Genomic DNA, 72,089 nt, shown 5'->3' on the forward strand with positions numbered 1-72,089 from the left:
CTCAGCCAACTAAAATCACAGCATTGGCCGAGAGTGACATTCGCATCCAATGAAAAGCAGGCCACAAGAGAACTGAGGGACCAGAGTTCACGCCAAGCATCCAGTGGCAGTGTGTCCCCCGCCCTTCCCATTTCACCCCTTGCGGCGTGATAAAGGATGTGAGATGTAGCAAAACACTCATTCTAGAGATATCACCTGAAGATGATGGCAAGGTATGCTGTTGATACATCATGTTACAAAAACCGTTGCACCTGACTAGACAATGGACAACAAATGGTTCAAATGGCTCTGAGCACTATGGGACTCAACTGCTGTGGTTATAAGTCCCCTAGAACTTAGAACTACTTAAACCTAACTAACCTAAGGACAGCACACAACACCCAGCCATCACGAGGCAGAGAAAATCCCTGACCCCGCCGGGAATCGAACCCGGGAACCCGGGCGTGGGAAGCGAGAACGCTACCGCACGACCACGAGATGCGGGCACAATGGACAACAGTAAAAACAGTTGATTTACTGGGAAAGCTTATTATTACACAAAGATAATTTAATTGTAAGCTCCTTGTTCATAAGCTAAAATAATATGCTCGGACTCTCCAATATACAGTGAGATGTAGCAAGTCGGAAACTCTTTTATCTGTTGTCTGCTACAGTCAGTAGCTAAACTTTTTTACCTGAGTTTACTTATGTCAGGAGACACATATACTCTAATATGTTTAGATATTATATAAAATTAATTTCACTCAAATTCATTGTTCAGTTATATCTCACATACTGATGGTAATGTTGCAGTTAGTTTTGCTGAAAAATCAGTTAATAAGAAAATTTACCCCCCTGAAAATTTCTATGTGCAACATCTTGAGCTAATCAGCATATTTGAGGGAAAGACAACATATACCATTAAGAAAGACTGGCCATGCAACTCTGTCATAATATGCTTTAAACTAGCTGAAACTAATTAACTTTTGATATACCTGACATTGAAAGTTTAGACAATCAAATTTATCCATTGCCAATTTTGCCCCTGTGCTTGTTAGATTCTGAACTTCAACACTATACTTTGTCATCTGAATCAGATGGCATCCCTCATTAATTGACTAAGCCATTAATTAAGATTTCGCTTAAAGCAACATAATGCAAAATAGTTTTCAAAATAGATGTCATAGTAGAATATAGGGTATTCCCAACATGGAAGCATGAGCTGGTTCTACATACTTTTATAATATGCTAATCTTCAATACTTTCGTAAACCAGAAAAAGTGTTCTATTTTCAGAACATTATATAGATTCCGAGATCAACAAACATCCGTACATCGGTCTCTAAATTTCTAGTTCTGTGTATTATGTCACAGTGATGTCTAACAAGTAGTGTCACTGTTTCATAGCTGAGTTATTATATTTTGTACAAGAGCATGGAAGGAGAAGTGTGATTCCCCTTTCCTGGATAAACTGTGTACACCTGGAACCAGTCATTAAAATCTTTCATGTGCAAACAAAGTAGGGAAAGAATCACTTCATTTTAAATACAAGGTGGTGTACAACATTTGGCACTACCCTTTCTAAAAGGAGTTTTCAGCATATTATTTCTTAAAACTGAGATATGAGACTTAATGACATTCAGAACCAAATGCTGTACAGGTAATGAAAATCATCAGCAGGCTAAAAGATAAGAATGTCTGGAATATGAAGCAATGTCAACTGAAAAGGAAGCTACATGATACTTTGATACAGGAAAAAGAAGATTAACTTTAGAATACTGCTCCATGTTATTAGCTGGAATTTTATATAAGTGGACTGCGATACTAAATTTTGACATGTCTTCTGTCTGATGATTATTGTTACAAGATTAATAAATCACTATTTACTCATCCATTAATGGGCTATAGAACATCCTTTGTAACTTCAATAACCTTCATTCTTTTCACACATGAAATGTGTGGGTTAGTACTGAACAGATTAAGCTTGATGTACAGCAAGTGACTATCTCTTATTTTCAAAGACCTGTAGTAATAATGTTCACTAGTTTACATAAGCTAATTTCTAGTTATCGTCTGAAATGGATTATCATTTACATAATGAAGGAAATCAGTCAACATTCTGTTCTATGGTGCGCTGCTCCAAGCATTAAATTGTTAACTTCAGTATAATAGCAGACAACCAACGGTTTAGGTCCATCTATAGTGCAGAGTTAGTCACACTCAGTAACAGTAGAAAGTGACAGTGTCTGAAATGTAAAAGGTTGGTCCTGTATCCTATAAAAAGGTATTTTCAGCTTATTACATACAGAGAAAGCTCAAAACATGTAATACAAAACTGATTGCTAGCTATTTAGGAATTGCAGAAATAGAAACTTACAGGGGAGCCCACACAACCAAAAATTACTTCAAATCTGTGGCTTTGAACATTTTGGAATTTTGCAGCTCTTTGTGTAGGGCCTAGTGTATGACTACTGATAACCATGTGTGTGAACTTTTGACTATCGTGTGTTGTACTGCTAATGAAAACTTTGCAGGTTTTCAGTCAACTGAAGTGTCAAAATATTATGTTTCAATGAATGTCACAGCCACCATCTTCTGGCGAAGCGTTGCAAAATTGTAAGACTCCTGTTTGCATATGTAAAGACAGTTGTCCATTCTTCCTGGGTGTGAGTACCTGTAAACCCCACAACCAACTGTTTTTAGCTATCAATTGGTCAGTTGATTGTTTTTTTTTCATTCAGTCATTTTTTTTTTTTTCAGTCAAATCAAGCAACCAAATGAAACTAGTTTCTGTGACCATCTCAGCCATATGAATGTATTCACTCTATCACTGGGTTTAAGTGGTTTCACTCAGTGCGAGAAAACCAACTGAGAAGTTTTGTCAGTTGCAGTCATGACTATTTTCACTAATTCTAGGTTTGACCAATTTTATTTACATACTTTTTCAGCCTTTTTGGTCATTCATGAACCATGTCTAGGATTTTTTTTCCAGACAAAGTGTCTTATTTCAAGGAGATGTGAGTAAGATAGACACGTCAAAATAAGTTTTGCATCACCCCCGTTCCCAGAACTCCTGAAGATAGACGTTGACTGTTGATATTGTATCACAGACACAGTGCCTTTGACTGTTCAAAAGGTCACTAAACCCACCCAAAGATGTAAACAACCATGCATGAGTAGCATCTATTAGACAGAGGGGGTCTGACAGCCAATCAGTTCCAGTCATTCCATCAGGAAGGAGGTACACAACTCATGTTGTCTGTAGTTCAACCGTGCATAGACAGTCAATACAGCGGTCCAATCGCGTCCACATTGTTTCTTCGTGTCAGGAAGGGCTCTTAACAAGAGAAGTGTCCAGGCATCTCAGAGTGAACCAAAGCGGCTGCTAATCTTCCATGTGAGCTCAATTCTCTCTAATTTCTACATTCATGAGATATACTTAGCAGGAAGCAATATATGGTTGACTTAGTTGAAGAGAAACTGAACTAAACCTGAAATTTACTATATCCCTGTTATAAACTCATCAGAATGTTTGAAATCAATTGAAATACATCACCACGAAAGACTAGAAAGCAGAAAATGATCACTTACATAAAAAAAAAACTTTTAATATAATACACTGGAATGGACTTAAAAGTAGTAAATAATCTCTCTGAGCCCTATACAGATTCATAAGGCCATGCAGATAGTCCTGGAAATTTGTGCTTGTGAATTTTTAATAGCTACAACAATGCTTTTAAAATTGAAAACTGAAAATATGGGGCACATGCAACAGGTATGGTATATACAGGAGTATGGTGAGTAATTGTTGAGAAGAATCACAGAACAGTTCATATCATCTGAAGTGCAATAAAGCTGTTAGCAACTTACTTTAACTACTCGTGCATCAATTATTGCATGCATCCCATATTTTTAGTTTTAAATTTTACAAGTATTGTCACAGCTATTAAAAATTCACAAGCACAAATTTTCAGGACTATCTGCATGGCACTAGGAATCTGTATGGGACTACAATAAATTATTTAATATATTTTACATTGTTTCTAAAACATGTTATGTTGAAGTTTTTTACTTCAATAATTATTTTTAATTTATATTTATTGAAGCTCTGTCTCTCTCTTCCCACCAGTTAGCACACAAAATCGATAATTCTTGTTTACTAAATGATGAGGTGACATGAACATAAATCACATATGACACTTTTTGCTTATTGGTGAATTGATCTGTTGCATACTGCTACTTGGGAGGGGGGTGGGGGGTTGAGGAGAAGTATTTATTTGCAAAAAAATATTTGCCCTCATTCATTAGTTTCCTGTGAATTTCTTTGCTTAATATTTTTCCATAATATGAATCATCATTATAGGTACTGTATATTGCATTGAATTTCTCTTGAGGATAACATCTTAATAATATGATTTTTCCCATACATGTATATTTCTCCGATTCATATATACACATGTGATAACTATGGCATCTCTGTTTTGATCAGGCTTTTGGTACATCAGCATTACTCACAGTATTATTTGTTTCCATTGAAGTGATACACACAAACAAGAAGTAGTTATAAATTTCAAACTTTGCAGGTCCTTACAACAATTGATACTCAGTCTTGACGATGTAACCTACGTTTACCTCTAGAGGTTGTCTTGCGTGTGTTGAAATGTGTCTGTGTAATAGTGTTAATGCCTAGATATGTTTTTCATGTTGTAAGTGATTGTGTATCAGGTAAATGTGGCTGAAACTGTTAACCAGCTCAGCATTCGCTTAGGTGAGTGTGGAGAAACCACATAAACAAACCACACACTGGCTGGCTGGTGAAAGTGATTTGAAGTGACAGGGAATCAAACTAAGACAGCTCTTGCCTTCCAAAGTCTGGCACACAGTGAGAAAACACACTTTCAAAATAATACCTTGAAATTATTCAGCTGAATTACATTGTAACATCTGGTAACCATGTTCAAATAAGCTGAGTGTGTATCCCCTCACTGTAACTATGAGAAATATATTTCAGTTAATTATCTTAGGGAAAAGTTATAATTTTGCAACATTTAGTTTTCCTGGATTGGTCCCAGTTTTGAGGGCACCCAGAGGCATACTGGAGGGATTTTTATACAACTTTCGGGGGTAAAGCTGGATATTTTTCGTGTCTGGGAAAATGTGATTGATTGAAAATAGACATATTGTAATGAATCTCAGATAAAATTCATTTAATGAGGACCACCCACAACTAGTTTCTTTGTTTAAGCCTATTAAAAACCAAGAGGCAAGCACACTTAGATGCTGCCCTATACACATACATGAGGTTCCAATTTTTACTTGTAACTTTGATCATGTAGATTTCAAAATGGGAATATGTAGAAAGGCACAATGCTCAAACACACCTAAAGCTGTGAAATTTAAAACTGTCCTGGTGATTTAAATATTCAAAGAGATTTCGGGATTGCAGCCGGTCGTCGTAAACTTCACTCCACAATATTTCAACTGGCCACCTGCCAGGCATCTTCAGAATGAGCCATCTAAGACTGATGAAGGCGTTCTCCTTTCCACCCTACATAGCACACTGATAGTATTGCCGCACATGCATCAGAGTCATGGTGATAGGACCACCACACCGCCCAGTGGCAGCACCCTCTTTGGTGGAATTGCAAGGATCAGCTGTCTTCAGCATTGTCGTTCACCACAGTCATCAGTGTATTCTGGCATCTTCGTCTGGAGCAAATATTGGAGATGACGGGGTTCCATGCACTATTTAGCTGGTAGCTGCTGTCATGGTTTCATAGATTTTCCACAATGTGTATTTCAACAGATTCTTTTATAATGGAGTCCCAAAAAGACGTTGCTGTGGCACGCTCCATTGAATGTCTGTTGGAGATACAATGTTCCGCAACTGCATACTTGCTGGGTTGCTGAAGTAGAGTGCAACATGTATGTTCTATGCAACGTTCGTCCACTGTGTGTGTTGTTTGTCCTGTATACGCCATACCACACTGGAAAGATATTTTGTAATTTCTTGCCTTCCACAATAATAAATTATCCTTCACTGATCTCAGCAGATCCAAAATCTTAGAGGGTGGGCAGAAAATCAATGTCACCAAGAAATTACTATGGATTCTTGCTATATGAAGGAAATATTTCCAATGAAGTGAAGAAAAGCTAGGGACTTTGCTGGCATGTTCTCCTCTGTATCTACTTTGCGGTTCTTGGTCTTAGCTGAGAGTGCCCAGTTGGTTTGCCGGGTCGAGTATCCATTGTGTTTGAAACTGTCCTTACATGTGCAAGCTCTTTAGGTAAACTATCTGCATGAGACACTTTATGAGCCCTGTTTACAAGTGTTTTAAGCACACTTGTGGTTTGGGATGGGTAATGGCAACTTTAAGAGTGCAAGTAAAAATCAGTGTGAATGGGTTTACAGTAAATAGAATGTCCCAGAGAGCCATCACTCTTCCATCTAACCAAAACATCCAGGAATGAGAGACAGTACATTCACCTGTCTCCCTGCTCCTCTCCTTTTTCCCACCTCCCTCCCCACAACCTGTTGGTCGTCTAGTCCCTGCACACTCCACCAGGCAGTGTTCATCTCTCTCCTCACCCATCCATTACTATTTCTTCCCCTTCCCTGCACCCTCCAGATTGCCGCTTGCATTCCATTTGATAGTTGCATTCTGGACCGAGATGCTGAAGTGTGTGTGTGTGTGTGTGTGTGTGTGTGTGTGTGTGTGTGTGCGTGTGCGTGTGCGTGTGCGTGTGTGTGCGTGCGAGCACGTACGCGCGTGCATGTGCACATGTATGGTATGCTTACCTCGGTGTGTGAATGGTGTGCGTCTCTCTTTTACTAATGAAGGCTGTGGCTGAAAGCTTTAGATAAGTGTCTTTTAATTGTACCTGTCTGCAACTTGATGTGTCTTCTTTACAGAACTGGGATATTGCTTAGATATTCCGTGTGCTACTGATGTAACACACATTTCAGGGGATCATCCGCCCCCGCCTTTTTTTGTGATTGTCACAATTTTTCTAGCTCTCTACTGAATTTTTTCAGAAGTAATTTGGGACACCAATCTATTCCAGATTTAACTATTATGAAATGATTTATCCCAAATTAGGTGTTCATTTCACCTGCATTGGTATGCTGCTATTGAAAGGGTATTTTCCAAAATAAGTAATGCATGGGGCAGTTTGTCGTAGAAACTAAAAAGACAACATTAGTGACTTGTGTGAATTATGACAAAACCTGAGTTAAATGTTTTCATATGCTGTTGAAGAGTATGGACACATTGAAGAAAATTTACACCACTGATAAATAATGTACATGTGCTTGCACTCCAGCTTAGAAGGTACTAATAAAACATATAAAATAGAATGTACTGATAAAATACAAAAGATGTAATTTTTGTAACAAACTGAATTGATAGTTTGCATTTATTAATTTTTGCAATATCAACATTTTTTAATATGTCCTGAATTTGAGTCTAAAAAATATGGTCCCTGTAACACACTGAACCCATAAGTGGCTACTAGATCCTTGAACATTGTGCCACAAACTGCACATTTCTGAAATAATGTTATCAAAGTTGTAGAGATCATTTTGGAATGCCCTTTATTTTCCATATTTATTTACAGAGACATTAAGAAATCACCAACAAACGGTGATTGCATGCATCACGCCACCACTCTGCCCACGAAAAAACCAAATATTTTGTCATTAACACCTTCTAGTCATTGAGCTGTATTAAAACAGACTTAATTTATGTTCATATTCCTTACTCCAAATAAGTACTATGTTTTAACATGAAAATCTCTATAACGTGCATTCATAAATTCTTTTTACTCTCACATGTAATTTATATATGCTAATCAGTGTTATCAGCACTGAAATGCAAGAGAGGAAACATTCCCCCTCTCATGTCACTGTTCCGCACAGTAAATCACAGTAGTCAGCTGGCTTATTGTCTACAGACTGTGTGTCTGGGAAAGTAATACAATTTGACCCAGATGTCCAGGGTTTTTGAAGTCTTTTATTGGGATTGGGAATTCAAGTGATGGAAGGCCTACCTCAGTGATAAACCACCTTAATTAGTTACATGTTAATGGCACATGAAAGAACTTAATTCACAACAATATGAATTAGTTTTGAATGATGAACAGAAAAATTGCTCCATTCAGTACATAACTAAATATGTATAATTGTTATTTTAACTCTAGCATACCACCTTAGTATGTCCTCACTTACCCCCTGGGAATAGGGCTACCTTCTGGCAGTATATGGTAGCATTGCTTAAATTCAGCTAATGAAAGTACTGCAGGCTGGTTTCACTCAGATGAATGAAGGGACAGCTCAGTGAGCTAAAACACTAAAGAGCAGTTTCATCTAAAAGAATGAGTACATCGTTCAACCAACAGAAAAACTACTGTTTTACTTGAAAAGAAAGACTAAATAATTCAGTCAAAGTGCAAAGCTATAATGGTATTGAATGTTTCCATTTGGTTGCCCCCAAGGAGTGGTTTCATTCAAAAGAATGGGTGAGTAGTCCAACCAACTGAATGACTGTAGTTGTTCTGTTGCTGCCATCACAAAAGTGATCTGTCTGTCTTTTCTGAACATCCCCAATCTAACCCCCTTTTCTTTCTGAAGAGGGACCTAATAGTTACAAAAGATACAATTAGTTTCTTTCACTTTTAAATGTGCTTATTGGTAGTAATGTAATACTGTTTCACAACACTAAACCATTGATGGATTTGTATGCTCAAGGACCCTATTCAAGATTCAGTTTTTGTCAAGGTTGTACACCAGGGTGATACAGAGATACTCGCCATGGAACTTCTGTTAGTGGTTTACTATACACCCAATAGATCTTCTGACATTATCACCAATATGACTAAAAGATGAGCTTATACTAATGTACAATCTATGGATAATGTCTGTTTTGGGAACATACATGCTTTGAAAGCAACAGAATGAACACGTCAAAAAATTTCAAAAGAATAATAAATTTATTTCTAATTAATATTGTTATACAAACATATAAGTCCAGTCATTTCACATGAACAAAAAATAAATTGCTATAGATTAGATATCTTTCGTAACAAACAACACTTAATGCGTTTTCTTCACAGGGCGGCACCACTTTCAATCACCTGTGCGATTTATTTCACATATTTCCACGAATGTTTAACAACTGATATATCATTACTAAACTGTAATTAACAGCAAGTCTTAAAACCAGAATTATACATAGCTGGAAAAGATTTCACACATTCTCTTCAACAAGCTAACTGAGAAAAACTTTCATCTAATGAAATCTTACTACAACTGACTAATAGTCAAAGGGCAGCTTGTTAAAACAGCCATACCCAAAATTAAAAAAAAAATTGTATCTTGTAAATACGTAACCTTTTGTTTCCTACCCAGTCAAATAGGTGTAAGTTATAAAAAAAACCACAAAAGACAAAAAAAATTCAGCTTTTGACATTGTTTTGGATATTAATCAATTAACAGAAGAGAGAGTTGAATGATATGGTGGTGTTGCTAAACTGCACACACACTTCTACCACTATCCACACATTTGGAATCATCACTATAGCAGCCAGTTAACTGTTGGTAGTACAATACTCTTATTCAGCAGGAATGACTATCGGAAAAAGGCAATGGTAAAATTTAATTGTATAACTACTGCATACAAACAAGAATTACACAGTCCTACACTTTAATTTGAAGTATAGAATTGTTTCTTAAGAAGTGAAAGGGATGCCTCAATTTTCTGAAGGCACACTACTGTCTATACTTCCATGAAGTGTTCATTCCCATTTTTCTTCAATATATTTTTGATAAATGAGAATGAGATATGGGTAAACACATTAGTAATCTATTAACAAGCTTCCCATTAATTCTGCAATAAATTCAGTGGTACTACTGATGTAAAAATAACAACATGCCTGAAGAACAGAAAACAGGAATCTTGATACCTCTTCCTATAGCTTGGGAAAAACCTTCTACATATCTGAAACGGCAAGGACAGGCTTTAAGCTGAGAAGAGTCTTTGGTTTTGGGATAGTGGAATTTTCAACACATCACAAAATTTCAGATGTTAATGAAGCCACAAATATCAATAAGCAGTATCTTCCTTAAAAAAAAATTATCCAAAATTATATTTGCAATCATAAACAAATTAAACATATTTCAACAAATACAATTATGTTGAATTATGGAGTACTTCAAATGTTGTTCTTGTCCTACTTCAACTATGAGAAAGAGTGTAAAAAATCACATATCCTCTTAGTACATAATTGCCAGCCACTGTTTCTCTGTTAAAACGCTGCCACAACCAGCTTACCATTTTCTCTCTTTCCTGTCTTTACTAAAATATACAAACATGAAAGAGTGCTTAAGATAAATAAAATTACTATAGATAGGAACAATCACAAAATCTCCTCTCAGATCACATTATCCCAGAGATAACTTCCTATCATGAGGAACAACTGGGCTTTTCTAACAAAAGCTACAACAAAAATTATGTTAAACATGTTCATATTAGTACCAAAATTACACAAATTACAACACAATTTATTTTCATTATGTCATACTCAACAGCAGTCAACAGGACATGTAATAGGTTAAAGACAAGCAGCTAAAAACAGTGAGGCATAATTTCAGTACTTCATAGACTATTCTTTTCAATATATAATATTTATAAAGCATTACATAAATTATATATATGTATATTGTATATAAAACTGCAAGTATATATGTTTCTCTTTTTTTCTCTCAAATGTTACTGATTATTTTACATCTAAATATATCTAAATCAGAATTTTACTCAGACTTTTTTCTGAAACTAGAGTAGGCCAAGGGAATTAATCAGGAATTCATATCACACAGAAAATGGAATATATTTACCAATGATGCTGATGAACAATTTATCTGTGATTTAGAATTTCTGTATCATCTACTTCTCAAAAATGGAGAAATGTTAAATATCTAAGACCAAATAAGTAATTTATAAGACATACCATGGTGCCATCTGATTCAAGACTTGCATCACAGACATCTAAATGACTAATGCTTCAGAGAACTGTACACATCTTTCCTACATTGGAGGACTGCCATTCTTTGCAAACTTACTGTTCATGTTATATGTTTTAAAGACAGTGCCTGAATGATGAATCAGACAAAATTTATCTTTCTGTCTAGCAGTGATACACATAAAATGGGAGGGGGGGGGGGGGGAGGGGAACAAAGATCCCACCGCATTAATTAATCGACCTCTTCAGTGATTACGAACTGGAGTAAAACAGACACACACATGTTATCCACAGCTTATAAACAGAATAAACTTAATTCAGGCCTACCAAACGAAGTTTGTGCTCAAAAGAGCAGCAATGTATCTCTGAATAAATTCATGAGCAATATTACTTCGTATTCCTATTTTAAAGAGAATTATAATATGCACCGTAAATGGTAATATTTTGCATACCATTCTTCAGTGGCGGTGAGGGTCAGAACAAACCAATATGTTTCACTCTGAAGCACAAAATGACATCACGTAGGCCAGCTTGATACTTCACTTTGATGTGCTAAAGCAAGCAGTTAATCAGCAACAATTTGGTTGAAGTAAAACATTGTTCATTCTTGTTATATTGCAAAAACATCTTTATGGATCAGAATAAACAATAGGACAAAGAGAAAGTACATTAGAGAATTAAATTTCCCCCCAATTTTTTTATGACAGTCCTCTTGCCAATCAACACAATTGTATTATTCATGCCACCAGAAAAAAAAAGAGGCTACCAACATTTCTATTAACTGACCAGTACTTCAATAATAACACAATACACATTCAAATCCAATACCTATACTCACATGGCACTAAGATTCCATACTCTGTGTCAACAGCCAGTATGCAAACCCACAACTACTTTTCTTTTGTGGTGTTCAGTACATCAAAACATCAACTAACAAATGGGAATGGTCATGAGCAACACATTTTACAGCCTGGAATTCTCTCTGTTTTTAATTCTAAAGCTGAATGCTAATCAAACATGGAAATTAAAGAGGAGTCATTATATCAAGAGAAAGTGAGATCACATATTCAAGAATGGGAGGTGGCTAGTTATTTCAGAAAAAAATTAGGAACTCCTGATTAGGGACACTTTACACATGACTCATCAAAAAATTAGGATTCATATACTTGAACAGGCTCAGAAAATTTAGGTTAGAAGTACAATTTACAACAGAAAAATGCTACTGAGAAAGACCGTTTCTATCAAAATCTATCTTTAAATAACCATTTAATGTTACGAAGGCACTTCTAATAGCAGCAAAGGACACAGTTCATCAACATACATCTCCAACAAAATTTTAAATTATATCCTTCCAACAACAAAATGAGGAGACAGGCTTTTACTACAATGATATGTAAACTAAGTCTTTGAGTAATGTTTTCTTCATTATGACCAGACAAAATTAATTTGTTTTGAGCAGTCTGGGATATAATATTTTGGCTGTATATATTGACAAAAATAATGTTAAATGAATGGAGCAGGGGGAGGTAGGGATATACAGAAACAGACTTTGTATAAAAATACTTCCACGCATCCTCTATATCAATGAAAATTTCAAATATTAAAATGCTAACTGTATAAAAGTTACTTAAATATTTAAGATGCAAGTCTCCTGTGCCAACATGACATCTCTTACAGAATCAGGAAAATACTGTTCATATCTCAGATAAAAGCTTATTCAGACAGAGAAAATCAATTTTGTAAATGCCCACAGGCTCATTTTTGGAGCAGCTGCTTTATTTCATCTTTTTCTGCCGACGCTAGGTAAGTTGTTCCATCTGGCGCTGTCCCCTCTTTTGACGCTCCCTGCATTAGAAAACATCAATTCATAAACACATTTATGATATTTTGGGGACATAATAATGATTAATCTAACAAAATATGGCAACACGTTCCTCCAGTTCTGTCAAACATTTGGGCAATTACTATATAGATAAGACAGCAACTTCACGCATTAAGCAGGCAAAAGAATTATGCAACCCAACAGAAGTGCCTGACAAGAGACGCAAAATCATGTAATTGTATATAACGCATATAATGATTCAAAATAAATAAATATTGTTCATAGCAAACAGGAGAAAATGTAGGATAGAATGGTGATGTAAACAGTTTTGTCTGAAATTCCCAAAACAAAGTGTTACAGGCTCTCTGCTACTCCTGAACTAAATGAACAATTTAGCAGGCAATCAGAACAGTCATCTTGAATGGTTAGTAGATGATGCAGCTGAGCAAAGTCATCAAAACCAACTGCAAATTGACGTATATCAACACTTCCAGTTTTGACTTGTTAATATAGACGGTATGTTAATTTGTATCCATTGGTTATGTGTGTTGACTGAAAGAAAACTTCAGAGCCAATGTAACTGCACCTAAGAACTTCACTGGCCTAAAAAAGTAATAGGACATTGCTGACAGGAAATTCTTGAATGATATCTTTCTTGAAACATGGGATTTATATCATGGATGATATCACTACTCACCACAAAGTTCATCTGGCTGCTTTTAGTATGAATAACAGTATCTCTTGTGGACTTATGGCATTGTTGTTACGTGTTACAGGTGGTCTCACAGGCTGGTTGGACCACTTGAATTAACAGACCCATGCCTATTTTCAGGTATCACCCAGCCCTTCACATATATTTTAAATTGTCTCTTAAAAAGATGTTGGGCTTCCTAATTTCTTGCATTATACATGGGTGGTTAATTATATGCATCAGCATATAAGATTCCACTCCCAGCTTCCAACAACATATAAATTGCTTTTGTAGGCTGTATTGTAGTTGTGAAAAAAATTCAGTTTGATTGAAATAATGTTTCACTTTTTGGTGCAGCTGTAAATACCAGTAAGAAGTACACACACTAATTTAAAGACACAGAGGTAATCTGCGTAGCAATTAGCTTGCAAGAATGAACTGCATGGAACAACAGAACAAGCTATGACGGACCTGTCAGGTACAGGTCCGCACACGCACGAACGCACGCGTGTCAAAATGTCAATTACATGTTTCAAGCAAGATATCATTCCAGAATTTCCTCTCAGCAGTACACTTTTTTATTTTTACTTTTAGGCCAGCACTACTGTATAATAATACAAGTTCTTTTGTACAGTTCAGTTCAACAAATACTACAAATGGGTACAGCTTTAACATGTCTCCTTTGTTACCAAGCCAAAATATTTGATTACTCTAACAAGAATGGAATGAACAATGCATTCAATTCCGCATCAAGGAAACAATCAGCTGACGCTAATTAAGTACACTGATTAAGGTTAAGAGCGCCTTCTGTGACCAGGTCATGGCCATGGTGGTCCAGGAGCATCCAGGATAACTACAGACATGATGATGATGATGATGATGATGATCCACAGAGGGACATAACTATTTCAGGTGTCAGTTCCACCAGAAAACATGAGAACTCCACCTCAGTGTCACAATAAATGCTAAAGAAAAGGTTAATCGAAAGAAGGTTTAAATGCAGATATTTTGTTTTTAAGCAGAATAGACATGTACGCGCACACATGACTGTGTGTAGAGAGGCACTTCAAGGCGATCATTTAATAAAGTTTTGGGTCATTTATTAGAAATTAATCCAGCAATGAATTTAAAGGAAAATAATTTCAACTTTAAAATTAAATTTCATAGTCATATATATCCTACAACAACTGTTGAAAATCAAAGCGAAAAGTTCTTTTCTAACAATTCTAACAGTTAGAAAGAATTTTTCCACCCAACCTAGAAGCTGACAGATTTTATTGGGACGAAGACAAAAACAAATTAGTATTTTAACAATTTGTTTGTGGTAACAGAATTTGATAAATGAAACACAGGTGTTATTAAAATTATTGCCATTTGAAATATGCCCAATATTAGTACAGCCCATACATGCAATATTTGAAAATTTTGCAACTTGTTTGACAGGGGTTTGAAAATAACAAGGAAAATAGCAAGGACAATAAGAATCACATTGTTATTAAATTAAAGCTACTACAGAACTGTAGGGGGAATAGTACATTCATAAACAGATCGTGACTTACAGCAAAGTACTCCGTGAATGAGGTTAATATAATTTTAAAACCTGTGTAGCACTATGGGTGTTAAATAAAGCATTTTGAAAGTGTATATACACTGAAGAGTCAAAGAAACTGATACACCTGCCTAATATCAGGTATGGGCCCCGTGAGTACGCAGAAGTGCCGCAACACGATGTGACATGGACTCAACTAATGTCTGAAGTAGTGCTGGAGGGAACCAACACCATGGATCCTGCAGGGCTGCCCATAAATCTGCAAGAGTAAGTGTGGGTGGAGACCTCTTCTGAACAGCACGTTGCAAGGCATCCCAGATATGCTCAATGGGAAGTTTGGTGGCCAGTGGAAGTGCTCAAACTCAGAAGAGTGTTCCTGGAGCCACTGTGTAGCAATTTGGATGTGAGGGGTGTTGCACTGCCCTGCTGGAATTACCCAAGTCCATCAGAATGCACAATGGACACGAATGGATGCAGATGATTATACAGGATGCTCATGTACATGTCATATGTCAGAGTCGTATCTAGATGTATCAGGGGACCCTCCACCAGCTTGAATAGTCTCCTGCTGTCTGATGTTCATGAGGTTATCTCCATATCTGTACACATCCATCTGTTCGATTCAATTTGAAACGAGACTTATCCGACTAGGCAACATTTTTCCAGTCATCAATAGTCCAATGCCAGTGTTTACAGACCCAGGCGAGGTGTAAAGCTTGGTGCTGTGCTGTCACTATGGGTACATAAGTGGCTCCAAAAGCCATATTGATGATGTTTCATTGAAAGGTTCACATGCTGAAACTTGTTGATGGCCCAGCATTGAAATCTGCAGCAAGTTGCAGAAGGGTTGCTCTTCTGTCATGTTGAACAATTCTCTTCAGCCGTCGTTGGTCCCGTTCTTGCTGGATATTTTTCTGGCCGCAGCAATATCCGAGATTTGATGTTTTACCAGATTCCTGATAATTCACGGTACACTCTTGAAATGGTCATACGCGAAAATCCTTATTTTGTCACTTCCTCAGAGATTGCTGTGCCCCATAGCTTGTTTGCCGTCCATAACACCACATTCAAACTCATTTACCTCTTGGTAACATGCCATTGTAGCAGCAGTAACCGATCTAAAAACTTTGTCAGACACTTATTGTCTTATATATTCGTTGCTAACCGCAGCTCCGTATTCTGCCTGCTTGCATATCTCTGTATTTCAATACACATGCGTATACCAGTTTCTTTGGTACTTCAGTGTATATGAACAACAAGAACATCTATAAAATGATTCTGATGACATGTATGAATCACTAAATGGGAAATATTGTAATTTAGCTGATCACCCCATCAATAACTCCTGAGAATATCCACATATGTTGTTCTCCCTCTCCCACATCTTTCACAAACTGCGAGTGAGTATGGACTTTCAAACAAATGTTACTGTAAAATCAATTCAAGTTTTATTTCCACAAACACATCATTTTAGAGCAAGATAGTTGTGAAACTAATGAAACACTTACCTTTTCCAAAAGTAATCTGACACAGTCTGTATGTCCCTCCCAAATTGCTGCAAGAAGAGCACTAATTCCGTGTTTGTCTTTTGCCTAGAAAAATGAAACTTAATTTAAAAACCTTTGCAACTACTACGAAATTTACAGAAACAATGTGTAAAATTATCACACTGACAATGTACCTCACAGAGAACAAAATAGGAGCCTAAGTCTGTCTTGTACTACACTACGACATGGGGACACAAACAAAATACATAGGTGATTGGACACACAGACGCGAGAGAGAGAGAGAGAGAGAGAGAGAGAGAGAGAGAGAGAGAGAGAGAGAGAGAGAGGGGGGGGGGGACCAATGGAGAGAAAGCCCACTAAATTCCAGTATTTCTACAGTATTTAAATTCTTCCTCCCTAAGCATATAAGCACCTTACAGAGTCATTACTGTATATTGTGTGGGGTGAGCCAAAATAATGTTCCCTATTTCAAAAAGAATTATTAATGCATAAGATAACAGAAGTTATAATAAATATAAACTTAGCTCAAAAAGCTTCTTCTCCAGCACAGAACTTTACAATTTTCAAGTTCCGTGTATGCCACAAATAATTTTGTACCATCACTTCAGCAATCATTGCATCAGTTGCAGATAATCGTGCTGAAAGATTAGCTAGCATGTTGTGGATGGTGGTACAAATTATCTTGAGGGATGAGATTGGCTAAATGAGGAAGTCCATGTGGAATTTCTTGATCACCACTATCTGCACACATAACTGTGCTGCATTGTGACATCTGGCTGTTCAGTTCACCCAGAACAGTGTGCGAAAAGTCTGTAGGGATACCATGCAGTTGGGAAATGAAGTCAATGAGGCCCTTTTCCACCTTTGGACAGTGTTTTTGATTGTGTGTTTAAAGGGACTCAACTACTGTGTCATCAGTGTAAAAAAAAATAAATAAATAAATAAATAAATAAAAAAGGGGGACTTCGCTGCTCCAAGTCTATAAGCAAGTCACAGAGTTAGAAGGGTCGGAGGGTCTTACGGTAGTTGTAAAATGATAGGTAAAACAAAACAGAGATAACTCAGGCAGCATCTTGCACAAGAGGGTGTGAAGGCACAAGTGGAAGAAAGTAATCCGTGTTTGCTAGGCAAGTTGAGAGCATGCCGCATATCGGGGTCAGCCACATGTGGCCGACGTGTAGTTGGCAAAACTATGACATCTTTCGAAGAGCCCCGGAAAGATGTGTGCCACACCTTAGTTGACATTTTAATTCCTCTTATCTTGTTGTGGGTCATAGTAGTCTGCCATTACAATTCACAATGCCTCAAAATATTGTGTCAAAGTTGTAATCTTAAGTCTGTGTCTGGTATCCCGACATCCAGTTGATCTCCTATAGTATCGTCTTTAGCTAAACAATTTGTGAGTTCATTTCCTGAATGGCTAAGTGGCTCGGTGTCCAGATGAAGAGGTCAACCAGTAGGTCCTGGGTGATGATCACCAAAAGACTTGAGATAGCAAAGGGTTATGCTTTTTATGTACTGCAAAGCTTGAGGTATAGCAACCACCTCTGCAGTGTAGACACTGTTGGCACTAAGCAGAGATTTCTTCTCGTGTCCCTGAGCATGATCAAAAGCGTACCCGACCCTGTCATTGGCCTTTAATCTGTCAGCGTAAATGCGTATCGAATTAGATTTGGACAGTGCTGCAGCAAGTTGAAGCAGGTAGCTCATAACAGTGTTTTCAATTGAGAAAATTGGCCCACAAACGTGTTGATGAGAAATAGCAGAAATCACACTGACTTTTGGTGAACTGTGCTCATGTTATATCAACATATATACATTTTCTGATCAATCCATATTTTTTGTAGAACAGTAACAGAAATACCTGGATGGAGCAATAGATAAAATGCAACCACTCAGCTACAGCAGTTTGATGAGTGGAGCACAGAAAACAGCATTGGCTCTTTTTCAAGCAATAGTAAACGCATTCACACATACAACCACATTGACATCCAAACATACTATCCCGTGCCACAGCAAGACTAATTATTGATAGCAGTTACTTGAACTGGTGGAGATGTGGAAGTGGTGGAGAAGGATGTAAGGAGGGGGCAGCAGGAAAGAAGCAGGTCTTTGGACAGATGACTTGGTGGATGCACGAGACAAAAAGACTACAGAGCATACAGCAAAAAGGGACGTATGAAGAGTGAGAGGGGTGAACTTAGCGGGGAAAAGGGAGAGGAATGATGAATATGAGGAGGGAGAAATGGAGGGGTGAGAAGGGAGAGGGGTTGCAAGAGGGCAGAGGGAGGGGGAGAGAGAGGGAGGGGGAGGGGGGAGAGAGGGGGAGAGGGGGAGAGAGAGAGAGAGAGAGAGAGAGAGAGAGAGAGAGAGAGAGAGAGAGAGAGAGAGAGAGATGGGGGGGAGGGGGAGCCAGTGCATGATCTGGACACAGGAGGAATGGTGTGGATAGAAGAGAGTACGGAAAAGGCAAAATCAGGCAATGGGAACAGGTTAACAGAGGTTCAAGCCAGGGGGATTGCAGCAATGCAGGATGTGTTGGCGAGAATTACCATCAGCATAGTTCAGAGAAACTTTTACTGGAAGGGGGTATCCAGATGGCCTATGTAGTGACGTGGTTGTTGGAGACATTTGTGTTGTGCTCTGCATGTTCATCAGCTGGGTGGTCAAGTTTGCAATTTGCCATTCGTGCGAGTAGGCAGCTGGCTACTTGTCAAGACCACAAAGAATTCTGTACAGTAATTGCAGTGCAGCTGATTCATAACATGGCTGCTTACAAATGTGGCCCTGCCTTTTACTGGGTATGAAATGGCTGCACCTGGAATGTGGTAGGAGTTGGTGGATGGATGTATGGGGTGCAGGATTGAGAGGTTTCACATTCCCCTTTGGTACTTATTACTTTTCCTCATGGAGTCTTGTGAATGGCTAAGTTAAAAGAGGACTCAATAGTAGAGCATGAAACTTTCAATTAGCTGGAGATAATGTTGATTAAAAGTGAATGACTTGTCTAAGGTTAACTGACACCAATAAATTTCTTTTATTCCCTACTGATTTTTAACTGTGTTCTCATTTCTTTGTTGTGATTATCATCAGGGTTTGCTATCAATTAGTTGGAGCCTGTGCACTGAACTGTTAGTATTGAAAGCATTCCATTCCAGTGGTCATATCTCAGTCTTTCTTGATAGGTTGTTAGGTGGCTACGGAGCTTTTAATTACCATCTGTGGAGTTGTGAAAAGTTTAATTCAGTGTTGCAGGCTTAAAGCAAGGCTGGCTAATCTTATTTTTGCACATGTAGCAGTGGGGAGGATTGGTTTCAGATTAAATAGGTAGAGCAATGCATCATGTAATTTGTCTCACATGCCGTGAAGAGTGGTTAGGATTCTGGGGGAAGGAATGTTTCACCTGGCCTAAAATTGAGAACTCATTTTATAATATCTTAAAGTACTGAAAAGATTACATTTGATTCTAAAAAATGGTTAATTTCATTTTGGCATCATTTCAGTTTGGACAACAAGATTTATTAAATTTTGGTGTTTTATTAATACACTTAAATACAGTTTGTTTATTTAGTGTTCAGTAAAATTCCTGTTCCTCACTTCTTTTACAAAATGTGTTTGAAGCATTACTTATAGGTCCAATGCTGTACTAAATTATAATACACAGTATGTTCAGGATTCCAACAAGTTACTGTCCAGCACCACAGTGGTTTCTTGAATTCTCCACTAAAAGCTATGACACCAAGTGGCAGGACTGTAGTTGTATTACATCAGGAATAACTAGATACAAAAATTCTATAACCAGCAACATGATGTGTCCCATCATTTCAATACAACAAAATTGTACCAATCATGGGGCATTTTCAAGATATCCTCAACGTGCTAGTGCTTTGAAACAGCATTTATTCATAGGGTGCACATTATATTATAAGATCCACAAAATACGGGCTTCGACTGAAAATGACAAATGTAATATGGTGACTTGCAAGTTCTGCTTGTGACAGAGACAGCATTCTTGTGTAATGGTCCAACCTTTCATAACATGTTACTGAAATGTAGCAGAATTTATTTTATGTTTCACGAGAGGCAATGACTCCTCAACTTGAAATAACAGAAGGTGATGTTACAGCTCCTGTGAGGGTGACTTTAAATACAATCTGTACAAACTTGAACAAAACTAAAGATAGAGTTCTGTTGCTGCATCCTCTACTGGTGAACAAACATGCACAGTGGGTACTAAAATAACATAATGACTGTTGACAATGGCAAATCTGACTCCATTCATCAAGTTTATTGTTTATGCACATTTCAGGGTAGATACCGCAGTGTGTTGGTCTGGAAGGTATTATATCATCAGTTTCATATGGAGTGTGTGACACAGGTTGCACAAACTGAACATTTATAGAGTGGAGGAAAAAATATTTTTCAATTTCTCTTTCTTTCATTGTAATACGTAACACAAATTAATTTTTCTTTTTTTTTTAAAGAATTTTTATTTATTCATTAACATCAAAGTAATTCTCCTCTGACGTAATACACTTCCGCTTTTTCCAATCTTGGAAGGACATCTGGAACTTGCTTTTTGTTTCAGTGTACAGTTCCTTTATATGACTCAGTTTTCATCTCATCAATGGTGCACAACAATGTTTTTTTATGGTTTTCTTCAGCCTAAGTACGTCACAAGTGGCAGTGCCCGGTGAATATGGTGTCTATGGTAAAAATGGTTTTATTTTTTGCCAAAAATCACGAACAAGCATTGAAGTGTGATGCAATTTCCAAGAGTGATTTTACCACAATGCTGGTTGTTTCTTCACACTGCTTCACACAAACAGTGCATAAATTCCTGGTAATATTCCCTACTGCTGCATGACCATACAACAGGAACCCACGATTCACTATCACACTGTAACTGAAGAAAACATTGAAAAGAATCTTCCCATGTGATCGAACTTATCGATATTTCCCCCCACACCCCCCCCCCCCCTCCTGGCTCTTCAGGCAGTTTCCATAGGGATGACTAGGTCTTTATTTTGACATCATACTCGTATACCCACATACTGTCACCTTTATAAGCTTCTTTAGAAGTTCCAGATTGTTGTTGACTTCATTCAGCAATTCCTGAGCAATGTCTACATGACATTTTTGCTCGAAATTCAACAATTTTGGAACAAAATTTGCTGTTGTACGTTTCATGCCCCCCCCCATATATATATATATATATATATATATATATATATATATATATATATATATATATATGCTTGGGATGACCCAAAGGATATGCCAACTTAATCAGCAACCTCTCTGATGGTGATTTTCCAGGACCATTTTCTTTACTTCTTCCATACTCATCAGTAATTTATGTGCTAAGACGCCCAGATCGGACGGCTTTTTCCATGTCCTCGACACCTTTTGAAACATTTGTAAACTCTTTAATTTCTCATAGCAGATTCGCTAAAAGCTACAATCAATATTTCGAAAAGCAGTGTACCAGTTAATTCTAGTTTACAAACAAAATTTCTTCTACATCTTTTTTTAAAGTAAAAAATTTGGCAAGTACTTGAAGACACACACCCTTTTCAACTGCCAACAATAAACTAATATTGAAAACAGTTGAAAATACATATATACATTAGGAACATGTGTACCAAAAACATAAAAAAAATTGAAAATCTGATGTATAAAGCCCAAGAACTTAAAAAAAATCTTATTTTTTGATTACAACTCGTACTCTGAGCAATCTTACATGCTGATGTAAGAGGAAAAAAATACAGAAAAAATAATAAAATGTGTCAATGTGATTTAAATATAAAATGATTTCCTGGTTAACATGTTTTCATCAATGTTATATTCCTCACTGTCTTGTAATGACCAACTTTAACAGAAGACTATCACTGAAGTATACCCGGGTCTTTCTTGCTCCTAACTTGTGCAGTCAAAGAAAGGAGTGTGTCTCATAGCGCATATATTATTGTTTTGTGCATCATGCTGAGATTTCGAAAAGGGGAAACCCAAAAATGTGTGTCTCCTGTGAACAGACACATTTATGTCAATCATACAAACAAAATGAACATCTACCATGACCGTACATTTGCCACATGCTTCAGTAAGCAGAATGATAAAGTATCAGAATTTAAAATGGAGAACATAATTCAAAATGCTTACATTTATATGCTATACAAGACATCTTGAAATAATATATCTAAAAACAAAGATGATGTGACTTACCAAATGAAAGTGCTGGCAGGTCGACAGACACACTAACACAAATATACACACAAAATTCAATCTTTCGCAACAAACTGTTGCCTCATCAGGAAAGAGGGAAGGAGAGGGAAAGACGAAAGGATGTGGGTTTTAAGGGAGAGGGTAAGGAGTCATTCCAATCCCGGGAGCGGAAAGACTTACCTTAGGGGGAAAAAAGGACGGGTATACACTCGCGCACACACACACACACACACACACACACACACACACACACACATATCCATTCATACATATGGATATGTGTGTGTGTGCGCGAGTGTATACCCGGTCCTTTTTTCCCCCTAAGGTAAGTCTTTCCGCTCCCGGGATTGGAATGACTCCTTACCCTCTCCCTTAAAACCCACATCCTTTCGTCTTTCCCTCTCCTTCCGTCTTTCCTGATGAGGCAACAGTTTGTTGCAAAAGCTTGAATTTTATGTGTATGTTTGTGTTAGTGTGTCTGTCGACCTGCCAGCACTTTCATTTGGTAAGTCACATCATCTTTGTTTTTAGATATATTTTTCCTACGTGGAATGTTTCCCTCTATTATAACCACATCTTGAAATAATTTAGACTCAAGATCAACTGGGATGCAGTTTAACCTATTGACCATTCTCAGACAAATATGTATTGGCTAATTTTAGTTTCAGGCTCACGGAGGTGATGATGTATTTATTAGCTATCCACTTTTGTAAATGCACTCCACGTGCAATGATGCTTGGTCTAGAAGTCGCTACTTGGAATTCTGGTGTAGGGAGAGACTTCTCACCAGCATTTCATTGGCACACAAAGGAAATAGAGGGTAATTAACTTCTTGAAATCCAGATTATGTTCACATGTGTTTAGTTAATTTTCATATCTCCACAGTGTTTCATGGGATGGGCAGTCAAAGTCATGAACTGTAAAAAGGAGTTATTATGTTTTAATTATTGCACCAAAAAATAAAGTTACCCAACTAATAATTGTTTGCTTCCAGGTATAAGTCTGAAATTACTGGTATCCACTGAAATACTCACCCGTAGCTCCACAGCATGACTCTGGAGGAGGGGGAATTGGGTGGGTAGGGTCGACCACAGCCCATTAATAAAGTGCAGTGTTGTTTTCTGCATTTGGAAGGATACAATGCTTCACCAATCCACACTGAGTTCATGGAATTCTATGGCAACAATGCATCGCATGTAATGTAGTGGCTACGGGGCACAGATGCTTCCAGCGTGGTCAAACAATCCTGAATTACGTAGAATGAAGTGAGAACATCTCCTTGTGAAGAACTGGGAATCACAAGAGAAGTGGAGGCTCTTGTGCTACAAGACTGGTATATTACAGTGCTTGAAGACTGGTGTATCATGCTCTAGGCCAATGGTAGTCAATCTGGTCCCTATCGCCCACTAGTGGGCATTCCTAGTTTCATGCTGGATGGCAGGGATTTTAGAAATATTTTCATCAGGTTTTCAAAAATTTTTGGCAAAGAACTTGGTAACTCCATCATCATCATGATCATCATCATCATCATCATCATCATCATCATCATCATCATCATCATCATAATACCCTGCTCTAGGTGACTGGAAAAATAACCTAAGTTATGGGTCCATTAACATATCTTAGGTTTCCAATATGTGAAAGGTTATTGGTCAATGGGTGCCACGATTCCTCATTCCTATTCAGAAGGCCCACCGATCTGCGACAGCAATGGAAATGTTGCAGTTGTGTCAGGCCAGGCCAGCCCAGATGACTTCTTTAGTCACCTAATCACCATGCACAACCTTGTGGCACAAGAGCATGGCAAGCAGTGAAGCAAAAATGAAAAGAGCTACCCATCATCTGGTGGAGGGAGTTTGAACATTTATTGCAAATGATATGGCACACTGCCATCACATTGTGGTCATAAGGAACAAACTGTTACACATGCATACTACCAAATTCTCCTGTTTACTTTTTTTTTCTTTTGAGATTGTCAAGATGAAGAACTAAGGTGAACGTTTCAACAGGTGCTTGTGCTCTGCGACAAAGTCCTGGTTTTCCGCACAAGACATAATACTATAGACAGCTGTTTTGGACTATAAAATTTTACATTGCATCATTGTTGGTCTCTTGCATAAGCATTACCTGTGTGTGCACTCTAACTCTGAAGAGGGTTTCATTTGAAAGCTCATAAAATTCTCCATCTTTTCTATCTGTTTACTGAAGATGCAGTGCCTCAACTGTTCAGCGAATTGTCACCTTTATTCCTTACATTATTCACACTTTGGTTGTGTTAGTTCCAAAGACTGTATTTTGCCAAGAATCGATTACATACGCTCAGTGCTGCCTCTTACATGTGTGAACCAGTCTTCTGTGGTTAAAACGTGATTAACGTATTTTTCACATTATGAATATAGTTATCAATATTTTAAATTAAGAAATGGGCTTAAATGAGACCTAACTGTAGCAATCACTCAATCAGTACCAACTGTTTTAGTAAAATGTAGTTGAAGCACTGCTACAACAAGTCAGATGCCTTAACCACTCTGCCATGGCTTCTCTAAACAAATGAAACTGCTACTATATAAAGTAATAAAAACAGCTTAAATGCGCTCATTTCCATAGCACTTCCATTGATACAAGAAGGAATAAGTCCCAATTACTAATAAAAAAAAAATTATCATAGTAAGCAAAGAATACAAGAAGAAATTAGCAAAAAGTAAACAATCAACTGTTTTAAAGTTATGATGTCACTTTGGAATCACTGGGCTATACAGTTTTCAACTACCAAATACTTATTTATAATTAAAACAAAATATAGTTGTAAATAACAAGCAAAAATGAGTCTCCATTTTAATAAATATGTAGCCTATTTAAAGTACATACCACTCCAGTGGTATCATTTCAAAACCACTCATAATAGAAGTAGTGTGAACTCAATTGTACGTTACAATAATTTAAGATAATCTTAGTCTCACTGTCTATCTCCTCAATATGATCACTATAAAGAAAATCTCATGTCAGAATCTCCTAAATTCTTGTACCATAACTTCTACTCCAATTGTTGCTTTCAATGCAGTAAGTGAATGCACTACATTCATACAAGTACCCCAGTGTACCACTAGATCTGTGTCCCGCTATGGCATCAGTGGTTTCATGTGAAATGGGGTTAACGGAAGCGTCTGATTCCACCTGTCGGCTTTGACTCATGACATAAGACTGTTGTGGTGTGCGATGTCATGACGACGCGGAGTTTAGTTTGTGAGAGTGGCGTGTTTGTAGGTACTGTTTTGATGTGATCGGTGGTGCTCTCTGGTGGTGTGTTTATGTGTTAGGTGATGTTTTTGGTTTCGTTTGCGTGTGTGGCAGGTTTATAGGTGGCACATTGTTGTGGTCAGTGGTTCTTTCCGGTGGCGTGTTTATGGGTAGTGTGCTATGTGGCGTATGGGGTTCATTTGCATGGTAGCATTGCACGTGTGTGGTATCGGTGGCGATTGTGCTTTCAGCGGAATGCTTTTCAGTGAGTTAACGATTTTGGTTTTATTATGTTGACATTATTGTAGTTTTTTTTCTGTTCGTCATGTGTGAATTTTGGTATATTGCATTGTTTCTGTCTTTGGTAGGTATGGATATGACTGACAAGGTCAACAGTTTTAGGTTGTCGGTGATGATGGGGGACAGTGTGTTGTCTCCAATAAATTTCTTCAGCTATTCGGCCTCTTGGTTGAAGTCGTGAAGTGTTCAGTGTGTTGTGCAGAAATGAGGCTTACTGAAACTCCAGCGTCTCGGACCAGGGACGACTATATGTGGAGATGTCATAAGGGTAACAGGCCACGGGAAGTGTTTGATTCCAATTTTGATTTTCTAGGTATTTTTTTAATTTTTTTTTTTTTTATTGTTTCGTGGGACCAAATTAAGGAGAAGTCTCCATGGTCATGGAACGAGTCAATACATGAAATTATAACACGATATTAGAAACAGATAAAATGAAATATAAAAAAACAATTCAGGTGACAAGTCGTAAGTTTAAATAAAGAAAATCAACAATGTAACACTGGAATTTGCTTAATTTTTTAGCTCTTCCAGGAGCTCCTCGACAGAATAGAAGGCGTGAGCCATGAGGAAACTCTTCAGTTTAGACTTAAAAAAGTTTGGGCTAATGCTAAGATTTTTGAGTTCTTGTGGTACCTTATTGAAAATGGATGCAGCAGAATACTGCACTCCTTTCTGCACAAGAGTCAAGGAAGTGCATTCCACATGCAGATTGGATTTCTGCCTAGTATTAACTGAGTGAAAGCTGCTAACTCTTGGGAATAGGCTAATATTGCAAACAACAAACGACATTAAAGAAAATATATACTGTGAGGGCAATGTCAATTCCCAGACTATTGAATAGGGGTCGACAAGAGGTTCTCGAACTTACACCACATATAGCTCGAACAGCCCTTTTTTGAGCCAAAAATACCCTTTTTGAATCAGAAGAATTACCCCAAAAAATAATACCATACGACATTAGCGTATGAAAATATGCGAAATACACTACTTTTCGTGTTGAAGTGTCACTTATTTCAGATATTGTTCTAATGGTAAATAAAGCAGCATTTAGTTTCTGAACAAGATCGTGGACATGGGCTTTCCACAACAGCTTACTATCTATCCGAACGCCTAGGAACTCTAACTGTTCCGTCTCGCTTATAATACACCCATTCTGTCTGATCAAAATATCGGTTCTTGTTGAATTGTGAGTTAGAAATTGTAAAAACTGAGTCTTACTGTGATTTAGCATCAAATTATTTTCCACAAGCCATGAACTTATTTCATGAACTACATTATTTGATACTGTTTCAATATTACACACAAGATCCTTCGTACACACAAGATCCTTCACTACCTAGCTGGTGTCATCAGCAAACAGAAATATCTTTGAATCACCTGTAATACTAGAAGGCATATCATTTATATAAATAAGAAACAGCAGTGGCCCCAGCACCGACCCTTGGGGAACGCCCCACTTAACAGTGCCCCATTGAGACTGAACATCACTACCACTCTCAATATTGCGGAGAATTACCTTCTGCTTTCTGTTCTTAAAGTAAGAGGCGAACCAATTGTAAGCTACTCCCCTTACTCCATAATGGTCCAACTTCTGCAGTAGTATTTTGTGGTCAACACAGTCAAAAGCCTTCGTTAAATCAAAGAAAACACCTAGCGTTCGCAATCTTTTATTTAATCCGTCCAAAACCTCACTGAGAAAAGAGAATATAGCATTTTCAGTTGTTAAACCATTTCTAAAACCAAACTGAACATTTGACAGCAAATTATGTGAATTTAAGTGCTCCAGTAACCTTGTAGATATAACCTTCTCAATAACTTTAGCAAACACCGATGGCATAGAAATAGGTCTATAATTGTCAATATTATCCCTGTCTCCCTTTTTATAAAGTGGCTTCACTACCGAGTACTTTAATCGGTCAGGAAACCGACCACTCCTAAAGGAAAAGTTACAGATACATACACAGAACAATACTTCAGCATTCTGCTAGATACCCCGTCATATCCATGAGAGTTCTTGGTCTTTAGTGATTAACTCAATCTCCCTCTTGTCAGTATCATGGAGGAGCATTTCATGTAACAGTCTCGGAACACTTTTTTCTAAGAGCGCTATATGATTCCCTGTTGGGACTAGGTTTTGGTAGGATTAGGTGTGGTGGTGAAATTTTTGAGATTTATAGTGTGGTATCAGTAGTTGCTGTTGACCTATATAGGTCAAGGGAAGTGTTTAATTCCAGTGGATATTGTTTTTAGTTGATTTTGGGAAGGTTGTGGTCATTTTATTTTATCGTTTGGTTTAGTGGTGTGTGTTTATTCTTAGTTTGTCCCACACAAAAACCCCCAATTTCCCCCGCTTGTCCCGTTACGTTTCATTATATTTTTGCAGGAATATGTGTTTGATGGTCTTTGGATCTATTTTTGTGTTTTGCTGCCGTGTTTACGTAATGACATAGTCGCGATATGGGAGTAGTTATGAATGGTCGTTTCCACCATGTTGGTGACATCATTGGTCAAAGCAGACGGATGGAATCTGACGTTTCCGCTAACCAGTGAAATGTACTGGTACTTTCAAAAAAATTGATAACATAGTGGTTTTTGGCAGGTTAGCTAAGTTAAAGCCTAAACGTGATCAGAAAAATGGGGTTTTGAAATAACGAGTAGGGTCCATTGGTGGTAGTTTATCTTGGTCTCTCAGAGGAATTGTTTAGTTGGAAGGCTTTCAATCAATTCGACAAATGGGGGTCTCAGCATGGATATATTTAATGCCCAGTCTCTTGTGCCACAGAGAATTTAGAGAAAGCTACAATCATTACAGTTGAGATTATTAAGTCCTGTTTGCAATTATTTGTTTAAAATTGTTATTTACGTTGCATATCCACATGACAAGATCATTAGGGACAGGTGGCAAGCTTGCTTCTGGGAAGGAAATTGGTTGTTCCCAAGGAACTACTCCAGTATATTGGATTGTTTTGGGGGAGGAGACCAGACAGCAAGGTCATCGAATTAGGGAAGGATGGAGAAGGAAGCCGGCCGTGCCCTTTCAAAGGAACCATCCTGGCATTTGCCTGGAGCGATTAAGGGAAATCGTGGAAAACCTAAATCAGGATGGCCGGACGCAGGATTGAACCGTTGTCCTCCCGAATGCGAGTCCAGTGCGCTAGCCACTGCGCCACCTCGCTCGGTCTACTCCAGTATATTCTCTAAGTAATTATAGAAACCACACAGAACTTCAATCTGGATGGCTTGATTGGAATTTTAACTACCACCATCAAGGTAAATGTGAGTCCAGGTCTTAGCACTTTGACACATCACTTGATAAAGATTTGAAGTCTGCTCTGACAGAACACTACGCTACCTAAATCCTTAAAATGCTTGAAGAAAATGGAGACTGTTCTGAGGGTTTATTGTTCTGTAATTTGCAGACACTGCAATTTTATCTTAAATGATATACTACTGTTTTGTAGCCAGGACTGATACTGTATTATTTCCAGAGAGGTAAAAGTAATGCCCTTTCTCTGTGATCTGTGTGGATAATATGCACCAAAAGATTCATCAAAGACTTGTCCAGTGTCTAACACAGATTCCAGCTTTTTGTTTTATTTTTATACATAAAAATGTATAAAATAGGGTATAGAGTGCTAAAAACCAAATTACCTTATACAAATCAATCAAAAATGCAGCTGTACTATATCACTTTTAAAGTAGTGACACTATATTTTGCCTTCTTTCAATCTATTTTAATACTCTGGAGAAAAAAGAAATTAATGAAATTCTTGCAATTCAGAAGAGGGCAACAAGAGTAATGGCAAGGGCAGATAGTAAAACACACTGAAAGCTTTGTCCATTAGGGACAAGATAAATATCTGATGCATCTATTCTGGTAAGTAATTAATTTACATATTCTTTATAGTGTTCATTACAAACATGTTGAACTACCTAATTTAACTGTAACAAATCAGAGAGATCATTATAACACTTATGTATTCTTATCACAAAATTTATTAATAAAAAATAACAACAGCCATCTGTATATGTCAATTAAAGTGTGTAACAAATTGTCTGAACTTGCCCCAAGCTCATCAATTCAATCATTTAAGAAAAAGTTGCACAGCTTCTTGTTAGTTAACACATTTTATTCATTAAAAACTTGCTTTCTGGTAACACACAGTATAAACAGAATTTGAAAGACTTTTTGGTTGGCTTCTCGTATTCTATAAATGAATATCAGGGGCTGTTAGACCAGCTGACGTAAAAATGTCTCTTAGATTTCAGTTTTGATAGCACTTGATCACAACATTCGAGATTGGGTATTTCTTGTATGACAAATTTATTAAATGTGTGTACCTATATTTCACTCTGACAGTGTATTAATTCTGTAAATATTAGGCTACCAGCAGCAGTTTACTGTAATGTATTCACGTATCTGACAAATGACCAGGTGAGTGAGTACTATATTCAAATCCACCCCCCCCATATATATATATATATATATATATATATATATATATATATATATATATATATATAATACTTTTTGACCTATTGCACACCCACAACAATCATCTCGTTTTTGGGTCTATGGAAACAAAGCTGAATCTAATCTAATCCATTCTTTAGAAATGCCCAATATGAACGTAACGTGAAGAATATTTTTGTAATTAATAAGTGCACTGATGGTGTCTGTTGCATGCAGGCCTAACAGTGCTGAATATATAAAAGTGAGAACTAAATACTATTACTGCCAATTATCTCTCTTTATTTGCGACACTGAGACATACCACTAATAAAACTTACAAATTATATTAATTCATACTTTACTGCCCCTGTGTTTTCCAGACATGTTCACTTTTTCTTTTTTTTGCAAGATGTGAAGTAGAAATCAAAATCTGTCATTTAGATTCAGCAATATGCAAGCAAAGATTAGACAATACAGTTACATACATCAATACTTCATCTTTCTATATACTGTTGCCAAATTACGTCTAATACACTTGACATCCTGCAAATGACTTGCGAAGTAACGCATCTACAACTTCAGATAAAACGTTGATGCCACACGCCCACTCTCAAAAGGAAGTGCAATAGCGATCACGCACTGACACTTCACGCGTAAAATATGAATTACAATAGGGGATAATTCGCATGCAACACGGCCTTTGGAATAAATGTGTTGTAAAATACATTTATGGAAAACTGTACTCACATTAACATCTGCTCCTTTCGTAACTAGGTAACTAATGACTTCTCCCTGTCCATAATCGGCTGCATAGTGAATAGGCGGCCGTCCGTCAATTTCCTTATTAACATCTATTTGCTTAAAACAAATTATGTAAATAAGACACTCTGTTGGACAGCATATCCCAGATAAACAATTTTCAAAATAACATCTTATTGTTTTAAAACAAACCTTTTTCTCAATAATATCTTTTACTTGATCTAAATCTCCATTTTTGATTCCCCACACTAGCTCACTCATCACGGTTTTAATACTGCAAACACTATTGTTCTATTACCCTGAATAATTATCACAAACCTGTAGGACACAGGCCGGTAATGTTACAGTTCGACACTCGACCTATATAACGATAATTAATGACATTTGAGGTATCGACTAGATAGAAAGATTTTCGTCTCGATAGTCGAGTCTGATTTTTTTTTGGCCCAGGGTCAATCATTTTCAGTGCAGATTATCACTTGGTATAAATTTTACCATTTCCAGGACATTATAGATTCTACAGAACCACAACCGAAGAACTTGTGTTCAAATGCAAATTTTCTGTTGGCATTTAAAAGTGGAACAAACGAAGGAACATACGCATTTATGCGTGTATAGGAAGAGGCCTACATGTATTGGGATCTGAATGTTGTTTTTCACAGATGCAAGCCCAGTCTTTTCCATCATGTCATTTCTCAGTGCACTTAAAGTTATGTGATGGGTGAAAAGACTCAAGACAGTACGATTGGTGGTTGGAAGCTCAGTGACCACTGAGTGAATGTCATTTCCATATTAAAATTTAATTCTTCCTCAATATAGTTTTATTTTTTATAAAAACGTTATTGACAAATGCCTTGGTTTGCAGGTAAGGTGAACTATGATTTTTAATGGAAAGTTTTATACAATTTATCATAAAATTATCTAAACTTCTTTTAAAAAATTCTACAATGCTCACGTCCCGCTCGTTGATCCAGTCTGACTTTATAGTCGTGACAATGTTGCCAATGGGTAAGTCACTTTAACCGTTAACAACCCATCACAACCTACGAACTTACGTCTTTCAAGACAAGGACGTTGCAGTTCATGTTTGATACGCACAAAAACTAGGGACTTCCTAAGCTAAGTGTGGTGCTACTGAAAGATAGCGTACACTGGAGTGTGATATTTATTGGCACTATGTAAAGGTACAATTATCTTCTGAACAAGTCATTTTTGCAATTAGAATGATAGTTGATGACATGATTTAGATGACATTATGAGTGTGTGGTAATATAACAGTAAAGACATTAAAGGTATTAGAAGCTTCCAACATTAAGAACTTTACATAGATATGTTTCCAAAATACATACAATACAAGAATAAGGTAATGCAATAACATGACAATAAAAGAATAACACTAAACTAGTGCTTAAAGGTTAAAGATCTGGGCACACATGAGGAAATTTGCATACTGGAATATCAACATGTGAGGATCTTAAATTCTCTTCATAAAAAAAGTTCAAATGGCTCTAAACACTATGGGACTTAACATCTGTTCTATTAGTCTACTACACAGTTTAGGATATTATATTTCCATCAACATTGTACTACCATTTACGTAAAAAAACATGATTAGAGCCAATAATCCTTTACCTTTTTTCTATTTTAATGTTCCGGTAACGTGGTATTTGTCAAGTTTTTTCTCTACTGTTAGAGACCCATCTTGTCTAAGTTCTGTTTATGCAAGTTGTGAATGACATTAGTAGCTAGGAATTTGCAATCTAACACAATGCTTATTTACCAATCACAGAACATACATAACAAAAGAGTTTACAGCAAGTCATCTTAAAAAACAACATTACTAAACTCAAGGAGGTAAAAAAGAAGGGAGTTGTCTTACATCACAAACTTGAAGCCGATGTCCGCCATCGTAAGTAGCCAGAAACATTACGTTCACTGCATTCAGCCATGGTGATACTTCCCCATGAGATCACTCAGACGTGCCCATGCCCATTCTGGACCATGCTCGGTGCTTTGATTGTGTGAAGACGTGGATCTTCCATAAAAAATACCAGCTTGCAATGCTTAAATCTGTACTAATCAATCCAATCGTAGTCTAAAGGCATCAAATTCCATCCGCAGGCCTCTCAACCAGTATTTTCTTTTGTATATTGGTACATGAATTATGGTTACACTACTTTCTTTTGTCATAGTGGTGTTACTTCTGTCATTTGATTGTAGTTTTGCCTTACTCTAATCATAATATGTTCTATCTCTTCTTTCCTGTCTTTTTCCTCCCATTCCAAATCGCAAACATACACCTGAGCCATACTCTGTCGACAGTCTTGTCCCCACAAAATACACGGCTACATAACCGCGCTGATTGTTGGAGCAGCACCTCATGTCCTAAATTCCTCCCGCCGGTTATTATTCATTGTTCACATTTCCTCCCCTTTTAAGAAAGTTTCTGGCTAGAACTGCCAGAGTCAGCAGTCATGAGTGCGTGAGTTTTATCTGTATGATTGCATGAACGTGTATGTGTGCTTTGCATCCTTTCTGAAGAAAGCTTTGGCTGAAAACTTATGTGAGCACTCTTTTTCGTGGTGCCTGCCTGCTGATTGGCCTGTGAGTAGCAGTCTATCCGTTTCTCAGTATAGTTATTCCCTCATGAAGTTTGTTGTAAATAATTCACTGCATCTCAACAGGAACAATGATGTACATAATTGCGATAGCAGAAGAAAAAATGACATTCATTACTCCACATTAAGATGGTCGTCTGTAGCACGAACAGGGGTTCTCAATGCTGCAACCAAAAGTATTGATTACTTACCCATTGATACAAAATGCTTGACTGACAGCAAAATAAAATTTGCAGCTAAACTGAAAACATTTCACTTTGACAATTCCTCCTATTCTGAAGAAGATAATCTATTATTGTAAAGTATAAATGGTGATGGGTAGGAATTACTGACTAATTAAAAAAGTCTGCCCCATTAGCTGAATGATCAGCACATTGGATTGCCACGCTGGGGAGGGAGATTTTCTCCCCTTAGGGACTGGGTGTTGTGCTGTCCTCTTCATCATATCATTCCCATTGTCGACGCGCAAGTCGCCCAATGTGGCGTCGCCCTCAATAAGACTTGCACTTGGCGGCCGAACTTCCTGTCTGAGAACCCCCGGCCACTGCTCCCATACGTTCATTTCCATTTTTAATTAAAAAACCAAAAAATCTAATAAATGATCAGTATGGAGATGATGAAAGGAGAAAATATAAAAATGCAGTAAATGAAGCAGGCAAAAAGGAATACAAACGTCTCAAAAATGAGATCGACAGGAAGTGCAAAATGGCTAAGCAGGGATGGCTAGAGGACAAATGTAAGGATGTAGAGGCTTGTCTCACTAGGGCTAAGATAGATACTGCCTACAGGAAAATTAAAGAGACCTTTGGCGAGAAGAGAACCCCTTGTATGAATATCAAGAGCTCAGATGGCAAACCAGTTCTAAGCAAAGAAGGGAAGGCAGAAAGGTGGAAGGAGTATATAGAGGGTTTATTCAAGGGCGATGTACTTGAGGACAATATTATGGAAATGGAAGAGGATGTAGATGAAGACGAAATGGGAGATAAGATACTGCGTGAAGAGTTTGACAGAGCACTGAAAGACCTGAGTCGAAACAAGGCCCCGGGAAAAGACAACATTCCATTAGAACTACTGATGGCCTTGGGAGAGCCAGTCCTGACAAAACTCTACCATCTGGTGAGCAAGATGTATGAGACAGGCGAAATACCCTCAGACTTCAAGAAGAATATAATAATTCCAATCCCAAAGAAAGCAGGTGTTGACAGATGCGAAAATTACCGAACTATCAGTTTAATAAGTCACAGTTGCAAAATACTAACGCGAATTATTTACAGACGAATGGAAAAACTGGTAGAAGCGGACCTCGGGCAAGATCAGTTTGGATTCCGTAGAAATGTTGGAACACGTGAGGCAATACTAACCTTACGACTTATCTTAGAAGAAAGATTAAGAAAAGGCAAACCTATGTTTCTAGCATTTGTAGACTCAGAGAAAGCTTTTGACAATGTTAACTGGAATACTCTCTTTCAAATTCTGAAGGTGGCAGGGGTAAAATACAGGGAGCGAAAAGTATTTACAATTTGTACAGAAACCAGATGGCAGTTATAAGAGTCGAGGGGCATGAAAGGGAACCAGTGGTTGGGAAAGGAGTGAGACAGGGTTGTAGCCTGTCCCCGATGTTATTCAATCTGTATATTGAGCAAGCAGTAAAGGAAACAAAAGAAAAATTCGGAGTAGGTATTAAAATTCATGGAGAAGAAGTAAAAACTTTGAGGTTCGCCGATGACATTGTAATTCTGTCAGAGACAGCAAAGGACTAGGAAGAGCAGTTGAATGGAATGAACAGTGTCTTGAAAGGAGGATATAAGATGATGGTTCAAATGGCTCTGAGCACTATGGGACTTAACATCTACGGTCATCAGTCCCCTAGAACTTAGAACTACTTAAACCTAACTAACCTAAGGACATCACACAACACCCAGCCATCACGAGGCAGAGAAAATCCCTGACCCCGCCTGGAATCGAACCCGGGAACCCGGGCGTGGGAAGCGAGAACGCTACCGCACGACCACGAGATGCGGGCGATATAAGATGAACATCAACAAAAGCAAAACAAGGATAATGGAATGTAGTCAAATTAAATCGAGTGATGCTGAGGGAATTAGATTAGGAAATGAGACACTTAAAGTAGTAAAGGAGTTTTGCTATTTAGGGAGTAAAATAACTGATGATGGTCGAAGTAGAGAGGGTATAAAATGTAGAATGGCAATGGCAAGGAAAGCGTTTCTGAAGAAGAGAAATTTGTTAACATCGAGTATAGATTTAAGTGTCAGGAAGTCGTTTCTGAAAGTATTTGTATGGAGTGTAGCCATGTATGGAAGTGAAACATGGACGATAACTAGTTTGGACAAGAAGAGAATAGAAGCTTTCGAAATGTGGTGCTACAGAAGAATGCTGAAGATAAGGTGGGTAGATCACGTAACTAATGATGAGGTATTGAATAGGATTGGGGGAAGAGAAGTTTGTGGCACAACTTGACTAGAAGAAGGGATCGGTTGGTAGGACATGTTTTGAGGCATCAAGGGATCACAAATTTAGCATTGGAGGGCAGCGTGGAGGGTAAAAATCGTAGAGGGAGACCAAGAGATGAATACACTAAGCAGATTCAGAAGGATGTAGGTTGCAGTAGGTACTGGGAGATGAAGAAGCTTGCACAGGATAGAGTAGCATGGAGAGCTGCATCAAACCAGTCTCAGGACTGAAGACCACAACAACAACAACAACAACAACAACAACATGGAGACATAGTTACAAAAAATTAATATCAATATGTAATGGCTCATTCCACATCATTACGATTTATTGTGCAAATTTCACATGGGACATGGAACTAACTAACTAAATATTGGTATTTCACAAAGCATGCTAAAGGCTTATATAATTTGGAAAGTACAAAATGAAATTCAAAAGTAAAGTCAGATGATCAAAGAAGATGTACATTCCATTTGTGTTCTGTTTGGTTATTCCTGAAAAACTTTCAGAGTTACTGGGGAGAAATATTCTGGGAATAGAAGCAAATAGGCTACTGAACTTACTGGCAGATTAAAACTGTGTGCCGGACCGAGACTCGCACTCGGGACCTTTACCTTTCGTGTACAAGTACTCTACCGTCTGAGCTACCCAAGCACGACTCACGACCCGTCTTCACAGCTTTAATTCCGCCAGTACCTCGTCTCCTATCTTCCAAACTCCACAAAGTTCTCCTGCGAACCAGCACTCCTGGAAGAAAGAATATTGCGGAGATATGGCTTTGCCATAGCCTTGCGGATGCTTCCAGAATGAAATTTTCGCTCTGCAACGGAGTGTGCGCTGATATGAAACTTCCTGACAGATTAAAACTGAGTGCCAGACCGCGACTCGAGCTCGAGACCTTTGCTTTTAGCGGGCAAGTGCTCTGCCAGGGGTCTCATGCCTAGAAGTGTGTCCTTTCAGCATTTCCGACAACAACAATTAACTTCTTGTAAGACTGAATGGAAGTCAAGTGAAACGGTAAGTCGTTACTTCGTTCGTGGTATGGTAGTTTCCAAGACTAGCTTGAAAAACGTCGTGCTGTAGAAATCTTGTCAAATCGCTATCTACTTTGTGCAAGTCAAGTTGCAGGAATGCTTGTGTGATACAGTTAACACAGCAATAGGACAAACTCGGAACCGTAAAAGAACAGCGAATATCTCTAGCAGAAGATTTGGTCCTGCCTATAACGTGTTGTTAGAGAGGATGCGTTGACCTCCTGAGAAGACCCATTGGAAACGATCTTCCATTTTAGCTGTGGGAGTGCAAGCCAACGTTTTATTGTCACAGTAAATCTTCTGTGAAGTAAGTACAGCACCTATTTCCTTTCGTATAGATTATATCAGCTGAAGTATGTCGCCCTGTGAAAGACCAATCGTGTTGACATGAGTAAGCCAGTGTCAGTCATCAGGGAAAGCTCTGAGAATTTTTGGTGCCAGCATAAGGCCAGAAGCATGTAAGTCGTCGTCGAGCTGGCGCAATACTTGGATGTGGCAGATGCGATCTATGAATGTAGATTTAAATGACTCTGGATTTTAGAAATGTATGGCTTTAATAAATTCCGAATAATCCAGGTGAGCTTTTATAATTCTATTTTTATTGGCATTGCGTGCTGTGAGGATTCTCTTCGTTTCTTCATATGTTTCAGAGATCACAGCGATAGCATCCTATGCAGTCGATTGCTGGAATCGTTCCCAAAAACGAGCCCAAGTCTCGACATCTCCCGAAAACGTCTAAGTCTTAAAGTGGGCAGTTTGGTGGTGGAACAACTGAAGGTACTGTCGCAGCAGGTCATTTATGAAATTAAGTGCTGCATTGACCCGCTGAGACAACTGCATCCAATTTACGGAAACTGATGAATTCCGTAGCCCACACCATTCTCAGTTCCATCTACAGTCCTTCCTCTTATCAGAATGTGGTTATGTCTGCAAATTTTATACAATTTTTGGCTGGCGCTGTTGAGTCTTAGTCATTAATAAAAATTAGGAGCAAATTCAGATCTAGAACATAAACTATATGTGTTCCAGTTTGAGAGTTGAAGCTTGTGTTTTATAACATCAAAAGTTTTTGTGGCGTTTAAAAATATAGCAGACAGATGCTTTTTATCACATCCTGAGATCAAAACTGGCAGTTTTTGTGGACTTCAGTTTCCAGAAACCAAGTTGTGAGTTGGAAAAAAAGTTATTTTCTTTTATAGAATGAACACAACACAGTATCAGAGTTTAGAACAGCCAGACAGTAAAGGGACTGGTTTGTAGTTTTTTACCAGTATTCTTTGTTTCTATTTAAACAGTGGCCTCACTACTGCTACTTCCAATTTTTCAAGAAAGACCTCATTATGTAGTGAGGAACTACCAATATCCATGAAGAGCAGATCTCATTTTTTTAGAACTCCAATAACAGATGTCATCAATACCAAACAAAACTTTTGATTTTAGTGTTCCAATAACATTTGATACTTGTTTCTTTTTTGCTGAACATAAAAAAATCTGCTCGCAACTTGCTTGTTCCTAGAATTTGGTTTTAAGATGGTTGGTTGGTTGGTTTGGGGAAGGAGACCAGACAGCGAGGTCATCGGTATCATCGGATTAGGGAAGGATGGGGAAGGAAGTCGGCCGTGCCCTTTCAAAGGAATCATCCCGGGATTTGCCTGGAGCAATTTAGGGAAATCACGGAAAACCTAAATCAGGATGGCCAGATGCGGGATTGAACCGTCGTCCTCCCGAATGTGAGTCCAGTGTCTAACCACTGCGCCACCTCGCTCGGTTTGGTTTTAAGATTTTCTTACTTTTCATGAAATAGGAATTAAACTTCTTTTCAATTTGACTTTTGGTTGAGTTTTCTGATAATATAATATTGTGGTTTTCTTCACACATTTCTCCTGTTTCTTTTCTTACAAATAGCTTTCATATTGTTTTAGATGTCTTTTACAAAACTGTAAAGAGTCTATGAAGGTCTCCTGAAATAACTACTTAACACAAAATTTTGGAAGCTTGGTATCTTCAGTTTCTCCTCTTCTTGGTCATATATGAAAACATATTGTAGCTGTCTCAGAATTTCCTTTCCACCCATTTTATTTGTCAGTGACTACATTTTGATGGAACACTGAGAAACTTGCACATAATTCCAGGATTTGAAATTTACTTGCTACACAATATGTCAGTTGTGTTTCTATGCCCTCTTTTTCTAGTTGCAGGAGTAGCAGTATTAGTGAATCAAACTTTTTTGGCCACTTCCTTATACTCTTTTGAAAAGTATTTCCTCAGGTATTCTTAAAACCAATGTGTGTGAGAACACTGTCATCACCAGCTATTCATCATACACATTCATCTGTCAGCTTAAGCCATTTGCATATATGTTACTCCTGGATGTTTTCTAATTTCATTCGCCAATCTCCTATTAGATTATAATTTCAGTTGTTTCTTATCTCTTGGAGTGCAAGCCATTTGTATCTGTGTTACTCCTGCATGTTTTCTAATGTTGTTTATCGACCTGTCATTAGATTATCATTCCAATTGTTTCTTGTCTCTTGGAATGCAGCAAAGAGCTTTCTTGGCACACCTACTACATATTCAGTTAACTGCAAGTTGTGTCGAATTTCATGTAACTTTCGTTATAGTTGTAATAACATCAACCACTGCTGTTTGTACTGAACTCTTTGTTTTTAAGCAGTTTTCATGTTAAAAATAAAAACTGATCAAACTCATCAAACTTGTTAGTTGCAAATTGTATACAAAAAATTTACAGTCCACCTACTGGATACATTTATATTGAAGATCAGTTACAGTTATATTTATCCCTATTTTTGATGCTAACAATTTATGTGGGGTTGTACATGTCTTGTATACGCATGTATTGCGTCCTGACTGTGCTTTCTCACACATGTAAGTCCAAAATTTTCCACCACACCATAGCTCTCTAGTGTACTTAAAATTATTTATAATATCAGAAGTCTTAGAAAGTATGATGGTTGTCTGTAGAGACAGTGGCTATTTAATAAACACTGTTTTCTCATTAATTTATAATTTTTCCTTTGTGTAGTTTGGTCTTAGCCACAAAAATGGTTTAGAACATATTTCTATATTATTAAGCCAAAAAAACTTAAATTTTCATATGCAGTGAAATGGGAATGTTCTTATGAATGCCACCCAAGTATTCAAGTGCTGGTACTGGAACCGACCACAATTACTGGATAGTACACATGAAAGAATTTGTCTCTTTTATAAGTATGTCCCTTGTTCCCTCTCTTGCTTGTGACACAAATTCTGTACAAATAGGGATATTTCCCTTTTCCTGGCAGTCAACGAATGTCAGATGAGAATAGTCAGTGTGAGTTCTGAAGCTTCTTCCCCATCATTCTGTAATCCAATGAGACCGTTGACCCCACTGTCTGCTCTCCTCCCCCAGACAACCTACCCCACTCACATTTCTGTTTGTTTGTTAGCAACTGTAATGAAATATCTGAAAGTGAATTTCTTCGATAATGTCATCCATATGGCCTCCCCATTTTCTAGTTGATTATTGGGCATGCTGTTGCAAAATGTTGTTTTCATTGTTCAAAACCGCAAAATTCGTTATGTCTAGAAACGAACACCAGAGTCACTTTGACACTGGAATTTCTTGTTTGTTACTGTGCATGCACCACTGCATATACAGACCTTGCTGCCACCAATGTAAATTCAGTATGGAGTGAGATCTAGTAGAGGATGTATGTTTGAAGTTGTGCGACATTCTTGTTTCATTAATTTGACAAAAATATTTTTTAAGGGTTACTGTGACCCTGGAGTACACATTGTGTAATTGTTCTGTCACTGACTGTGAAATTCATTTAGGTGATAATGGCACATAGCAATGACATTTTACTAACAGAAGATGCTATGTGGGAAGCATTGTTAGAAGAACTCAGCTGTGAATGTCACATAAGTGGCTTTCATGATGGAAGTGATTCTGAAACCGATCCATCTACAGTAGTCAGGGACAATGTCAAAGCTGACCAGTCTATTAAATCTTCAGATAGCGATGAAGAAAATACAGTTGTCCATGGTAAGGGTGTAACTGATGGGAAACAGCTGTCTCTAATAATTCAGTCCTGTCAACAGCCAATAACATTATAGTCCACATTCCAAGAGTGTGGAAATAATGAGTGAACAGATTTATGAATAATTGGGGCCACCTCAAAATATTCGTGCAATACAGAAAAATTTGGAGTAGGAATTAAAGTTCAGGGAGGAGAAATAAAAATTCTGAGGGCTGCTGATGACATTGTAATTCTGCCAGAGACAGCAAAAGACCTGAAAGAGCAGTTGAATGAAATCGACATTATACTGTAACGAGGATATAAGATAAACATCAACCAAAGCGAATGAAGGATAATGGAATGTAGTCGAGCTAAATCAGGTGATTCCAAGGGAGTCAGATTAGGAAACGAAACACTTAAAGTAATAGAAAGTTCTGCTACTTGGGCAACAAAATAACTGTGATGGCCGAGTAGAGATGATATAGAATGTAGACTGGCAATGGCAAGAAAACCATTTCTTAAGAAGAGAAATTTGTTAAGATTGAACATAGAGTTAAGTGTTAAGGAAGCTTTTTCCAAAGGTATTTGTTTGGAGTGTAGCTATGCTTGGAAGTGAAACGTGGAATATAACAGTTTAGATAAAAAGAGAATAGAATCTTTCAGAACGTGGGAAGTACTGAACAGAAGTTGGGAGACAATAAAATAGAGGCACAGCTTGACCAAAGGAAGAGATCGATTGATAGGACACATTCTGAGACATCAAAGGATCGCCTGTTTAGTACTGGAGGGACGTTTGTTTGGTAAAAATCGTAGACAGAGACCAAGAGATGAATACAGTACGCAGAATTAGAAAGATATAGACTGCAGTAGTTATTCAGAGATGAAGAGTCTTGCACAGGATGGGGTAGCATGGAGAGCTGCATCAAACCAGTCATTGGTCTGAGGACTGCAACAACAATAACAACAACAACAACAACCATAACATGTGTAATTCATTAAGTGAATGGTGTCTTCTTCAAATTAAGCTGCAAATAAGGTCTTCAGATCTGGATAACTTTCAACTTTGTTCACTGAAAATTTTCCATGACAGTTTTTACTGTCTCGAATTTTAGATTTATTAACAGTAATATTGATTGAAAAAGTACATGGGGAGGAGGGGTGAAATAAAATGAGTTTAGTACATGAGAGTCCAATTTAATTTTAAAATCCTCTATTTCCAGTCAGTTTCTGCAACAAATAATTGAGGGTCACTGTTACCCTGGTGTAGTGTGACAGTTTCAGAGGTGGATACTACTAGGGTTATAAACAGTCATCTTTTGTTGACTTGTGATTGCAGCTCAGCTTTGTTTGAAACATTCCATGTGATTGCATACACAAGCCTGAAATAACAATAATAAACAATAATAATAATACTAATGATAAATAACAATGAACTATCATTTACATTAATAACAGACCTATTTTATCATAAAATACATAACACTAATCTGTCTACCGATGTATCAAGATGTTATTACTTAACCTAAATCACTTACATAATTATGTCAGCTTCAATTTGTCTACAATAAGTCATCTGCAGTGGTCAGTGCATTACCCAAAACTTCAAAATCATGTGTACACAAATTTCAATATTTATATAGACAAAATTTCTGGAAATGTTACACAATCTTATGAAACATGGCTTTTCTGATGGTGACTTTTCCATCTGTGTTTTGAACTTTTGTAGTCACATATGGTCTACTAGCATAACATGTTTTGACCATTCATGTGGGGTGATTGCCATTTTTTTCTATGTTTATAGATTGAAAAGCATCATAAGAAACAACTAAGCTTATAATGATGTATGGCATTATTCTAGGGTGACTTATTTATAAAGTCTAAAGACGGCAACAGCTTGTTATAATGGCAAAAATTAAGTCTGCATGCAATGTACTAGTTGATACAGCAGCAGTATATTGGCCAGTTCGATATTTTACAGACATAATACTGGCAGTCATAAATATTATAGATCAAAAATATTGAGACCTTACTCCAATGTACTGGGCTTTTATAGCAATGTGGTCTATGTATTTAATCAGGTTTTGAATGTACAATCATTTTTCACTCAGTGTGTTTCAATTTCTTGATGTTCTAGGTATTTCATGTATGTGACACATATTTGTGTTTCATTCTGCATAAATTGTAATGCTTCTTATATGATGTGAACTAATTTTTGAAAATTTGTATTGTTTTAATATTGATCTATTTTCTTAAGAGGTATATAGTGGATGTATTGAAATTTAATATGTACAACACACAGAAACAGTGGTATATAACATTACAGAAATCGTTTTTCTCTTTGTAAGTCGCTAGTGAAAGCGTAACAAGGCATGAGGCATAAGAATCACACTGAAGGGACTGAAGGGACTGTCAGCAGTAATTGTCACATCAAGCTGTAGCAGTCTCAGAGACTCCAGCTAAGATGACAAGTATTTTTTGCTTTTGTCATCTTGGGTAATAATGATCAGGCAGTTGTTAATCTCAAAAGTAATGAAGGCTACCATTTGCTCAGCAACATAGAGGAACGAAACCACATCCATCTTTAAAACCATTCTAGGTTATCAAAAACATTAATTTCATCAATTTCACAAGAGGTGTTTCAGTTGATTGAAGCTGCATAACAATGGTTCATAGTTCCACAAAGATCGTTAATACGTTTTGTTGAATATGGTTGACTTTCCACTTAAAAAAGAGGTAAGTGGTGCTTTAACTATCGTCTTTATTCCTCAGTGAAAAAGCTGAGTTCAATGTTTCCATTCCTCTGTGAACTTTTTTGCAAATGGAATTAGATGATGACAAGCAGTGAAAGGTAGTATATCTGCTGGAATCGACTCATTGAATGCCACACCGGGAAAATATTGCAAAGTAAGTGAGTTTATACATCATCACAGAACTGTGACCTGTAAAGTGTATGAGAACTGTTCTAGTTCATTGCTTTTGACTGCCTTTCTGATTAATTAACTGTACCACATTAACTATAAATTTGCTGCTGGAACACACTAGTTTAACAGTGATTTTCTTGCGAAGGACATTGAATGTTTTCTTTCTTTTGTACTAATATTAATTGAGCAACTGCTTTGTTAAGACCATCGTCACTCAGGTCAGGAGTTTGAAGGTCATGAGCTCATGTCTGCCTCCAGCTACAGGCAGATTTTTGGCCCATGGTTTTATGACAGAGTGATGGCAATATCCAGGAATTTAACTGCCACATGTGTGTGAATGCATGTTTCCATCCTGTCAACAATTTTTTGCATATGAAAATGATGTTCTTGAATTCAGTACAGTACTATCATAAGAGGATGCACTATTGCCAGAAACGGGAAGTTTATAGTATTTTATAGCCAAGCAGCCATAAAAATCAAGGAAGTTGTTGTCTTGACAGCACACTTTTTTTCGCAGAATCGTGACTCTGCCACAATCCAGCAGTAGTGTTACAAACTGTCGATCACTCTGTTACTTACTGATGTACTTATATCCATCCAGTTGGTGGATGTCTTAGCTATTTCAATTATTAATTCGGCAACTTCCCCACTTATCTGAAACTAGTCATGCATCTCCATTCGTTCAGTTCAACTTTTCAATCAGTTGGTGTGATGTGTGTGAATTGTTGGACAGCGGTTGGTTTAGTGACATATTGCATCTTTTGTTGATTTTTTTATTGTGTGTGTTGTAAAGTACGAAGCTAGTGTAAATGAGACATGGCTCATGGAGATTTTTGCCACCTTTTTGTACTTCATTAGTGTGGATGTGACTCAACTTTCGCAAAAAGGAATATACAACGTTGTCTTAGTAGACAATTCACAAGGACGCTACAGTTGCTGAGACTACTGTCTAGTAAATTGAGAATCAATGAGGATAGCATTAAAGCCATCATTAATGAAGATACAAATGATCAGAAGATATGTTCCCACTTTGTGCTTCAAAAACAGATTGATGACTGAAAGGCAACATGGACAGAAAGTGCTACAGATATCAGTGAGATATGTGGTGAAATTCCAACTTTTCTGCAAAGTCTCATCACAGAGATTAGGCATAGTTTTCCCAGTGCGGAAACGATGAAGAGATGGTATTCAGAAGCCTTCCTAAGTCATAAAAGATTAACCTGCAAGCATGTCACAATGACTACATAGATTGCCTTTTTAGCCATGAAACAGATAATTTATAGGGGATTCTTACCTTACAGACAAATTGTCAATATTGAAACCTATCAGTGGTTGACACGTCACAACCACTGTGTTTGGTTAGAGCTACACAGGAGTGAGAATTGGATGGTGACTGCTATCAAAAAATACTCCACGCTGCAATTTGTGGGTGCAATTCCTTAGCTAAACTTTCCACAGCACTTGCTGGATCTGCCACCTGCCTCATAATTACTTCGGTCGTTTACAAAATAAGATTTCAGTGACGGTTTCTAGTTAATAGTAACCCAATGCGTTTTTTGACCAATGAAGATAACTTTGAAGGTGCACCAAGGTCGCTGGTCGCTGGTCGCTGAACTTGAAACACCATGAAGGTGAAATGCAATAGGCGTCAAACTGACAAGGAGTTTACTATCTGCCTGGATTTGCAAATGATTGTCACACAAAGAAGGAAGCAATAAGGCAATCTACATTCTGTTTCTATGTGTAAGGAAAGATTACACAGTGAATTTCTCATTGAGAAACAGCATTTGAATGTTGTTTGTTTGTGAGAAGATTGTGTTATGCCATATGCAAAAAGGATAAATGCCTAACAGCGTGTGTCAGATATCAATAGTGGCAAAATCGTGACCTATTGAGAGTGGGGTTTATCATTCCACGATATTACTACTCATGTTGGTCGAGATGCCACTACTGTCATGCCAAATTTGAAAGGTGCCATACAACTTATGCCCAAGGCGACAGACTTATTGTTCGCTAGACTACTCTGGATCATACAACATTAATGCATACCACGAGTAAAAAATGGACTTATATGCAGGACAAGTACGCAAATGGTCAGTGCAATGGCGTCTACAGCTCCACAGACTGTCAGCAGGGCAATCGTTGCTGCAGCTTCCCTTGATATGGCACCAAACACAGTGAGCCCAACGACAGTACTGGACATAGTAGTGGCACCACATCGTTTTTCCAGACCAGTCCCAATTCTGCATACAGCATCACGTTGGATGGGTCAGTGTATGGCGGCTCCAAGGAGAAAGAATACAGCCAGCTAGAATTTGTCATCATCGTATTGGCCCCCACCTGGCATGATGGTACAACATCCCACTGAGTACACAACACGACCACCTTTGGTACATTTAGTTAGAAGAAATGGGAAGAATATGTGGAGTGAGGCAAAATTTGACAACCCAAAGAAGTAGCTTGTGTAACTGTGTCCTGCACAGAATAAGCTGGGGCTCTATGCTGGTGTAGAAATATCTTATCTTCTCCCAATTCAATGATGGTTTGGATCTGTTGGGAACCCATACTTTCACTGCTTATCTTGCTCTTTTGTCTGGATGTCATAATGATAGAACTACTACTCATCTATGGAGATTAAGTGTCTAAAGAAGTAATCTGGATGGACCTGAGACACCTGCAAGGTTGCTGCTTCGGTTCAGAGAGCAGCTGTGAGTAGTGAGGCTGTGTATGTTGTGTTCCAGGCTGCATTGTTGCCAGATTTCTGAATGTCATCGATGACATCATGAAGAAACATTCCCAATATTCCCCTTCCATCTTCCCCACTCATATGACAGCAGTTGCCCTGTGCATAAGACAGTGGTATATTCAGAAAATTGTGGGACCCATCCCAGTTTTTCTAAGTAAGTAAGAAGTAAGTTTTCTTGTCCTAAGCATAAAACTCAAGAAGGCACATGTATGCCACTTGTACTACTGGGTTTATCCTAGCCCTATAACATCAGAATCTAGAATGGCTGACATAAGGATACAAGGCTACCTATATAGTGCCAGTTCACTTGTACTAAGTATAGAATCCAAGATGACTGACTCCCTGTGACATCAGAATCCAAAAAGGCAATCCTGAGCATACTGGGCCACCCCCCATGGTTGTCAGCCCCTTGTCCTAAGTTTAAAATGGCGGAATATTTTAAAAATCCACCTTTTCAAAATTTAAAGTCGTGAGGCATTTCAAATTCAGTTGCCTTAAACAAGTTCAACAAATCTAAAAATACACTTACCCAAAACTTTAAATAATGGGAAACTGTATATCTCATAGGTGCAACCTATATAGTTGTCAGTCACTGCCCCTTTTGTGTATAGTAGGACAAGAATGGAAGAGGTATGCAGTTCTGTTTTATTAGTTTAAACATATACTACTCACAACAGTCTGCTCATAGAACTCACAAGAACCCTACACACTCATCCCTTTGCCACGAAGGCCATGAAAGTCACAATGTGATGTGTAGGCTCCTGTGCCCATCTTATGGTTCCCAGCCCCTCTGATCCATGAGCTGGTAGAGTGTGCACCACACATCGCCGTGTCAACCATTGAACTGAAAACGATTTGTCGATGATGATGATGATTTATGGTGGAGGGCGCAAAATGATTTGTGTCGATGATGTATGATGATTTCCTCCAACACAGACACCTACTCAGCATCATTGATCCTGCACACAGCTTCCAACCTGTGTGATATGTGCCTGGGCAGGTCAAAACCCACATAATGTAGTTTCCAAAGCAGGCAGATTCCTATGCATATTGTACACTAAGGGCAGTGCATCCCACCACAGCCAGCTACATGACTTCGAGCTTAACTCTTTTAGAACTGTATCAGATTCAATTATGCTGCATGAGGACGCATCGTTAATGGGTTGTGTGCCATCGGACATTTGTAATCTCATCAGGTCGACATCACAGCAGTTGCTGTGTCACCTCTAGATGCTATAACACTCACTAGAGGAACACATGAAGGTCTTTTGAAGCCTGAACTTCCCTGTCTGTTAAAAAAAAACAATCTTTTAGCTAGGAACTCTTCCATCCAATCACAAATCTGGTCTGATGTTGTACCTTTCATTTATGTGGAATCAGCACAAAATGTTATCGAACATGGTATCTTTGGACATGCTATAAGTTGTGTTCCAAATTTCCACAGTTGAATGACATTAGTGATATAGACCTATAGTTCTGTGTATCTACTCGATGACAGTTCTTGAACATGGGACCGACTGCATAATAGCATATTACTACACATTGCAATGTTCATTCTGCATTGCAGTATTTTCCAATAAGAGCCATATTTTGCAAAGACAGTGACTGATGCCCATGTAAATGTGAAAGGTTTTTATGATTGTATTTCCGAACTTCATCGAAAGGGGGTCTCCCAGCCTACAATGCCGTACACTCATTCCCATTTTTATAACAGTTTATGGGATTTATGTTTGATTGTTGAACTTACATGACAAGTGCATACAAAAAACTTTCAGCACTGTTTGACAAACATACAGGATCTAAATTTCATATCTCTTTTTGGACATAGTGATGCAAAAAGTTGCATTTCGATTTCTGTTATCTCACTGTTACATCTCAAATCAGAGAAAACGCAGAATCCATTATGTAATGCATAATATTTCCAATAAAAGGTGTGATTTGTGAAATTAAAAACTGATTCTTTGGTGCTTACAACCAGCACTTGGCGGTGTACTTTTCGAATCTCTGAAAGTCTCGAGAATGGTACTGTCTCCTGACGTTGAACATCAGGAGGATCTGTGAGCCACGGAGCTCAATGACACCATAAAGAAAATGAGCTTAGGTATTTTAGTTATAGACCTCGTAAGAGTAGATCTCTTATACTACCTCGCATAGGACAATGGAAGCACTGAAGTGGAAATATGGTGTTAGTGATTTCGATCATTTGATTATGGGTAGCTGCGCGGAATTAGCCCAGCGGCCTATGGCGCTGCAGTCATGTACTGTGTGGCTGGTCCCGGCGGAGGTTCGAGTCCTCCCTCAGTCATGGGCGTGTGTGTGTTTGTCCTTAGGATAATTTAGGTTAAGTAGTGTGTAAGCTTAGGGACTAATGACCTTAGCAGATAAGTCCCATAAGGTTTTACACACATTTGAATTTGAACATTTGATTATGGATAAAGTTTTTCAAGAGTCTGAATCACTTTGTACCCAACATAAAGCAGTCGCTGAATTTCTCCACATAATCGTATTTCTAATATCACAGTTTTTGGTGTGAAATTCTTGTACCTACAAGTGCTGAAAATAGCTCTAGGCGTGATGGAGCAACCCTTTTAATTCGTGAAAGGTTTGTTTGGCTACATACTAGATGAAGGATGACAAGTGTTAGAGGTTTGCATTGGAAGATAAATGATAGAGCGGTACATCCATTCAGTAGTGTCACAGATGTGCAATGAGTTAACTGTCGGACATAGACATCATACAGGATAAAATGAAATTTTCATTCTACAGCGGAGTGTGCGCTGATGTGAAACTTCCTGGCAGATTAAAACTGTGTGCCGCACCGAGACTCGAACTCGTGACCTTTGCCTTTCGGGGCAGAGTGGTAGAGCACCTGCGCGCGAAAGGCAAAGGTCCCGAGTTCGAGTCTCGGTCCGGCACACATTTTTAATCAGCCAGGAAGTTTCATCATCCAGGATTTCTAAATCATTTCTGATGAACACAGATGCTAGTTGTATTGGTCTGATGTGTATACACCTTGTGGTGTCACCGCCAGACACCACACTTGCTAGGTGGTAGCTTTAAATCGGCCGCGGTCCATTAGTACATGTCGGACCCGCGTGTCGCCACTGACAATGATCGCAGACCGAGCGCCACCACACGGCAGGTCTCGAGAGACTTATTAGCACTCGCCCCAGTTGTACGGACGACGTAGCTAGCGATGCACACTGACGAAGCCTCGCTCATTTGCAGAGCAGATAGTTAAAATAGCCTTCAGCTAAGTCAATAGCTACGACCTAGCAAGGCGCCATTAGCATTACATAGCTTGTATCTAAAGAGTCTGACTTGTATCGTCAAGAGCGATGTCCACAAGGATGGATTAAAGTTAAGTATTCCAGGAGCTACGTACTTTTCTTTATAGCATTCATTACGTATCCTGTTTCAGACCTATCTACTAGCCTACGTGAGTTAACGCGTGCCTTTCGGCTACTTCCGAGTGGCGTGGCTGTCTTGTTACGCCACAACACACCTGTAAGCACATATACGTATCGAATCTTTCCACAGGGTTTCTCAATCTGTTCTGACGAATGGCTGGTGTGCTTTCTTCAATAAGGGTGTTTGTGTGGAAACTCTTGCTAGCCAAGGTTGTGGATGGTCATAATGGTGTCTGCATAGGGTCGCTGTCAGATTAAACTATCATGCAAAGCAGTACTAAAGTGGATTTTTCCAGTTTTCCTGAAGTATATTTACACAACTCTCAAAAATTGTTGCTGCAGAGCAGATTTCAAATAGTATTCCAGCTTAGACAAACCTGATGTCTTGGACATCAATATGTGTGCTTCTCAAACCACTGTAACATTATTGTAGCCTTATGCTATGGAAACTTATAAGGACACTTGCGTGCAAAGTCAAAGACCAGTCAAGATTGTGAGTGTCAAGGGATAAATGGTAAAACGGCTGTGCATGTGGAGTTGAGGAAACTCTGCAAGTCTTCTAGTTTGTGGGACACTGAAAGATGTTTGAATGTAGTTAGACTTTTATATATTTCCGATAATCGCCAAGCTTAGTGTTACGCAAGGCAATGAGGTCTTTGGTTTTACAAAGGCTACTCTGGGATATTTCAGACAAAGTTTGGATTTTGAAAATGTTATGTAAGCTGGGAATACAGTGGGAAACTGAGTAATTCATGTGTTGATAGAAACCTTTTAAACAACATGTGACTCACTTTGGATGATTCTGTTGAGGAATTAATAAATGCAGTGGTCAAAAAAATGGTTCAAATGGCTCTGAGCACTATGCGACTTAACTTCTGAGGTCATAAGTCGCCTAGAACTTAGAACTACTGAAACCTAACTAACCTAAGGACATCACACACATCCATGCCCGAGGCAGGATTCGAACCTGCGACCGTAGCAGTGGTCAGATGATGCTAACTTATGCCATGACACCATGGTGACTACGTGACACATCATGCCACACATCCACATGTTACAGTGAAACTGTAACAGTATACTCCATGTTTCAATAGAATTACCACGTGTTATGGCAAAAAATTTCTCTATGCAGCGAAATTGTAACAAAACACTCCATTTACAGCAAAAATTGTAACAAAATACTACATGTTGCAACACATTTGTATTACAATGCTCTATGTTACAGCGAAAGTAGTAACAAAATGTGCCACGTTACAGTAAAATTTTAAGAAAATGCTCCTTGTTACAGCAAAAATCGTACACCAGTATATTAAACCAAAAATTTGCTCAATGCATACAAGCAGTAGGTTTTTATGAGAGCTGTAGGTCGGACCACAGATCAATAAAACAGGTCAGCACAAGTTCCATTTCACTCCTTTACCAATCATGCCGATGTGTAATTTTTGATAGATGCAATTTCATAGATTTCACGTGTGTTCATTGCTGTTGCTGAAGATTTCTTAGCACCAACACAGGCATATTCTACTAGGTTTTCCATGACTTAATGTGATGTAACAGCTGTGGGCTCTATTTAACCTCACAAACTTTCCATAGCTACTGCAGTCTGTATGCTTGTAAGATTTATGATGTCCTAGAGTTCTTCCATGACGCTGCATTGGAAGCAGATCACTTGTATTAAGTATAGAATCCAAATTAGATATGTGTAGAAATTCAAGATGGCTATCCAAGGTGGCAAACCTTAGCACAGCCATATGAAGTCACAATCCAAGATGGCAATCCAGGACATCATCAACGATGCCAGAATACAAGATGGTGATCTAAGATGACTTACCTACGACACAGGTGTAGCCTTCTATGTGCTCTGTGGTTATACAAGTATTTTTAATTCTTGTAAAGGGTACAGATTTTGTTTCTTTGAAGAGATGGGAGTGCTGTTCTTTCCATGCAGACAAGTTTCTGTTTTTGTTGTGCGTACACCTCTCCTTCATCATATGCTGTATACCAGAATATTATTTTACTAGGTTAAAAGAATTTTTATCGCAATAAACTCAGTATCAACGAGTAGTTTTGACATACAAGATGCTTAAACATATTATTTTCACTCATCATCTGTGTCTTTGAATAATACACTGCAAAGTCCAATAACAACTGAAAAATGTATGAACTTCTGTGTGTCATTCTCTGACATTACAACAGCTGAACTTCTACCTCTCATGGGAAATATGTAATATGGAATGAGGCATAATGCAATGTATAAAAATATTATTTATTGTATTTAGGTAGAACTTTTATACATTGTTAATAAATTTTGTGCTTTGTTAACTATCCACTGCACATGTTAGGAAAGTTACAGGGCTTGGCACTTGGGGTCTTAAAAATCATTTTACTCTGGAGCACTTTATTTATTGTTGAGTTTTATCACAATTATTTTATTGTAACATCATATTTTTGTATTCCATTTTGTTGTTATTATTAGTGGAGTTGTGTTATTATTAGTGGAGTTTGTGTTTCATGTTGCACTGAAGAAAATTCAACATTATACATTTTGGAACATTATGTTTTCTCTTGCTTCTTTTACAATAATTTTGTTTATATTTTGCAGTTTACATACTGTTTCTCTCCTTAGGTATTAAATATTTTCAAGTCATAACATTTTATTTTATGAAATATTCTTTCAAATAACAGGTTTTGTTATATCTGCATTGATCATAACAAAAGTGAAGAAAGTAAAACTTCATTATCTGTTGCAGTTCTCCCGTGCTTAGAAATCATCATGTCAGTGCAACACACATAACCATTTTTCTCATATTCTATGCACATCACAATCTGAACGGAGTGGGAACTGCAAACAAATTTCCCACAGTTGTTACAAATCATTTTTATTTCATTTTTTTGTGTAGATTTCTTGGACTCAAAGACCATCTTTGTCTTTGTTGGTGGTCTGGTGATTCGCAGTTGTACTGTGTCCTTTAGGTTGGAAGTTGTATCCAAAGGCAAGAAGACCACTTTTGCTGCCTTTTGAAAGCACATTCTATCGAGTAGTCTTCTGTCGATGTAAGGATGTATGAGCTGTCGTCCTAAACGCAACAGAAACCGCCTCCTCTTGTGATTTGAAGACAGGCTTTATGGCTGATGATACAACCATATAATCATTGTAGCAATACCAGGAATTCAGTCATATTGGAGTTATGTTTCACATTATAGGTGCGCAAAAGCTGATTAGTGGTGTCAACAACTCCCTGATGTTTATTGTAACGCTTTGTTATTTCTGGCTTCTTTGCATAACCAATTACATTTTTTTATGAGTGAAGGGAGCAGGCAAGTAGATTGCTGATGATTTCTCTGGTACATATGATACTAGTGATAAGGAGTCAGGAAACACGAAAACAGATTAATTTTATTCTGTTGAACGCTGTGGCTGTATCTCCTTAGGAATTTCAATCTTATTTTTCCTTGAAGATCCAACATATATGTATTTTTCGTTGCCTGTAATTCCCTCACTAATGGTATTGTACTGATAACATTGTCAGCTAAATTATTGAAACACTTATTTAACCGTTTTGTAGTTGGATCTTTTATAGCTCTGCAACCCTGATTTACCTCTCTTTAGGTCACGCTGTTTTCCCAAGAAAATAATCTGTTCAGTGGAAATGCATTTCTAGAATCGCAAGCCTGCCATATCTTTTTACCATATTTAGCGGGCTTGCTTTTCTTGTATCATCGAAATGGACATTTCCTTCTAACGCAACAAGCTCTTTATTAGCAGTTACGGCAAAGCCTGGACTGTGCGATGAAGTTAGCCATGAAATGAACATTTCCCAAATGTCTCTAAATACAGCCAATTTATCTTGAATGCTACAATCTGCTCTTGTTGCCGTATTATCAAATATGAGGAAACATGTGATAGCTTGAAATGTTTTAGGTACATTATTGCCCTAAAAATAGGCCTACCATTGTTCATGCAAGTCTTCCCAACCTGACCTGTAAGATCCACAAGATATAAGCGAACCAATGTAGGGCTCTAATTCTTCCACATCTAGTTCATATCGTTTCTTAGGTGTAATATTAGGATAACCTTCATTCCATTTGTTGTACACTTGCCTAGCGTCTCTATTAGTGTTTGTGCTGTCCTCATCATTTCATCATCATTCATGAAAGTAGCGAGACTGGACTGAGCAAAGGTTGGGAATTTGTATGGGCGCTGATAACTGCACAGTTGAGCGCCCCACAAACCAAATATCATCATCATCATCATCATCTCTATTAGTTTCCCTTATTTCTGAGATAATTAGGAACTTTAGGGCTTATTTCATTGAATTGGTGGGAGGGGGGGGGGGTGCTTTAGCAGCTGGTTTATCCTGAATTATGAGATGGAGCTTGGCCCTTACTTGGAGGCTGGCTATTTGTAGCAGATCATTTCATTTCTTCCAATGGAATAACCTTCCATAGCATTTCATTGCCTATTATTACATCATCACCATGAATGACATAATCTACATTATCTTCAAGTCTTTATCATCATTCAGGAGAAAAATACTTTCATTAATGACATCAACCTTATACAACATCTGAAGAAGAATCTCATTGGCCTCTTCACTGTGAACAAGTTTTCTGTCAACCCTAAACAAAAATTTAATCCTACCTTTAATAATTTATGGCTTACCTTTAATAATTTATGGCTTACTGAACTTGTAATGAACTAATATTTCATTCTTTTTATGAATTATGTTACACATGAATTATGTTACATATGTCTTGAGAGAATGGGTCACAGTCGGCTCTCATGTAATCTTTGATGTATTTCAGCTTGCTGCACAACTGAGCTCACTCTATGTCAGTAAACTTCATAGTTGTACCCCACCAGACATTTTCTCCTAAAATAACTTCAGTTTCTATGTCATGTTGTAAACCAACATTAACACATTTCAATCTGTTGGCAGGTTGTAAAATGACTTAGCTACTGCTCATCAGGTGGGGCAGAAATTGAATACAGTGGAAACTCGAACTCTGGAGAAGTTCTGCATGCTGACTCCATTTGCACTCCAATGTGTCAGGAGCTAAATCATGGAGTGTGTTCCTCTAGCGACGACATAAACCTGCTTGCGTGAAAGGCAGATGCCAGACTGAGATTCATTGGAAGAATCCTCAGGAAATGTAATCTGTCAACAAAGGAGGCAGCTTACAAAACCCTTGTTCGACCAATAATTGAATATTACTTGTCAGTAGTGGATCTGTGCCAGACATGATTGATGGAGGAAATAAGATCCAAAGGAGAGCAGCGCATTTGCTTACAGGCTCATTTAGTAAGCACAGAAGAACCATGGAGATGATCAACCAACTACAGTAGCAGATACTGGAAGAGGGGCATTCTGCATCATGGTTTGGTTTACTGTTACAGTTCTGAGAGTGCATGTCCTTAAAAGAGGCAGCAGATGTACTGGGTGAGTCAAAACGGACCTGACAGCTTTGGAATGATATAGAAATTTACTAGGATAAATTACAGAATCGGTAATGTGTCATTTTGTAACAAACAACCTCAAATGTGATTCACATAGTGCATTAGTACGCCATTCCGCCACCAGAAGCGGCAGTTAAAATGGCTAATTTCACTGGTACAGAGTGTGCTCGCTGTGTGTTTTGGTTTCATGATATGAACTCTGCAACAACTGTTCGGTGTAAATTTCGCACCGTTTACGCAACACAAGAACTTTGTTGAGACGGGTTATTCACTGCGACATGATGAATCACCAGGTCGCTACATGTTGTTGGTTATGTTAAATAGGTTTGCCAGTAGTCCACAAAACTCAATGTGCTGTGCGTCCTGGGAGACTGGTAGCCCACAAAAGATTGCTTGGCGAGTACTGTATAATATTTACACTTGAAACCATAAAGATTCACATTGGTACAGCACGTCAGTTATGCAGGTAAGATTGCTCATGGGGAATTCTTTGTGGAAATGTTGCTTTGGATACAGGATGACGAAACATTTCTGGGCACGATAACTTCAATGATGAGTCAAACACTTCGTATCAGTGGCATGGTGAACACCCACGACTGGAGAAAATGGGGCACCAAATAGACACATACAATCCTGGAACACATTCGCGACAGCCCCAAAGTTAATGTATTTTGCGCCCTTGGCAAAACTGAAAGTGTACACCTCTTTCTTCTTCATGGAAAAAGCTATCACTGGTATTGTTGTATAGATATGCTTGAAAACTTTTTAATTCAACAGGTCGGTGAAGATGAGCGAGATGGGATGGTTTACTACCAGAAAGATGGTGCACCACCTCATTTCCTCACAGAAGTTCGAGGTTTCCTCAATAATCGCTTCCCATGTTGTTGGACTGGCCATGAAGGGCCAGTCGCTTGGCCACCTCGCACCCCACACTTGAAACCAATGGATTTCTTTCTCTGGGGTTTCATTAAAGACCATGTGTATATTTCTCCCCTACCAAACAATTTAGCTGAGCTGAAAATTCTATTCTACTCTGCAGTTGCACAAGTTACACCTGATTTGCTGTAGCGAGTGTGGGAAGGAATTGATTACCAGTGAGATGTTTGCCACATCACAAATGTTTTTCACATCAATGAGTAATGACACTTGGCACTTTATGTGAGACAAGGGTGTTTGCTACAAAATAACATACTTACATATTATGTAAGTTATCTCAATAAATTTCTATATAATTCCAAAGTTTTAAAGTCCTCTTTAACTCACCTGGTATTGCTTCCTTCTACATATACGATAGGAAAGGACACTGAAGATAAAACTAAAGAGATTTAATCCCACATGGAGGTTTACCAGCAACCATTCTTCCGATGAACCGTTCACTGATGGAACAGGAAAGGGGGGAAGAGACAGTGGCACACAAAATAGCCTCCGCCGCACACCGCAAGGTGGCTTGCGGAGTATATATATATCTTTTCAGGGGTGCAGTGGGTCCCACCTTCCTCCTGATGGATGATAACGCACGGCCCTACCGAGCTGCCATCGTGGAGGAATACCTTGAAACAGAAGATATCAAATGAATGGAGTGGCCTGCCTGTTCTCCAGACCTAAACCCCATCGAGCACGTCTGGGATGCTCTTTGTCAACGTATTGCTGCACGGCTTCACACCCCTAGGGCACTTCAGGAGCTCCGACAGGCACTGCTGCAAGAATGGGAGGCTATACCCCAGCAGCTGCTCGACCACCTGATCCAGAGTATGTCAAGTCGTTGTGCGGCCTGTGTACCCATATTGATGTCGTGGTACATGCGCAGGAAACGGTGGCGTTTTGTAGCACATGTGTTTCGGAACAGTTTTCTAAACTTATCACCAGTACTGTTGACTTACAGACCTGTGTCGTGTGTGTTCCCTGCGTGCCTATTCTATTAGCACCAGTTTTGTGTAGTGCCACGTTGTGTGGCACCATATTCCACAATTATCCTTAATTTATGAGCATCAGTGTAAATATAGATGCAGATGTAGACATAGAGTGTTACAGTATCTAAGAAGCAGTACAGCAACTGCGGTCGTTTCGGTATGGTGCAGTTATAAACATCTGAGGGTGTGTGGCCCATAATGGTTGTGAACTCATGCAACACTGTAGGACGTCACCCAGTTTCAAAAATTAGAGCCGGGTTAAGTGTGAAATCATGTAGCTAGCCGTGGTGGTACACACTACCTGTAGCATACAAGAGGTGTAGAAACCTGCCTGCATTCCAAACTGCATCAAATGACATCGACCCGTCCAGGCACATTATCACACAGGGTGAAAGCAGTGTGTTGGACTACTGACACCATACAGATGTCTGTGGAGGGGGAGAATGCCCAGCATCATTGACACACAGCCTTTGCTATTTAGCTATCAGTGTACTGAGGTGAGGTGCGGTGCATGCTTTTCTGGATGATGGGTCAGAGCAGCAGGAGCTGCCAGTTGGACACAGTGGCCTACACATCAAGACTTGACTCTTGCGACATGTATGCTGTGGGACAGGTAGGCTTCATACAAATTCTGTGAGCAGACAGTGCAAGTGGAATATTTCTAAACAAACAAAATACATCTTCATACCTCCCTCATCCCTATCATACTATACATGACAGCACCAAGTGTATGACAACCATACAAGTTGCGCTATGAACTGGTAATTCACTGCACATCTTGTTTCCTGCCCCACCCAGCTAGCCACGTTAGTGCTCTTCTCGCACTAGTGCTTGCATTGGGGGCACAATTGGCGACGTTTGTGGCGCAGTTGGCATAACTCAGAGCCTGAATGGAGCAGTACGAGACAGGAACAAGGAGTCTTCGGCTGCCCAGCAACCTAGTCTACCAGCAGACCCAGAAAAAGGGCACTGTGACTGTGGCCGAGAAACTTTGGTTTCTCCAGTAATAGTTATTTACAGTATGACATGGTACCATACACAAAATACTTCTGTTCCTACCATACACCAATTTCTATTAACAGAACTTGCTCATTGACGATGGAAAGTTGCCAACGTTGTCGATGTGAAAGCAAAGATTTTGAATGGTGGAGCAAATACAGACTATCAGTGGCTTAAAACCTGCCATATTAGAGGATATACAGATTGTCTATAGATTACCAAACATTTAATTGCTATGTATGAGTGACATGATGAATAGTCTGCTAGTAGGTAGCTGTTCAATAATTTGTACAATATTTCTCGAACCATTCCTTACAGAATACTAGTTCAGTGTTGGCAACATGTAGAATATACTAAGCTCACTCGATAGATATTATTGACACCCCCCCCCCCCCCACACACACACACTCACTCACACACACACACACACACACACACACACACACACACACACACACACACATGGAGTCATTTTCTGATGATACACACACAAAAAAGGTTTTCATCAGCCTGGTTCTCAGAACTCCTGAAGATAGACGTTGACTGTGGATATTTTATCACAGACACAGTCCCTTTGAATGTTGAGAGATGTCACTAAACCCGCCCAAGCGGGCATGAGCAACGCCTATGAGATGGAGGGTGTCTGACAGCCGATCAGTTCCTGTCATTCCACCAGGAAAGTGGTACACACCTCGTGTTGTCTGTAGTTCAACCATGCCTAGATGGTCAATACTGCGGTTCGATCCATCAGCATTGTTACTTTCTGCCAGGAAGGGCTCTCAACAAGGGAAGTGTCCAGGCATCTTGGAGTGAAGCAAAACGATATTGTTCGGAAATCGAGGAGATACAGAGACACAGGAACCGTCGATGACATGCCTCGCTCTGGCCGCAAAACGGTGACTACTGCAGTGGATGACCGCTACCTACGGATTATGGCTCGGAGGAACCCTCACAGCAACGCCACCATGTTGAATAACACATTTCGTGCAGCCACAGAATGTCGTGTTAGGACTCAAACTGTGCTCAATAGGCTGCATGATGCGCAACTTCACTCCCGACGTCCATGGCGAGATCCATCTTTGCAACCACGACACCATGCAGCGCGGTATAGATGGGCCCATAAGCATACCGAATGGACCACTCAGGATTGGCATCATGTTCTCTTCACCAATTAGTGTTGCATATGCCTTCAACCAGACAATCGTCTGAGACGTGTTTGGAGGCAACCCGGTCAGGTCGAAAGCCTTAGACACACTGTCCAGCGAGTGCAGCAAGGTGGAGGTTCCCTGATTTTTTGGGGTGGCATTGTGTGGAGTCGACGTACGCTGCTGGTGGTCATGGCAGGCTTCATAACGGCTGTACAATGAATGCCATCCTCCGACCGATATTGCAATCATATCGGCAGCATGTTGGCGAGGCATTCATCTTCATGGACGACAATTCGCGCCCTCATCGAGCCCATCTTGTGAATGAAGTCCTTCAGGTTAACGACATCGCTCGACTAGAGTGGCCTGTAATGTCTCTTGCCGCGGTCTCTCCGCGATATTTTCAGAAATTTTTTATAAATTATATAACTCAGTACATATCTCGAAATATCTCTTCTTATCTTACCGATTCCTAAACTTTAATATAAGATGATTATCAATGCAAAGTAGTTTCAAGCTCTATTATTCCTTGGAGCGTGCATTTACTCCATGGAACAGCTTATCTGCTATCTATGTTTTCTCTTATGAAAAGAATGAAGGAGATCTTGCCGATTAGCAGTGAAAGAAGGAAGATGTATATGTATGTATTGTTGAGCTAGTCGCCATCTTGATGAGATTCTGTATGAGAAGGAATTTAATACATGAACTAAACTAAAAGTAAGTGTGTTCGCGTATTATTTAACTGATTACTATTGACAGTGTCTGCTTACTACGCTTTGTTGCACGGGATCAGTGGGGAATGTCTGATTTACACTGGACGAACCTGCCGTTTTGTATGCTCAAGATATCCAGCTTATTACTTTCAATAAATAGGCTAACACGGTCTTACCAGCAGATCTCCGGGGTTCCCCATGTGATCACTGAAAGTTAATAATTATTACATATGTTTTCAGGAGATCGACTGACAATTTTCGTCGCACCGAGACTTCGAAATTGCTTCACTACCTTATGTAATTTAAGTTAAGCTCAATTTAATCAGGATAGAACAGTATTGAACTGTGTGAATGTGACAAGCCTGCTTTGTGAATGAAAATTCCCTTAATATACGCATGTTTTTTTTACTATCCTGATCAGTGAAGCTAAATCAGGCGGGTGTGAGAGAGATTTTTAAATTTACATCCCATAAAAAAAATATTAAATTTGGCTTCACTGTGACAGGACACATTTTTGAGCATTACTTAAACATTGTGTGAATTTTATGTTGCATGTGCACGAGAGAAAAGAAGACGAGGCCTGTTCCAGAAGTCACAATTTCGCCACAACCTACGAGAACGTCGTTCAGGCCAGACAATATACAATTAAATTTTTGTAGATAGAAATTTAGAATAACTATTTAAATGTCTATCGGTGGACTTTGAATATTTTTTTAATCAGATTGATTGAGTGACTGTTGGGTTGAACTTTAGATAAGAAGTGTTTATTATAAGTGAATATTATGCAAAGTTTAGGTCAGTGACATTATTAACTCAGATGCGAGGACTTTATATATTTATTGTTCTGTGTACTAATGGTTCTTACTAGGGCGGCTTATAAAATGGCAATGCAACAGCAGAGCGAATCACAACAGCCCTCAGCTGTTTCTGAGGTTAGTGAAACATTAGACGCTAGCTTAACTGAAGTAGTGCCTAGCGGCAGCATTAATTAGGCCCCACAACAAAGCTTAAGTGTTTTGATGTCATCTGAGCAGGACGAAATAAACCCATTGACTGTAATCATGCAGCAGTCAACACTGTTAGCCAAAAATGTAACAGACTTAACTAAAGCGCAAATAGAGACTAAAAGGGAATTAACTAAAGCGCAAATAGAGACTAAAAGGGAATTAACTAAAGCACAAATAGAAATGAATGAACAATTAGCAGCCAATCAAGTGAAAGTGCAACAATTAGCAGTCAATCAAGTGAAAGTCCAGGAGCAATTACTAGCTAATCAAACAAAGTTGAATGAGCAATTAGAAGCTAATCAATCGGGATTAAATAATAAATTAGTAGAGAGTTTTCAGAAACTTGATGATAAATTAAATAAAACTGTGGAAGCATTGAAAATTCAGAATGAAAAGACAGAATTAAAATTAGCTGCTCAAATTGAGTAAGTCACTCAACAGTGTAATGAAAATGCGAAGACGTTACGCTGTAGAGCTAACCGAGTATGTTGCTACTAAGCTTGATACTATTAAAGAGCAAGTCGAGTCAATCCCACAGATAGTTCAAGCACAAGAACAGATGCAATGTTCTATGGCACTAATTCCGTTATTAGTTGAAGTTCAAGATGAATTAAAGCGACAAGTAAATGAGATGTCAGCAGATATGCAGGATTTGAGACAATCACAAGACAAGGTTCCGAAGGACATCCAAAATTTGGATAAATCCATAAATAACATAAAGGAGAGACAAGACAAGGTTGATCATAAGGTAAACATTCTCGTGGGAAAATTCTCGCATTTAAGTTTGGAAACGCAAAGCATTTCTTCAGACAATATTGAACAAACGCTCAGAGCAGCTACACAATCTATGACCGAGAGCCGGCCGCGGTAGCCGTGCGGTTCTAGGCGCTCCAGATCGGAGCCGCACTGCTGCTACGGTCGCAGGTTCGAATCCTGCCTCGGGCATGGGTGTGTGTGATGTCCTTAGGTTAGTTAGGTTTAAGTAGTTCTAAGTTCTAGGGGACTGATGACCACAGCAGTTGAGTCCCATAGTGCTCAGAGCCATTTGAATCATTTTATGACCGAGAGTTCTGAAGGAAATTTATATAATAAAGGTTTGCGAGAAGCCAGAGAACAACTAGGCGAAGAACTTAAACAATGGAAAGAAAACATTGAGAGATCTTTAAATCTATCTCGAGAAGATTTGCGTTCCACGCAAGGAAATTAACCCATAACAAGATCTATCAATGAAGCTACATTATTTAACCGATCAAGTACAGAAAGGGAGATTAATGCACACGTTCGTTTTTGCAATCAACATCAGTCACAACACTATGAGGGTAGTCATAATGACTGTAATTGTAAAAGCAATACCGAGGAGAAAATGCTGAAACAACGTCAATTCCAGATCTACAACCCAGACGCGAAAAATGTTCATCCCATAGTGTTTATAAGAAGTTTTAGGGGAGTATTGCCAAAAAATTGGAGTGAGTGGCAAAAGGTTAGTTTCGTGACCGGTTATATTCAGGGGTCAGGAGCTATACGGGCATCTGATATGATATCAACTTGGGACACATATGAAGATTTTGAACGAGCATTTTTATCCAAATACTGGTCCGAAGGAGTACAAGAACGTTTAAGGCAGGAGGTATTATACCCAGAACCTTTTTCATTTTCACGTGGGTCTTTAAAGAAATACTTTGAGAAATATATAAACAAATCGCGGTATTGGGATAAGCCTATGCCTCTACAAGACGTGATTGGCATATTAAAATCTCGACTTCCGGCCAGCATCAGAAATAGAATACTGTATATTAATGAGCATGACCTTGACTCTTTCATGGCTATGCTTGACACTGTAGATATGATCGAGGAAGATGAACATCGGCCAAGACAACCAGTTGTGCAGAGGAGAGCGATTGAGGCGCCAAACGCAAACCGGAACGGAAACGGATTTAATAATTATTATACTAGGAATAGTCAGAGATTCAACGGAAACAATTGCAACGGAAATGGAAATTTCAATATCAGTGCTGCGAGGAGCAGGTTCAGAGACAATTGAACAGGCCGCAGATACAACCCAATGTTTGGAAATGCAAGAGATTATCAGAACCAGCAGTTTTCGAACAATAATAATGCGAACAGAAATTCTGACCATCGATTTGAAGCAAATAACACAACCAGTCATCAACAACAACCAATCATAACAGAAGTAGTAGATGATTCAAGAGGAAATAATAATCGACATTTAAACTGAAGAGGGCCGCTTTATGCTCCATAAAGTCGGCCGGGAATACAAAATGGGCAAACCTGTTTTAAACGAAATGAATTCCGTGGCAATGTTGAGATATAATGAAGGCGAATTAATGACAGATGAATTCACGAGAGACTTAGAGAGGCCTGTGTAGTCGAAGATAAAAGGGTTCCTGTGTCTGAGATCATCGCAGAAGTGGGAGGAATTTTAACCAATGTTGTATTGGACACAGCTTCATCTACAGACGTAGTATCCGGAACTTTGTTTCGCAGAATTAGTAAAATTAAGAAAATCCCTATCCTACCAGTACAAAATTACCGAGTTACAGGTGCAGTGGGAGCAAAATCCTGGAACGTCAAGATACAAACGCTTATAGAGATAAAATTGGGATATGTAGCTAAACAATGCACATTCCTTGTAGTGGAAAAGTTGTTAGTAGATTGTATTCTTGGCATTGGAACTTTGCAAGCCTACAATTGGAAGTTGGACTTGGTAGAAGGAAAGGTGCATTTTAAAATCGAAGATCAATTTGTTACACTGATCTTACTGAGAAAGGAGGCAGTGTATGAGCGATATTTCCGTGGTGCTGCTGTGCAGTTGATTTGTGCAAAAAAAAAAAAATAATATGTACCGACTACCGATCAAGTCAATTCAAGTAGGGGATTTCAAACAAACAGTCGAACAGAAGATTGCTGAGTCAGATTGGTAACAGATAGTCAGAGGGAACAATTATTCAATGTATTAACAGAATATGAGTAGGTTTTCGATGAAAAGCACGGAATTATTAGAGGATATGTTTGTACATTACAGATTAAGCCCCATAAGACATTTTGCCGCACACACTATCCCATTCCCTGGCGATTAAAACAATCAGTTCAGGAAGAGATACAAAAAATGTTAAACTGGAATCTTATTGAACTGTCGAACAGCCCATATTGTTCTCCATTGCTTGTTGTACCAAAGCCAGGAGGAAAAGTTCGATTGGTATTAGATGCCAGAGAAATTAACAATATTATACTACCTGTGCGCACACATCCGGAGAACATCGATGAGTTAATACAGAAATTTCAAGTTGTATCCTATTCAACCAGTACTGATTTGAGAAGTTCGTTCTGGCAAGTCCAGTTAGACAAGGACTCAAGAAAATATACTGCTTTTATATATGGAGGGAGAAGCTATCAGTTCAAGGTCGTTCCGTTTGGTCTCAATATCAGCCCTGGAGTTTTTATTTCTGCGTTGGACTATGCCCTTGGACCAGAACTACGTAGTTGAATAACAATTTTTGTGGACGATTTATTAATTGCCTCTAAAACTTGGGAGGAACATGTACAACTTATTATGAGGATTTTTGCTGTGTTCAAACAAACTGGTATAACTGCAAATCTAAAAAATCCCAATTTTCTCTACAGAGAATTAAATTCTTATGACATATGATTAATGCAAAAGGCATTCTTCCAACAGAAGCGAAGATTAGTGCGATAAAAAATTTTCTAACTCCAAGAAACAGAAGACAACTGAAAGGCTTTATAGGCTTGGCTTCATTTTTCTGTCGATTTATTAAAACTCAATCAATGAACTCTGTAGCACTAAACTGGCTTCTGAGGAAAGATGTACCATGGCAATGGTCTAATGATTGTTAAAAGGCTTTTTGTGAAATTAAGGATCAACTGATAAATACTCCGTTATTATACCACCCCGATATGAATGTCAGATTCTGTTTAGCCACTGATTCATCAGATGAGGGATTAGGATATTGTTTATTTCAAATTAGGTTATCGAGGGTGTAAAAGCCTTTTCCAATTGCATTTGCTAGCAGAGTTTTATCCACCTGTGAAAGAGCATATACCACTACGGAACTGGAAGCTTTAGCAGTTATTTGGTCTTTGAAAAGGTTTAATTAATATGTATATGGCTCAAGGACCGTTTATTGTGACCACCAATCACTAGCCTTTTTACAACTTGTAAGTTGCTGCATCCTCGCTTGTCAAGGTGGATGCTGGTGCTGCAAGAATATCAGTTTCAAATTATTCATGTAGCCGGAAAAGAAAATATTATAGGTGACGCATTGTCAAGATCTCCAGAAGGAATAACACCTGAAATGGTTGTAAATAATAAGGCAGAATTTCCAGTGCTTCTTCTTCAAGAAAATAATTACAAGTTATACAGGGTGTTACAAAAAGGTACGGCCAAACTTTCAGGAAACATTCCTCACACACAAATAAAGAAAAGATGTTATGTGGACATGTGTCCAGAAACGCTTAATTTCCATGTTAGAGCTCATTTTAGTTTCGTCAGTATGTACTGTACTTCCTCGATTCACCGCCATGATTTCATACGGGATACTCTACCTGTGCTGCTAGAACATGTACCTTTACAAGTACGACACAGCATGTGGTTCATGCACAATGGAGCTCCTGCACATTTCAGTTGAACTGTTCGTACGCTTCTCAACAACAGATTTGGTGACCGATAGATTCGTAGAGGCGGACCAATTCCATGGCCTCCACGCTCTCCTGACCTCAACCCTCTTGACTTTCATTTATGGGGGCATTTGAAAGCTCTTGTCTACGCAACCCCGACACCAAATGTAGAGACTCTTCGTGCTCGTATTGTGTACGGCTGTGATACAATATGCCCTTCTCCAGGGCTGCATCAGCGCATCATGGATTCCATGCGACAGAGGGTGGATGCATGTATCCTCGCTAACGGAGGACATTTTGAACATTTCCTGTAACAAAGTGATGAAGTCACGCTGGTACGTTCTGTTGCTGTGTGTTTCCATTCCATGATTAATGTGATTTGAAGAGAAGTAATAAAATGAGCTCTAACATGGAAAGTAAGAGTTTCCGGACACATGTTCACATAACATATTTTCTTTCTTTGTGTGTGAGGAATGTTTCTGGAAAGTTTGGCCGTACTTTTTTGTAACACCCTGTATTATATTCACTTATGTAAGACAATGGCTCAGTTTCTGAAGAAGGATCGCCAATGGAATGCTATAATACGACAATTCAATCAACAAAATCCTATGTTCAATTTGGAATACTACCGGCTTATGAATAATATTTTATTTTTTAAATCTGGGAAGACTGAGAATCCAAAGTGGTGTTTCTGCATACCCAAAGAATATGAAGAACGATTAATCTGGTTTACACATTTGACCTGGGGTCATGTTGGTGTTGTAAAGTGTGCTAATAAGATTAGATATTATTGTTACTTCCCAAATATAAGGCGAAAAGTGCACAAAGTCATACAGAAATGTATTCTCTGTCAAAAGGCTAAGCCGGACAACAAGGGAAATAAAATTGCGCTTCACTCAATAATACCTGAAGCACCAAGATCACTTATATCATGTGATATTTGTGGACCACTTCCTAGAGCCAGAGGTGGTGTTAAGTACATTATTGGATTCTGTGATGTGTTTACAAAATATGTTAAACTATATCCTATAAAATCAGCAACTGCAAGAGCTGCCGCAGTAAAGTTTGTAAATGACTACATTCCTCATGCAGGGATTCCAAAATCTATAATCTCTGACAATGTGAAGATATTTTCTGGATATTTATGGAGAAAATTAGTATCACAACTAGGAATAAAACAGATATTTACATCTTGCTACCTTCCACAATGGAATTTAATTGAACGGGTTTTCCGAGAACTAAACAGATTCATGAGAACGTACTGTCATGATAAACAAACTACCTGGATAACCTATTTGACCGAGTTTGAGCAGATTTATAATAATTTACCACATAGTTCTACAAACTTTACCCTGAATTAACTGATGTTCAGAGATAACGAAAGAAACTTTTGGGTAGATAACTCGCCTAAACTCGAGGACACCAAAATGTCATGGGAAGAAAAAATTCGCAATGCTCTCATTAATATTACGGAGAAAGCAAGACAGTGAAAGGAAATCCATGATAGAAACATCAAACGGATTCAGGTTTTCAAAATTGGACAGAAAATTGTTTTAAGAAGACATATCAAGTCATCAGGGTTGAAGAAGACCATCAGAAAATAGAATATAATTTATACAGGCCCACATGTAATAGTTGATATACAGAATCCTGGTGTGTATTTATTAGCATATCCAGATTCTGGAAGAATAAAAGGATTATTTCCCCATGTAGACCTAAAGAGGTACTTTTAAGGAAAGTGTTTCAAATTAAATGAAAGGTCTGTATGAAGTATTTGTGTGTTGAAAAAAAATTGAAGTGCGAAGGACAGTATGCCTCAGCTACTGTGATAGATTAAATGACAGCATGCCAAGCACCTGTGATAGTTTTATGAACAGTAAGCGATTGCTTCTGTGATATTTAGAAAAGTAAGTGAAACTGTAGCTATTGCTTCTGTGAAGACTTACGGGTTATCTGTCTACATGATGATCACCAAAGAAGCTTGTGCGAGTGAAATAATATACATTCAGGGAGTGTTAATCTCCAGTGATAATAAGTTTACTGAAACTATATGATCGAATACGGCACATGTGTGTGAAGTTAGTGTTTGTAAACTGACAGTTCACAGGAGAACAAATGAACCGCGTTAGGAAATTAGAATTGATTGCAACTGTCCACAGACATAAAGACTCGCTGGTTTTTTTGGTGAGAGCTAAATTCTATTCAAGAGAATTTAATTAACTAGCTTAGTGTGTGTTTATAAAATTAGAGTTAATAAGAAAGTTCTTCATTGAATTTATAATAATGTGTCATTTTCCAGTTGGATTTGTTTATTGTTATATTGTATTCATATATGTTCATGAGAAAATGCGGAAATCAGAGTGTAAAAGAGAAAAATTTGATCGTCAATCACTACTAACAAAGATTAATTTCAGCTGGAGAGGTCATGCAGCAAGACTTAATTAAACGTTCTCTTTCAGCAAAATTTCATTGTAATCATGTATGAATAAGATATAATTTTTTTGAAATTGTCTCAAATAATAAAGTTTTTAATATTCTGACATGCTATCCACATTCATACTTGAAACCAAATTAGGAAAGATTCAGATCTACTTCCACCTGGAAAAGTCAACGAAAAAAAAATTTTTTAACCAGGATTAGAACCTTTTGGCTTCCTCAAGAAGATGGATGAAATTATCCATGTTTTCAAAAATTGTTTTCCGATCTGGAGTTGTGATATTCTGCAACTACAGTATCGATTAAGACACCCAGGTGTGGAAAGTATAAGACGAATGGATTTTTCCCATTCCTCAGATGGAAGATTGGATGGATCAGGTCCATATTTGAGTTCAAAATGAATTTGGAGAAATTCGACTAACCCTTCTCTTCCAGGAATCTTTAATAGATGACCATTCCTTAGACGAATTTCGATTGTTTCATGCCACAATCCTGAGTACCTGTTCCTGAGGTTCCTTCTGGTCTCTCAAATCCGTTACATCTCCTTTCCAGTATGCCAATGCGACGCCTGTCCTCCGTGCCGTGACCCATGTTCCTGTTCGATCAGTTTCACGGCAGTTCAGCAAGAATTCTAGAATGTCTCTCAAATTTCTAAATTATTCTGTCTTTCCTATCATCTGTGATACCTAGTTGGGGTCTAAGCCTCCAGGTTTTGCAGGGTTTCCCTGTGAAGGCCAGTTCCTGAATAGGTAGACCTGATTAACAACTATATAAGTCCATCTTCCCTGGTTGTGTACGTGGGATGCGGGTATGCCCAGTACACGTGAAAGCAACAACTAGGTATCTAGGTAACGAAGATCGGTGTTACCTATACCAAATCTCTTTCAATTCTTGTAATCAAAAAATCTTACTAACTTCTTAAAATTTATAGAAACGTATGTTCCACAAATTCTAACGAGTTAGCTAAGCCAATAGTTAGCTCGCAAAGTGGATACATATGAACATTGCTTGCTGAGAGGGGCGATGTAATGTCTCTTGCAGCGGTCTCTCCGTGATATTTTCAGAATTTTTTATAAATTATATAACTCAGTACATATCTCGAAATATCTCTTCTTATCTTACCGAATCTCAAACTTTAATATAACATGATTATCAATGCAAAGTAGTTTCACGCCCTATTATTCCTTGGAGCGTGCATTTACTCCATGGAATAGCTTATCTGCTATCTATGTTTTCTCTTATGAAAAGAATGAAGGAGATCTTGCCGATTAGCAGTGAAAGAAGGAAGATGTATATGTATGTATTGTTGAGCTAGTCGCCATCTTGATGAGATTCTGTATGAGAAGGAATTTAATACATGAACTAAACTAAAAGTAAGTGTGTTCGCGTATTATTTAACTGATTACTATTGACAGTGTCTGCTTACTACGCTGTGTTGCACGGGATCAGTGGGGAACGTTTGATTTACACTGGACGAACCTGCCGTTTTGTATGCTCAAGATATCCAGCTTATTACTTTCAATAAATAGGCTAACACGGTCTTACCAGCAGATCTCCGGGGTTCCCCATGTGATCACTGAAAGTTAATAATTATTACATAACTCTTCAGGCTTTCCCGGCGATCTAATGACATCTTGGGTTGTCGGGTGTTCTGCCGGATATCAGCGTCGTACTTGCACGATATTTCGGTCACGTAGCTCGTAACATTCATCAGGTGCGACCTGAGACTGCTCCTCGAGTGGACCAGGTCGCACCTGATGAATGTTACGAGCTACGTGACCGAAATATCGTGCAAGTACGACGCTGATATCCGGCAGAACACCCGACAACCCAAGATGTAATTATTACATATGTTTTCAGGAGATCGACTGACAATTTTCGTCGCACCGAGACTTCGAAATTGCTTCACTGCCTTATGTAATTTAAGTTAAGCTCAATTTAATCAGGATAGAACAGTATTGAACTGTATGAATGTGACAAGCCTGCTTTGTGAATGAAAATTCCCTTAATATACGCATGTTTTTTTTTACTATCCTGATCAGTGAAGCTAAATCAGGCGGGTGTGAGAGAGGTTTTTAAATTTACATCCCATAAAAAAAAATATTATAGGCCGGCGTGTTCTCCGACATGGACCTTATCGAACATGCCTGGGATAGTTTGAAAAGGGCTGTTTGTGGACTGTGTGACTCACCAACCACTCTGAAGGATCTCGCCGAATCGCCGTTGAGGAGTGAGACAATCTGGATCAGCAGTGCCTTGATGAACTTGTGGGTAGTATGTCATGACGAATACAGGCATGCATCAATGCAGGAGGACGTGCCACTGGGTATTAGAGGTACTGGTGTGTATAGCAATCTGAACCACCATCTCTATGGTCTCGCTGTGTGGTGGTACAACATGCAATGTATTGTTTTCCTGAGAATGAAATGGGCAGAAATGATGTTTATGTTGATCTCTGTTCCAATTTTCTGTACAGGTTCTGGAACTCTCAGAACCAAAGCGACGAAAAACTTTTTTTGATGCGTGTAGAATAATATTTAAGATTCAGTAGCTGATATCCAGCTGCTGTTAGAGTACTATTTAAGATCCAGTAGGCTGATCCCTACCATCACATTTTGGCACCTACTATTTCTTTTACCTTTACTGTTTACCACTGTGAGCAGTGGTATGTAAGTAATCTTATATACTTAAAATCCAGTATATAGTACCCGCTGCACATACTCACTGTCAGCTTCTAATGAGAAAATGCTATTTAAGAATCAGAAGCTGACAAAGCTAACACACCCAGTAGCTAACATGCCCAGCAGCTAACAGTTCCTCCAGCATGTGAAAGCCCCATTAGTGGACACACCCCATAACTAACACATCTACATTGTCAGCAAATGGTGATAGAATACTACTGATAATTTCAACTTGCAGACAAACTGTTTTGCTTGCTGGAATAAAAGTTACTTTTTGCCAATTCGAAAATTTACATTTAAATTTATGGCTTCTGCACTTGACAAACTTT

The 72,089-nt window shown here is 38.4% G+C and overlaps 1 protein-coding gene across 1 annotated transcript; it reads right to left on the reverse strand.

Annotated features, from left to right (window-relative positions):
* Nucleotides 1-8,947: 8,947 nt before the first annotated feature.
* On the reverse strand, nt 8,948-31,913 carry LOC126203070 (myotrophin). The gene is made up of 4 exons (XM_049937309.1): nt 31,731-31,913; nt 31,527-31,637; nt 16,565-16,648; nt 8,948-12,839 (listed from the first exon to the last, which is right to left on the reverse strand). The coding sequence occupies exons 1-4, from the start codon at nt 31,797-31,799 to the stop codon at nt 12,750-12,752; spliced, it is 354 nt and encodes a 117-aa protein (XP_049793266.1). The 5' UTR covers nt 31,800-31,913; the 3' UTR covers nt 8,948-12,749.
* Nucleotides 31,914-72,089: the final 40,176 nt, after the last annotated feature.

This window comes from Schistocerca nitens, chromosome 9 (genome assembly GCF_023898315.1).
Source record: "Schistocerca nitens isolate TAMUIC-IGC-003100 chromosome 9, iqSchNite1.1, whole genome shotgun sequence".
Classification (NCBI taxonomy): domain Eukaryota; kingdom Metazoa; phylum Arthropoda; class Insecta; order Orthoptera; family Acrididae; genus Schistocerca; species Schistocerca nitens.

Excerpts from the sequence above, each read along its gene's own strand:
- LOC126203070 (XM_049937309.1), bottom strand. The coding sequence starts at position 31,799 with ATGAGTGAGCTAGTGTGGGGAATCAAAAATGGAGATTTAGATCAAGTA. Across the intron at positions 31,638-31,730 it reads AAGATATTATTGAGAAAAAG|CAAATAGATGTTAATAAGGA; the intron begins GTTTGTTTTAAA and ends ATTTGTTTTAAG. Across the intron at positions 12,840-16,564 it reads TCAGATTACTTTTGGAAAAG|GGAGCGTCAAAAGAGGGGAC; the intron begins GTAAGTGTTTCA and ends TTTCTAATGCAG.